Source organism: Thamnophis sirtalis, unplaced genomic scaffold, assembly GCF_051295495.1.
Source record: "Thamnophis sirtalis isolate CommonGarterSnake01/CBP01778 unplaced genomic scaffold, rThaSir2_p1.2 scaffold_4, whole genome shotgun sequence".
In the NCBI taxonomy this organism is placed as follows: domain Eukaryota; kingdom Metazoa; phylum Chordata; class Lepidosauria; order Squamata; family Natricidae; genus Thamnophis; species Thamnophis sirtalis.
The window spans coordinates 89,017,964-89,090,052 of NW_028261384.1; the positions used below are offsets into that span (position 1 = coordinate 89,017,964).

A 72,089-nucleotide genomic window follows, 5' to 3' on the forward strand; every position below is an offset into this window, starting at 1 on the left:
ATCCATCCTAACTTCAGTTAGCTCATTAAGTCACTCCTTCCAATATCCTCATAAATTACATTTTTTTAAAATCTGGAATGTCTATCGAACAAATATAAACTTCACTTTTCCACAGCAGATTCTTAATCTTGTTAGTATCCATAAAGAAAAAGTCCCAAACTTCTCTTGAGGATTGTTGATTTACTTGAAAGAATTTTCTTTCATTTGCACTGGAAAGCTTGTATTCAAACCATCTCATAATAGTTATAATTGGTTGGTGTCAGATTTGTATTCCAAAATTACAATTATTTCCTTTGCATTGTTAAATACTTGTGGAATATCCTTTGTGGCTTGGTTAACTTTCTGCAAATAAATGTATCTCTGGATTATTCAACTTTCTTCCAATAGCTTGGTAATTAGTTTCTCTTGCTCCTCTTTCATACATCTTTAGAACATAATTGACCTATAAACTGATTTTTTTTAAATATAACTTTGGCAATCTGATGCATTCAATATTTCTTCTAATCTGTATTCTTCTTCCTCCTCTATTCTTTAGCTCCCTTTTATAGTTAAAGAATTGACTTTCACAAATCAATTGATATTTCTGACCAATCAGAATTCATTAAAATCAGAAGACTTTAACCACCCACAACAAATAGTTCAAAGTTATAGATTTTAACTCCCAATAACAAATAAGTGTGGCAGATTCATATTAATGGTAAAACCACAACTTTTTAAATCCTTATGTTTCTCCATCAAAGTTAAAATAAAAGTACTGCACACTTCCTTATTTTAGTTCATCTCCAGCAGCCCTCTTCCTTGTCATTCGACAATAAGAATGTCTCAAAAATGGTGAAGATTTTCAGAAAGGAGTAGTAGGCTGTGACTGAAATGAGCCTCTTTTACTTATTAGGTTCGAGGTTCAAGGTTTGAGGTTCATTTTATTTATATGCCGCCCTATTCCCTGAGGGACTCAGGGCGGCTCACAAACCCAAAGGGAGGGGGGGAGGTAAACACAAAGAAATTACAACAGAAAAGGTACAGGGGAATTTAAAAAACAGCCAACAGCCACACGATTCGAGAGGGGAAGGGAACTCATCAACCCCAGGCCTGCCAACACAGCCAGGTTTTAACGGCTTTTCGGAAAGCCTGGAGAGAGGTGAGGGTCCGAGCTCGTTCCAAAGGGCTGGAGCAGCCACAGAGAAGGCCCTCCCCTGGGTAGTAGCCAGATGACATTGGCCAGTAGATGGAACCCGGAGGAGGCCTAATCTGTGGGATCTAATGGGCCTTTGGGAGGTAATTGGCAGCAGGCGGTCTCTCAAGTACCCAGGTCCAATACCATGAAGGGCTTTATAATTGACGACTAGCACCTTGTAGTGTATCCGGAGACCAATCGGTAACCAGTGCAGCTCGCGGAAGATAGGTGTAACGTGGGTGTACCGAGGTGCACCCACAATCGCTTGCGCGGCTGCATTCTGGATGAGCTGAAGTCTCCGAATGCTCTTCAAGGGCTGCCCCATGTAGAGTGCATTGCAGTAGTCCAGTCTTGAGGTCACAAGGGCATGAGTGACTGTTGCGAGTGCCTCCCGGTTCAGGTAGGGACGCAATTGGTGCACCAGGCGAACCTGGGCAAATGCCCCCCTGGTCTCAGCTGACAAATGATGTTCTAAGGTCAGGTGTGGGTCCAGGAGGACTCCCAAATTGCGAACCCTGTCTGAGGGGCGTAAAATTTCACCCCCCAGCCTGAGTGATGGAATGCTTAGCCAATTTTTGGGAGGGAAACACAACAGCCACTTGGTCTTGTCTGGATTGAGCGCAAGCTTGTTTACCCCCATCCAGACCCTGACAGCCTCCAGGCACTGGCACATCACGTCAACCGCTTCACTGAGTTGGCACGGGGTGGACAGATACAACTGGGTATCGTCCGCATACTGGTGGTATTTTATCCTGTGCCACCGAATGATCTCGCCCAACGGCTTCATGTAGATGTTAAACAGGAGGGGGGACAGGACCAAACCCTGCGGAACCACATATTTCAGTGGTCTAGGGGTCAACCTCTGCCCCCCAACCAACACCGACTGCGACCTGTCCGAGAGGTAGGAGGAGAACCACTGAAGGACGGTGCCTCCCATCCCCCCCTCTCATAACCGCCGCAGAAGGATACCATGGTCGATGGTATCAAAGGCCGCTGAGAGGTCAAGAAGCACTAGGACGGAGGCATGACCTCCGTCCCTGGCTCTCCAGAGATCATCAGTCAGTGCGACCAAAGCAGTTTCCATGCTGTAGCCAGGCCTGAATCCAGACTGAAAGAGATCTAGATAATCGGCTTCATCCAAGGACCGTCGGAGCTGAAAGGCCACCACTTTCTCAACAAGCTTCCCAATGAAGGGAAGGTTGGAGACTGGACGGTAGTTATTCAAAATGGCTGGATCTAGAGATGGCTTCTTCAGGAGGGGTCTCACCACCGCTGCCTTCAATGGTGGGGGAAAGAAGCCCTCCCGAACGGAGGCGTTCACTATCGCCTGGATCCAGCCCCGCGTCACCTCCTTGCTGTTCGCAACCAGCCAGGAGGGGCACGGGTCCATTGCACACATGGCGGCACTCACCGCTCCCATGGCCTTGTCCACTTCATCAGGAGTAACAAGTTGAAAATCAATCCAGAGATGTCGCTCAAGACCCTCCCCCGGTACCTCAGCTGGCTCTGCGCAATTGGAGTCCAGGTCTGTCCGAAGCCGAGCAACTTTATTAAAGATAATAATCTAATAAAGTGTTCAAGAAGTGAAAGGCATGACATTGCCCATTGAAAAATAAATTCCAAAACAGTTGTTTTTTCAACAACAAAGTGATTGCAGACCTGTCCCCAGCTGAATGGCTCACTGACTGCTCTGAAGCACAGCTTCCCAAATCTTCTGCAGGCAGCTATTGTAAGGAGGCTCTTGTGGGATGATTCTAGGACTCTTCCTAATCCAGGAGAGTCCTGTAAACTGAGGGAACACAGTTTCCTTGTTAGTAAACTGAAAAAGCTTTATCCAGAGAAAACTCCCTTTCATGGCGCTTTCCCCTAGATTGGTTAGTCAGTCACCTTCACCAGAAGCCACTGACACAATGCAAATCTGTAAGTTCTAGGAAGTTCTGAATATGGTTCTGCAAAGGCTGATAGCCTATATTTATTTATTTATTTATTTATTTATTTATTTATTTATTTATTTATTTATTTATTTATTTATTTATTTATTTATTTAATTTTACTTATTTAGTTTGTCAAACATGTACAAGATAACAGTAATATGCTTCATAAAAAATAATAGACTCCCATACCTCCACATATTGAAAGATATGACACATATTGAAGCATTATATAAACCAAGATACCATAATTTTATGCAATAATTATATATTATATAAATAGGATATTTATATTTGTAATAAGAATTGCACCATGTACTTGAACAATTAGTTTTAGAAGGCATGTGGAAATCACACTCTGCAACTCCAGGACATCACATCATATCTTAACACCAGGTTTGACCAGGATCCAGCACAATTAGTTAACAGCAGCCTGACCTCCAAGGAGGTCAAATTGTATATGCTGTTAGTGACCCCCAATGCAAAGTCTGGCATGCTCCTGAAAGCCGTAGAGCAAGGGTGTCAAACTCAAGGCCCTGGCTGTATCCAGCCCAAAGGGTGCTTAGATCTGGCCTGCAGGAGAGTTCTGGAAACAGCTAAAGACTAGCCTGTGGTGCCTCTGCCAGTGAAAACGGAGCTGTGTGCGGCCCTCCCAGGCTCCATTTTTATTGGCAGAGGGTTGCAGGAGGTCATCGCATCCGAAAACGGAGCTTGGGAACCTGTTTTCTCTAGCAGAGCACTCAGGCCACCAGAGATGCCCCTGACATGAGGGGTGTTGAGCTGGCCACGCCCACCTGGCCATGCCCAATCCAAACCCACGAGGTCAAACACAACTCTGATGCAGCCCTCAATGAAACACCCCTGCTGTAGAGCATAGACCCAATGATTGTGGTTAAAACAAACCAAAAAATATTATTTCAAAATGGAAATAGAATGGAAACCCTAGAGGACCATCCTGCAAAATATCATTTGCACATGTCTTGCTTAGAACCTTTCAGGTACAAAATGTGAAGCTGTACAAACATGTGTATACTTTTTACTACATACAAATCTATATTCTATACAGATTTATTTATACTTTATATACGACTTAATCTAGTACTTATAAGACCACACATGGAATACTGCATCTAGTTTTGGTCACCACAATACAAAAAAGATACTGAGACTTTAGAACAGAGCTGTCAAATTCCCAATCCATAGGCCAGATGCGTCACACACTGGCCATGCCCAGTTTAGCGAAGGGGGGGGGAAGTCCTGATATGTCACGTGACGCTGCAGTGACGACACAAGTTTGACACCCCTGGTCTAGAAATAGTGAAGAAAGAGAAGAGCAAAAAAGATGACTAGGGGACTGGAGGCTAAAACATATGAAGATTAGTTGCAGGAATTGGATATGTCTAGTTTAAAGAAAAGAAGGATTAGGGATGACATGACAGCAATGTTCCAATATTTGGGGGGCTGTCACAGAGGGTAGGGGGTCAAACTATTCTCCAAAACACCTGAGGGCAGAAAAAGAAGTAAAAGAACTAAATTTATTAAGGAGAGATCCAACCTAGAACTAAGGAGAAATTGTGCATCAGTGAGAACAATTAATCACTGCACCAGCTTGCCTTCAGAAATTGTGGGTGTTACTGAGCAGCTGAGAGTCAAAAGAGAAACTGCAGCCCAGCTGAGCCAGCCTAAAGCTGCTGGTTATAATAACAAGTCCTGTCAAGGCCAGAAAGAATCCTACTTGCAGTTCAGCAGGAGTCCTATGACTGGGAAAGATCCCTTCTGATTAAAAAGACTCTAGAATCTTTGCCTATAGTGCAGCCATCAAGGTACAAGAAAAAGGCCTAGTGGCAGGCCAATGGGGAAGTGGTGGTCTACTGCACAGACTGTGGCAACTGAGATCTGCAAACGTGTTCTGTGGCAAATGCTGAGGAAAGTGGTCTCCACAACTGTGAGCCATTGCAGAGGTGCAGCTACAAGGCAGGCCAAGATTGTCTGTGTATAAGCCTCCTAAAGGCTATGCATGTCCTTTTTTGACAAAAAACAGGGCTGTTTTTTTGCAAAAAATGGGCCATTTTTTGCTCATTTTGGAAGGCTTCCAACCCCCAGGAGCACTCTACAAGCCTCCTAAAGGTTATTAAAGCCCTGTTTTATGAAAGATCTGCAGAGTGCAAAATCGTTTTTTTTTTAACTTTTTTTTCTTATACTCCGAAAAATAAGGTAGTAAGCTTTTAGCCTACTGAAGTCTAAATTCTAGAGTTCATAGAGGGGTTACAAAGATACTCCTTCCCCCAGTTAAATGGGAAAGAAAGATCTTTACAATGCAATATGGGGAGTAAATTACATTATGTGCAGCAAATTTACCAACAAGCTATGTATCAACTCATAGGCATGATGCCATCCTAAATCCTAAATCTAAAGCATTGACTCAGAACAATGAAATTTTGCAAAGCCACATTAATATGGTTATATTCCACTTCTCAGTAAAGATGACAACAACACTAACTGTAAAAGAAAATACGTAGTTCAAAAAGGCCACATAAAACATGAAATCACCAATTAAAATTACAGCTCTTTGAGCTTGTTTGCAGACATTTTGTTATCTGAATATGTAACATATTGCCGCCCTGAGTCCCCCAGGATTGGGCGGCATATAAACCCATTAAATTGCGAAATGTGAATTGCGAACATCTTCATTGCTACAAGAGAATATAATTTGGTCTCTGTTTATATACATACAATAACCTGCTCCCACCAACACTGACAGGACAAATTACCGGATATAAACAGAGAGCAAACCCCATTCTCTTCTGGTACTGAAAATATTACCTGCAAGCAAACAACCAAGCTCAACCAAACTTAGAGAGCACCAGAGACTCCACGGTTCAAATCTGAGTTATTGATATTCTCTTATATTGATAAAATTGTAGCTATTAGTGAAACTATAATTAAACATAATTACACAAGTGCCTATTTTAGTTACTCTAGAACAGTGGTTCCCAAAGTGGGCGGTACTGCCCCCTGGGGGGCGGTGGGATGACTTAGTGGGGTGCTAAGAGGCAATGGGGTGGCAGGGGATGCTAAGAGGCAACGGGGCGGCAGGGGGGGTGCTAAGAAGCAAGGGAGGTGGCAGGGGGGTGCTAAGAAGCAAGGGAGGTGGCAGAGGAGTGCTGGAGGTGGCCCCCTTGCAGGGTGCAATTCTGCCTGGGGCTCTGTTGGCCACCAGTCAGCTGAGCACTTCCGGCAGGGGTGAAATTCAGTCTAACGTCCCAAAGACTTGAAGGATTTTTTGTTTGCTTACTCGCTCATTCAGGAGGCATACAAGCATGTCAGCTGGGGGGAGGGGGGGCAAAGGGGGGCAGAGAAAGAAGAAAAGAGCTTTTGCCTGCATTTCTCCTCTGATATGACTCTGCGTGTGCTGTACATGGAGAAGAGATGCGGGACTGAACGGCTCTGTCCTTGGGCCTGCATTTCAGGGATTGGGAATTGGCGCTGCATTACACAGTGAGTCCGATGTCACTGCACAAGAGCGCTCATCTGCTTGCCTGTCTGCCTCTCACGCTTTTATAAATGGCTTTACTTCTGACTCCCTTTCCGGGGCTGTGCTGTGAGCCGCCTCTGTGAGGATTAAGCCGCGGCGTGCCTGTGCAATAGAACCACCCCCCCAATCCCTCTTCCACCTGCTCCACACAGATGCGCCAGTCTCCCCTATCTCTACCCCTCCCACCTTAGAAATGTAACGCAGTTAAACATGCAGCAGGGGGGAGAGGCTAGTCCCCCTCTGTCTCCTCACTCCATTTGTAAAGGTGGTCTTAAAAAGCGAGGAGTGGGAGGAAGGGCACTTGGGATGGTTTCTCAAACTTTGAGTTGCAAAGTAATCTCATTGAAGGCTGAAATATAGGGGAGGTTGTGAAAAAGAGGTAAGCATTTCCAACATATCCTGTTTTTAAAAAAAGTAAATAAAAAAGTGGTCTAATTACTGTGTAAAGTTGGATATTGTCACATACAGGAAAAAGCAAAGCAAAACAAAATTATGATAGAACAACATCCCATATTTGAAGAAAATGCTGTCTAAATGTTCCAGTATGCCAAACAAAATGTTTAATAACCAAATGGAGTCAAAACACTGCAGTTTTTTTTAAAATAAAGTGCCCTTCCTATCTTGATATTTATGCACAGTGAGACCTTTATCACAGATAAATCTTGATAATGGCATCACTCTTATGTTGTGTGAGTATACATGAGCTGCAAGGCTTGTATTTTGCCATAGTATCATCTACAGCTCCATAAGTACTACTAGGGTTTTGACCAGCTGCTGGGCACCAACATATTGAGGAATACGGAAAGACTGATCACGTGGGGCAGTCTAATGAGCATTTCTGAAATGGCAGATATCACAGAACAAAGTATTCTTCCTTCCCTACCCCCACCCCACCCTGTTATTTTGAAAAAAACAAAAGGCAGCAGTGTGTATGTGAATGCTCAAGCATGTACTGTATTACACAGAATTTATTGAACAGTGAAGTAGTTACTAAATTTTACTGAGTTTACTAAGTTACTAGTTACTAAGGTTCTTGATAAATGACTATCAGACTTTGAAAACCTGGTATAACTGGATCATGTTCAACAATTTCGTTGAATTAACATTAACTAAAATGTTTTTAAATTGGATTTTGAATAAATGTGCAATTAATTGTTGCAGTTTTGAATTTTACTGTTACTATCTTCCTTCCGCCGTACAAACCGCCCAGTCACATGATCCCCCCTAGCCATGCCAACCAAGCCACGCCCACAGAACCAGTAGTAAAAAGAAATAATTCCACCACTGGGTGTGGGGCACTGAGGATCACCAAGGGGGCAATGGACTGAAAAGGTTTGGGAACCACTGTTCTAGAATATGCAATACTACCAGACATTTTATCTATTTTGACTGCAGATAAAACACCAAGTTCCTTTTCAGGTTGACAAATTGAAGAGAGTTAAATGTCAAACACTATGCTTCTAACATCATTCACACATATAAGAAAATTCCTGTGTTCCCAATATTATCACTATTATTCCTATAATAATACTAGATTTTGTCAAATATCACATGTGACTGAAGTTAGATACCCATATTTATTTTTCCTTATTTATTTTCATATCACTAGTCCTCAGGAAAGTCATCAAAATGAAAAGGGCACAAGTCTTTGGAATCTGCCAGCAAGCACTTTTGTTAACCTGTAGAGTTAAGAAAGAAAGCAGTTATTAGAACTATTATTGTGTAGTTCAGAGGATCAGCAGATGTAAATCTCTCTGACCTTTGCAGTTGCTTATTATGGGTTAAGTATACAGAGAACTACAGATTTATTTTTCATCATTCTGGTGCAATATAATGTATGATAATATGAAAAAAATTCTGAAAATTATCCTATCACAAAAAAGGGAAGGCACGATAGTATAATTTTTCTGCAAATCATTGGACTCATAAGAACTACTCTTTTTTGTAGCCTCTGGTGAAGAAAAAGTCACAAACTAATGGCAAGGTGTATTCAGGTGAATTTGGGATGAACATGATACTATCATCCACATGTTATTTTTAAAGTGTCTCAAGAGGGGGGAATCTGTTTTTTTTAAATATATATATCCTCTTTGACTACTCATTTTTCCAGAACTTTTGTTACTGCACGAGTCAAAAAGAGGGCTGCGAAAACATCCTGGACATAAATTGTTTCAACTCCTACCCTCAAAATGATGCTATAGAACACTGCACACCAAGACAACTAGACACAATAATAGTTTCCCCCCCCCCGAACACCATCACTCTGCTAAACAAATAATTCCCTCCCCACTGTCAAACCATTCACTAAGGCTGCATTACTATTACTACTAGTCTTCTCATTGTTCCTATCACCCATCTCCTCCCACTTGCAGGACTGTAACTGTAATTTTGTTGCTTGTGTCCTTACAATTTATATTGATATTGATTGTTTTCTGATTGCTTATGAACATCATTAAGTGTTGTACCTTATGATTCGTGATGAATACATCTTTTCATTTTGTGTACACTGAGAGCGTATACACTAAAGACAAATTCCTTGTGTGTCCAAATCACACTTGGCCAATAAAGAATTCTATTCCATTCTATTCTTCTATTCTATGTATTGGAAGAATAACTTCTCAGTTGCTTTCATTTACAAATCAAGCTGAGCAGAGGGCACATGTGCAAAATCCCTTGCTATGGTTCACAAAAGGGAGAGGCAATGCAGGCCAGGCAGGTTTCTCTTTACATGTCTGAATACTGAAATTGAAGTGACCCTGCTGTACTCTTTCTGAAGGGCCTTGTTTCTGCCATCATAATAAAAAAAAAAACATTCCACAGATTCTCATTTAATTTTACTGTGTAATTTCTCAATGGAACAAATGCATGTAATGTAAATAAACATTATCCATTTGGTGTGTGATGATTTGCTTTCCTCCTATATGAAAGAAAATAATATTTAGGAAGGGAAAAAAAACCTCAATCTAGAAAAATATCTTAAGAAACAAAATGAAATCTTGTCCTGATTACATCTCCGTCAGTATTGGCTAGTAAAAAAAGGAGATATAACCACTATGTCAATAAGTTAAGATACCTGGGAAAACTATCAGTTAACTATGAATGACTTGCCTGTTCACATAGAAAAATATTGCTTACTCAATACATGACTATAAAACATTCATTTGGTAAGTATCATTGAGTGTAGTAATCCATTAAACTGAAACAAACTTACATTAAATAATATATTATGATTCAAATTCAAATAACATAATTAATTTTGAAATAAAATAAATTATCCCTCATTTTCACATTTCCAGGATGTAAAATTTTAGAACCATCTTTACCTTCATTCAATATCCGTCTCAAGTATATCATCAGTTTTCATTGGCTGCTCATTATCACAAGTCCCGGATTCCTCCTGTTTCCTCTTTCTACGCTTTTTCCGACAATAACTTTGAAAGGAAGTAAAAAATTAAGTCTATGAGTTACAAATTCATAATGCAAATTTGTTACCTATCATCAGAAATTATTTAGTCTAATCAATGTTTGCATTTGTGTATATATAAGGTAAAGTTAACGGTTCCCCCTACACATACAGGTGAAACGCGAAAAATTAGGATATCGTGCAAAAGTTCATTTATTTCAGTATGCAACTTAAAAGGTAAAACTAATATATGAGATAGACACTTATATGCAAAGCAGGATACTTCAAGCTGCGATTTGTCATAATTGTGATGATTATGGCTTACAGCTCATGAAACCCCCAAATCCATAATCTCAGAAAATTAGAATATTACATGCAATCAATAAAACAAGGATTATTCATAGAACAATATCGGACCTCTGAAAAGTATAAGCATGACCAAGTACTCAGTACTTGGTTTGGGCCCCTTTTGCAGCAATTACTGCCTCAATGTGGTGTGGCATGGAAGCTATCAGCCTGTGACACTGCTGAGGTGTTATGGAAGATCAGGATGCTTCAATAGCGGCCTTCAGCTCTTCTGCATTGTTCGGTCTCATATCTCTCATCTTTCTCTTGGCAATGCCCCGTAGATTCTCTATGGGGTTCAGGTCAGGCAAGTTTTCTAGCCAATCAAGCACAGTAATCCCACGGTCATTGAACCAGGTTTTGGTGCTTTTGGCAGTGTAGGCAGGTGCCAACTCCTGCTGGAAAATGAAGTCAGCATCCCCATAAAGCTCATCTGCAGAAGGAAGCATGAAGTGCTCCAAAATCTCCTGGTAGATGGCTGTGTTGACCCTGGACTTAATGAAGCACAGTGGACCAACACCAGCAGATGACATGGCTTCCCAAATCAGCCCAGACTGTGGAAACTTCACACTGGACTTCAAGCATCTTGCAGTGCGTGCCTCTCCATTCTTCCTCTATAGTCTGGGTCCTTGGTTTCCAAATGAGATGCAGAAGTTGCTCTCATCAAAAAAGAAGACTTTGGACCACTGAGCAACAGACCAGGTCTGCTTTTCTTTAGCCCAGGTAAGATGCTTCTGACATTGTTTGTTGTTCAGGAGCAGCTTGACAAGAGGAATACGACATTTGAAGCCCATGTCCAGGATCCATCTATCTGTGGTGGCTCTTGATGCACTGACTCCAGCCTCAGTCCACTCCTTGTGAAAGTCCCCAACACTTTTGAATGGTCTTTTCCTGACAATCCTCTCCAGGCCACGGTCATCCCTGCTACTTGTGCACTTTTTTCTTCCACACTTTTCCCTTCCACATAACTTTCTATTAATGTGCTTTGATACAGCACTTTGGGAACATCCAACTTCTTTTGCAATTACCTTTTGAGGCTTTCCCTCCTTATGGAGGGTGTCAATGATGGTTTTCTGCACAACTATCGGGTCAGCAGTCTTTCCCATGATTGTGATTCCTACTGAAGCAGACTGAGAGACAATTTAAAGGCTCAGGAACCCTTTGGAGGTGTTATGGCTTAATTAGCTGATTAGAGTAGGACACTTTGAGCCTAGAATATTGCAGTTTTTCACAATATTCTAATTTTCTGAGATTGTGGATGTGGGATTTTCATGAGCTGTAAACCGTAATCATCACAATTATGACAAATCACGACTTGAACTATCTTGCTTTGCATGCAATGAGTCTCTCTCATATATTAATTTCACCTTTTAAGTTGCATTACTGAAATAAATGAATTTTTGCATGATATTCTAATTTTTCAAGTTTCACCTGTATTTGCTAGTCATTCCTGACTCTTTCAAAGCCAAAGAGCAAGCACTGTCCGAAGATGCCTCGGTGGTATGTGGCTGGTATGACTAAATGTTGAAGGAGCACAAAACGCTGTTATCTTCCCACCAAAGGTGGTTCCTATTTTTCTACTTGCATTTTTACATGCTTTCAAACTGCTAGGTTGACCGAAACTGAGACAAGTAATGGGAGCTCACTCCGTTACATAGCACTAGGGATTTGAACCGCCTTTCGGATCGACAAGTTCAACATCTTAGCCATTGAGCCACCACGTCCCAGGTGTGTTTGTGTGTGTGTGTGTGTATGCATGCATGCATGCATGTATACACACACATACATACATACATATAAAACAACTGATTTCTAATGAAACTAAGTAAGTGTTGCTAGAGTATGTCTATGGTGAAGGAGAATGTTATCTCCAATTGAAATCAAAGCAGAGCAACATTTGCATTCAGGTCAACTCAAATGCAGCTGTGTGATCTGCTTCATTTATCTCTGAAGCCCTGTTCTTGTCTTCAGGTAAGCACAAATTCTGCTAGCCATCCAATGGAGGTCAGAGGGAGCATGAGAAGGACTGCATGTATGGCCCTATCCATTGTCAAGTCTTCATATATTCAAAAACACAAGAGTAATAATAAAAAATAGTCTTGTATTTGTACTTGTTAATTTTCAACTCACAGAAACAGTATCTCCACTGAATGTTCATTAACTGTATTAACTGGAGAGGTTTCTTAAATGGAGTGCCATGGGTGTTATTTCTAGATTTTTTGCTCTTCAATAATTTTATAAATGGCTTGTATGAGAACTTAGACTCAACTGGGGAATCTCTTCCCCTTTATATACTGCTGATCCATAATTTCTAGTAGCCCCCACCAATATGACCAATAGTCAGGAATATTAGAGATGTCATAAAGATTATTAGAGATGTCATTATATAACATCACAGATTGTCTATCACAGGCTCAGAAAAAAGGATACCAAATTTGCAGCTGATAAGAAGCTGGGAGGAATAACTTAAACCAAAAAGCGATACTCAATATATATTGATAAGTTGTAAGACTAAGTCCAAATCAATTATTAAAAAAGGATAATCTGTAACATGTTTTAGCTATAAAAATTATATACATACATACATTCGTAACACTTATCCTAGACAAGATCAAAGGCTTCTGGTCCAAAATTCTACATGGGCTAATCCAGATATTATGGATCATCCATAACAGAATGTAAGTCTGCAGTATAATGCAGCTATTAAAAAACTGAAGCTCAGATACTTTGGTACCAAATGAGAAGAGAGGACTCACTGGAAAAAAAAACCTTAATGCTGAGAAAGAGCATACATACAAAGGAGAAGGGACAGCAGAGAATGAGATGGATAGATAATATCATTAACATTGTGGGCAAGTCTGGGCAGACTCAGGGAGACAATGGATAACCAGGGGAACATGGCAAACTATGGCCCATGGTGTTGGGAACAGTCAGACAGGACTTAGCAACTTTAAACAGCAGTTTTAAAAGCTACAATAACAGAAAGTACGTTACCTTGGTTACACATAATTCTGTTCTATTTCTGTCCATTTATTATATTACATTAAAAAGAATTACATGGAGTTTACTATTTCTTTGGAGCAATAGTATAACAAAACTATTATACTTACACCTAAAGGTATCTTACCCACTGTAAAACATAGATGTGGAAATAAGTAAATTTATAATTTGATTCAAAAAACCTCTTTTTGAATTTCTACAGCTTTATGTAAACAAACAATATTGAAGAACATAATTCTAACATAACTAGAATTAAGGAAGAAAATTTACCTCAGTTGGGAATAATAAATTCAGTTTTATTTTCTTTGTAGATATTACGTATATTATACAGTATTAGAAACTTCCAAAAGTACTAATTGCTAAAGGCTGATTAACTTAATAACTACATTTGTAGTTTCATGAAAATACATACAGAAGCCAAATTTTCATTTGGGTGTACTCACTGAGTGTAAGTGCAGATACATGCAATCAGGATGATAAGCATTACCATAACAGCTATCAAAGCAACTACCACAATTTGATTTTGATCTCCTCTTAGATGAAATAAGTCCAATCGCTCGCATCTTTCCCCAGTGTAGCCTCTCTCACAGCTGTAAAAAATATAGAAAAATGTTTTGCAAATTGGTTTTCTTTTTTCCTTCAAGACTGAAGTCTATTACTACACTAGCACCTATCCCACATACAGTACACACTTGTGACTAAAGCAATTGTTCATTCTATTTGAGTTAGATCACAATTCCATCACCATTAGCCATGCCAACTGGTGATTATGAGAACTATAATGTGACACAGCAGAAAGGTACAGATTGGGGGAACCTAGGACAGATCTGCAAACAAACTGCACATGCAAATGAATCTTAGGGCTTGAAAACTGCCATCCAATGGAATTCCTGATCTAGAAGAACTTCAACTGCATTCAGGGAAATATCACCTGAACATGATAATGTTTGCCAACCTAAACAACTTAATGTATGGTCTTCAACTTCCAGAATTCTCTAGACAGCATGCTCTGTGTCGCCCTTTCTGCTTGGAATTTATTAGGAAAAGATTTGGAAATAAACACACAGTGGAAGATTTGGTATATATGCTGTTCTTCCACATGTGTTTAATTAAGGTATTTTGTGGCTGAGCACCCCATCAGTTGGACTAAATCAGTATTTCCAGATCAGTATTTCTCAATCTTGGCAGTTTGAAGCTATGCGAACTTCAACTCCTAGAATTATCCAGATAACATACTGGCTGGGAATTTGGGGGAATTGAAGTCCATACATTTTCAAGCTGCCAAGGTTGAGTAACTCTGTACCAGAACAACTCATCATAGAAGAAAGCTGTTCCAGTTTATATTCTATACAAATTGAGTAATTTCTGGTGTTGTTGGAATCTTAAAAATAAAGATAAATGATAATAAAATAAATTAACAATAAAGACACCCAGAATTATTTTTCTTATAAAATAGTTGGCACATCAGGAAACCTCAGTTGTCTTTACTGAGTATCCCTGATAATAGTTGACATATCTTTACTTTCTGACAGTCAACAATCCTTGATACCCTATCATGGCCATAACTAATAAGTAATGGAGAAGGTATACCTTAATTATAAACTCGGGACAGATTCAATTACTCCCACTATCCTCTAAGCAGATAGATAAAAATTCATTAATAAAGTTACATTAACTTTAACTCTAAATCTTTTTTTTAAATCTTATGCATGGGATCTTCCAGTTCAGCAGTTGCATATTGAGGGTTGTAATATAGATATGATTAAGTCCAGAATTTTGCAATACCAAATCTAAGATATTGGCTTTTTTAATCTGAGAAGAAAAGTACTTTTAAAAGTTATAACTCATAATTTTAAAAGGTTAAAAGAATCATCACTTTCCACCTCATCTTCAATCTCACAGATTCATCATATGCAAAGTGGACACCTAAACTAGGGAGACTCCTCGTGGGCATTCTTTAGGCAATGCAAAGCACTGCCTAAGAAATTTTATGAATTTCTTAATAACAAATAAGGCTTTAGCATTTTAGCAATCATCCTTGTACAAGTAAGATTTTGTCTACTCATCAACATTAAAGAGAACCTGGAGCAAAATCCATAATTGGAAGACTGCATTATTATTTTTAAAGAGTTTTTACAGTATTCACGCCAGAATTGAAAGAACAGCTAAAACAAACAAATTCAAATAAGTAAAACACTTGGCCATTAGTAAATAACAGATTTAAATAAGTACATATTTGGCCAGAGCATGACATATTCTTTGGAGATATCTGGCCATTAAAGTCATGCTTAGGTCTAAAGTAAAGGTAGAGGTTCCCCTCGCACATATGTATGCCCTAGTCATTCACGACTCTAGAGAATGATGCTCATCTCTGTTTCAAAGCCGAAGAGCCAGTGCTGTCTGAAGACATCTCTGTGGTCATGTGGCTGGCATGAATAAATGCCAAAGGCACACGGAGCACTGTTACCTTCGCACCAAAGGTGATTCCTATTTTTTCTACTTGCACTTTTACATGCTTTCTAACTGCTAGGTTGACAGAAGCTGGAACAAGTAACAGGAGCTCACTCCGTTATGCAGCGCTAGGGTTTTGAACTGCTGACCTTTCTGACTGACAAGCTCAGCGTCTTAGCCACTGAGCCATCTCATCCCTATTTGCTCAGGTTTAACTCTTGGGAAAAGGCATGTTTGGATTTGGGACCTACATGCAGGATGGAGTTTGTACTGCATCAACATAGCGACATCTTCCCTTGACACAGAAGTACTTGTACTTCTCAGGACATTCGGAAAAATGCCCACTCAATCTCAAATCTAGAAATAAGAAAATAAAAATATAAATGCAAATATATATTAGGGTCTACTTAAAATACCTGGATTACTTGTGACTAACTTTTTCCTTCTGTGCTATTTTTAATAATTTTCTCATTTTGAAGAATGTTTTTAGTAATTGTATTTGTAATCCTTTTAATATCATTTTGAGTGGGAAATTCCATGTGAGCATTTTGTCTTCATTCCAATTATGTGACCCATTCAAAGATGGCACATAAGCGCAATAAATAAACAATAAAGATTGTACTTTAACAGTACAATCTTTTTCATATCTGCATAGAAATAAGTCAAAAGAACATTAAAAATGTGTTAAATCAAATGAAATGAAATCATGTCCAACGGTCTGTTTCTGCATTTTACCAGTAAGTACATGTAATGCTAACCTATATTCCCTACAATTTTGTGAAAAGGCTACTGCATTCATTACTGAAATAATGATGCAGCCATGATGACTTATAGCCATGAAGGAACTTAGTGTTCCTTTTTTGTTTAATTTGCTTGTAATTTGCTTAATTGCAATATAACATAATAACAGAATTGGAAGGTCTAGTTGGAAGGACTAGAGGTCTTCTAGTCCAACCCCCTGATCAAGCATGAGACCCTATACCATTTCAGACAAATGGATGTCCAGTCTCTTTTTAAAAACCTTCAGTGATGGAGCACCAACAACTTTTGAAGGTAAAATATTTTATTATTCTCAGTGTCATAGTCATTACTGATTAGTTTTCAACCAAGTTCTGGCTTCTGTTATGGCTGGTTCGCACAAGGACGTGCTTCGAGCGTGCACACACATGAGCAATAGTGACAAAATTGCTTCTGTGCATGCAAAGCAAAATACAAGATGATGGTGCCTACGCTGCCGCCAATAGAACCAATTTGGGGGCGTGGCCGGCCAAGTTACTACCTACTCAACTGAACCAGTCCAAACTGGTAGGAACCCACTTCTGTAGCTCCATTAAGACCTACAAATTGGTTGTGGATTGTCAGCTAGTTACGAATCCATCTGGTGATGCTATCTATCCCATATTTTTCTAGCTTACCAAGAAGTATATTGTGGTCTACTTTGTCAAGAGCCTACTGAAATCCAAGTGCACTAAGTCCACTGCATTTTATTGGTCCACTAATTTAGTCACCTTGTCAAAGAATGAAATAGGATTTGTTTGGCATGATCTGTTTTTGACAAAGCCATGTTGGCTTCTGATTATAACTTTGCTTGCTTCTAGGTCATGGACTCAAACTCTATCATGTCACGTGACATATCGTGATGTATTGTGACGGTTTTGACTTTGCTGAGCTAAAGTTGAACCAAGCCGAGGTGGCGCAGTGGTTAGAGTGCAGTACTGCAGGCTACTTCAGCTGACTGCTAGTTCGGCAGTTCGGCTGTTCAAATCTCACCGGCTCAGGATTGACTCAGCCTTCCATCCTTCCGAGGTGGGTAAAATGAGGACCCGGATTGTTGGGGGCAATATGCTGACTCTGTAAACCGCTTAGAGAGGGCTGAAAGCCCTATGAAGCGGTATATAAGTCTAACTGCTATTGCTATTGCTAAGTTGCTATGGCCTGCATGTGACACATCCAGCCCATGGGCTGCCAGTTTGACATCCCTGTTCTAAGTTTTCTCTGATTTGTTGCTTCATTATCTTTTCCAGGATCTTTCCAGGCATTGAAGTCAGGCTTATTGGTTTGTGGTTTAACCACATCAACTCTTTTCCAGTTCTCTGATAGTTCCCCGGTTCTCCAGAATCTTTGGTTCTGAGATGCCATCTGCCAGTTCTTGCACAACTGTGGGATATAATCTCTCCGGTCCTGTTGATTTGAACTCATCTAGAATGGACAAGTGTTCTCTTATCTCCTCACCCCCTATTTTAATTTGAATTCCTAGACTCTTTTATAGGTTGGGCTATTTTTGTGTGAAGACAGATGCAAAAAAAGAATTAAGCAGCTTTGCTTTCTGCTTCTCCATGTCACTTCTTTGTCACCTTCTTCCATTAGTGGACTAATTATTTATTTGACTTTTTTCTTATTTTATATGTTTCTTATTATTTTTCACATGTTGCAAGTCTCCGTTCATTCATTCTGAGCTTAGCCTTCCTGGCGTCATTTTTGCAGATTAAGGTTATATGCTGATATTCTTTCTTAGTTATTGGTTCTTACAGCAAAGACAGCTGAAGAATGAAATATAAATAATTGGAAGAGAGAAAAGGAGGACAGAAGGAGGAGAGAGAAATGGCTCTATATTCAATTAAGAAAATTGGCAAGGTACAACAAGAGCAATTTAAAAACAATTGTTGGATGTAAAATAAAAGATATTTATCAAGATGGGAAATAAGCCTAGTGAAACTCTGAACTTGGTGAGAGATTAGGCAAACCAAAAGTTTTGAGAGATTTAGATCTTACATTATGCAGAGAATCTGATATGGTTCTTAGAGGTCTCATTAGCAAGCAATATACAGAACATCAACATATTTCTTTCTCTGTCAGTCTCTGCATGGCGTCTTTGATTGTTTTGACTTTTTTTGTTTTTTCCCATGGGTTACATCTACCCTGACACCTTTGAAAATTCAAAAGCATTCGCATCCTCAGACCCAAGTACAGTTCTTTCAAATCCAGATATTTTCCAATTCTTGACAATTGTCCCTGGATTTGGATTAAAAACTGCACTACTGTATTAATTTAATCTTAAATAGATTATGTTTATTAAGGGATTATTAATAATTGGAAAGGAAATGGGTGGCAAATAAATTTAATAATAAATAAATTCAAAGTTATTGTTGATCAGTAATAGAATGTATGCATCTATATTTCTTTAAAGAATCATTAAAACAGGATATATTTATAATTAACATATTGCAAAATAAAAGCTTACTAATGGTGATTTCCAGTTTCTAAAATGTTGTGCATTGTTACATGTAATTACAACGGAAAGTATTTATTCATTAGATTTCTCTCCTGCCTTTATTTTCTATATAACTCAAGATGGAATAGATAATGCAAACTGCTTATTTTTCCCAAATCTGTGAAGTAGGATGGGTTCATAGTTACTCAACTAGCAATAGCAATAGCAATAGCAATAGCAGTAGACTTATATACCGCTTCATAGGCCTTTCAGGCCTCTCTAAGCGGTTTACAGAGAGTCAGCATATTGCCCCCAACAATCTGGGTCCTCATTTTACCCACCTCGGAAGGATGGAAGGCTGAGTCAACCCTGAGCCAGTGAGATTTGAACCGCTGACCTGCTGATCTAGCAGTAGCCTGCAGTGCTGCATTTAACCACTGCGCCACCTTGGCTCTGCCCAACTACCCATACTCAAGGGACAATTAGAACTCCTAGGCTCTTGGTTTCTAATCTGTAACTGTAATTACTACATTAATTAATCAGTTAAACAGTCTTCCTCTCCATTATTGAAAACAATGTCATTGTCAGGAATTAAAATCCATCTGTTACCTGTACATGTTCCATTCATGTGATCACAGGAAAGCTTCTTGGTTTCCAGGCCAGCTGTTGCATTTTCACTGCTAGTCACAGAGCTGAAAATCACTATGCCTTTAGTTGGGGAGGAGGAGAAGGCAAATCATTTCAAAAGTAACTTTCAAGTACTTTTCAAGTAACTAGACTCAAATTACAGTAATACTTCTACTAAGTGTACTGCTTGTTTCTTATTTCTAAAGATACAATTCCCATTTCACTATCTGAATCCTAACAGCTAATGTGGGTTTTGCTATGCCTTAAAAAAATTTCCAGTTTGAAAAATTTCTGAATGGCTTACTGTAATACTTTAGATTACTTACATTAAAGGTAAAGGTTTCCCTGCATATGTGTGCTAGTTGTTTTCCAGTTCTATCTAGGAGGGGTGCTCATCTCCATTTCAAAGCCAAAGTCCCAGCGCTGTCCAAAGACATCTCCATGGTCATGTGGCCAGCATGACTCAATGCCAAAGGCGCACAGAGCGCTGTTACCTTCCCAACAAAGTGGTCCCTATTTTTCTACTTGCATTTTTTACGTCCTTTCAAACTGCTAGGTTGGCAGAAGCTGGAACAAGTAATGGGAGGTCATTCCATTATGCAGTACTAGGGATTTGAACTGCTGAATTACCAATCTTCTGATTGACAAGGTCAACGTCTTAGCCACTGAGTCACCGCATCTCTTTTACTTACATTACCTATGTTCAATACACTTTAAATACTCATAACATTTTCCCTCAACTGTTTGAACTTTAAAAAGTCTACTTCTAATAGCACAGTGATAGATTAACACATCTTTGTTAAACAGCTAACAGAACTTCCCCAGACAAGGAAAAACTGAGAGAGTGCTCATTTTTAGTCCACAGATTTACTCTATGAGAGAAGCTTGACAAGATTTGAAGGGGCTTATTCACTGATATCAATATAGTCTTCCAAGTCAGCCTACTATTACTGAATAATATTTTCATCACAGGAGGCCTCAAACAAACATTTCTAAGAATTTCTTCAGCAGGTGACCTGGAATTAATCCTCAATCCCCTTTATTAGCTCTTTCCAAAAAAGAGTTGTATATCAACTATACAAACTAAGTCACTCTTACTAAAGCTTTCTTAGACTGGATAATGATATTCATAAATTATTTTTCCTCACCCTTATTCTTGCCTACCGAATGCAATTTATCCAAATATTTCCAATTTTGCACACCTGCACACTTTTTCACAAATGTGCATGTATGAAGAAACCACAAAAAGTTTTAAAAAGAAGATAACTACTGCAGCAGAATTTTTTTTTCCTGGAAGCAGTGTTGTTCCCACTCCTATTGGGCAAATTGATAAATTGATGGCAATTTCAGGAGAATCCTTCTGCCTCTTTTCAATGATCAGTCCTTCTATACTAGGACACCATATAAAATTCAGTAAATAAATAAGAACTGCCAAATATCAAGAATATTTATTATAAATATTAAATGTCAACAATAAATATTTAAGCCATGAATTCAACGTAATATAAGAACCATGTAATAAAAAGAGCACATAACACCAAAAGATAATTAATATTTGCAATAGTTGGTCAATCTCCAACTTCTTGTTTCAGACACATTGGGATCACAGTTTCCAGAATTCTTAGCCAGCATATTTAAGGAAAATTATATTAGATTATGGAAAGTGTTATAAATCCAAGTTTAGTAACTAAAATGAGAATACTCTTAAGATACTGTAAGTGCATGGTTACAAAATGCAGTAACATATATGTAAAATTTGTCCCAATTATGACAGATGTACAGAAAAATAGTACAGGTAACTTGGTAAAGTTTTGAAGGCTTGATTAAAATATTATGCATCATTAAACTGTTTAAATTATGTAAATGAAAAAAATTATTGTTTTGAGATTAAAGAGAAATCTAGATTTTGGAAGATTAAGATTTAATTTGGCAGTGAAATTCTGACTGCATGATGCATTCACCTACTTCTCTGTGAGTTAAATGTTAATATTTATAAATTGCAGAAAATATTAATATGTTTAAAATTTCTATCTATTATAAGCATAACCATATACTTACTATAAGTTATAATTAAAATGGAATTATCCTCTTTCTCATACTTCCCTTTTTCCCTGGCTCAAGTCATAGCCCTGTTTATTCCATTAATTGTCTTGTTGCCTCCTTTATGTTCCCAAGGTCTGTTAGGCATTTATTCACAGTACCTGAATGTGAGATCTGTGGGTGGGTAGACTAGAGAAGAAATATCCTGGGGGGGAAATACAGCAAGCCACTTCCACACTATTGTCAAAGAAGCAATACGAATGTCTCAATTTTGTCTCCAGGAGTTGAACTTAACTTGAGGGACACTTTATCTTGTAACACTTATACAATGGACATTATACACCAGATATATGAACAGGTCTTTGTCCCGAAAGTAGACTTCATTTCCAGGAAAAGCAACAACACAACAGTGTCCCAACAAAGGAAATAAGTAGGAACAGAAAGGCATGGAAGTTTTTAAACGGTGTGTTTCATCACTAAGCTTTGACTACTAGTATTAAAACATTCCAGGAGTTCCAGAAAAACATGTAATCCAGTTAAACCACTTGCAATATCTCAAGGCAAGTGCCATAGAACTACAAAATATTCCAATATTTAAATTGCTATCAATATAAATAATGTGATGTTTAGTAAAATTAATTGGCAGAAAGTATTTCCAAAAAACTATTACTATCAAATAAACAAATCCAGACATATGTTCTGAATGTCAATATTTTAAAATAGCCCTAATTAATATGATGTGGATTATAAATTACACTGATTTCTTTTGCTGAAAAACAGATACTATGAAACGTCATGAGTTTATAATGCAGTTATAATACAATGCAAATTAATACAGAAATTATTTTCAATTCTCTATAATGTAATATAGATTGTTAGTGATGTCTGGTGATATTATTGCAAAACTTAGTTAACAAACAATATAATTTAATAAGCCCACTTAAATAAGAAATTTTACAAACTATATAGGCTGGCCTGTGATTAGACCAGAGCAGCCTTTCTTTACCTTTTAACTTGTTTCAAACTGCCCTGGGTTCTAAGGCCCCTTAAAATAAACACACGGGATAAAAATAGGCACTTAGGTACTCTATTTAATGGGTATCCTGCCAAGCAATGTGTAGCGAAGGCAACCTAATCTAATTGATGATATACTTGGCACCAGAAAAAAATCCTACTTTGGATTTCCTTAGCCATAAAATGTGGGTACTTGATTTCAATAGCAAGACCTGAATGCAAAACTTGGAAGGAAGGAAAGAAGCGAGGAAGGAAGGAAGGAAGGAAGGAAGGAAGGAAGGAAGGAAGGAAGGAAGGAAGGAAGGAAGGAAGGCTCTGACTTTATCATAAATGAGCAATGGTTTTCAGATGATGGAGTAGATTTGATCATATGCCACGAGGGCAGGTATGAAGCCTTGTCTTGAAAGCCGCTATCTTTCCACAGTGCTTCCTATCTAAAAAAAATTGATCTCTTTTTGTATTACAAAGTCACAAACAGTGATCATTGCAAGCACTTTGCTGTTCACCTAGATTGAAGAAATGGGTAGGTTGATTTCTTTCTTGCTTTCTTTTTTCTAGCAGAGTTCCTATCCAGGACAAGCAAAAACACTGCAAGTGAAGCTAAACCTGCTGGGGGTTTGTTTATTAACTTACTTGCTTATTGAATTCATATGCTATTGATTGATTTAATTTATATGCCGCCCCTCTCGCTTATAAGAGACTCTTATAAGTTTATAAATTGTTTGGAAATCCCTGCCAGAAAAGAGAAATACTGACAGTAGGACTGAGTTACAAATGTCATTCTCTTTTCCCGCAAAGGTCCCCTGGCATAAGAGTTGCATAACTTCTGTCAGAAAAGGACGCACCTGTTGAACGTCTGCCTGCCGTGAAGCTATCGAAGGGTGTTCTATGCAAGAGCAGCAGCAAGTAGCCAGGAACCCACCCGACCACCGTGGTAGATAGAAAGGAAACGTCAATCCTCACCCAGGAGCAGGAGAGGGCCGGAACCCAGAAGCGCGTCAAGAGCCATCAAAGCCGGGCTTCACCTCCACTAGCCAGCGGACTGCAGCAACTTACACGAAACAGCCACCGCCCCACAACTTGAAAAAGTCAGGAGGCGCCGCTGAGACAGAAAGGCGCAGCCTCTTCGGCAACCTGAGACAGGGGTTCCCCCGCCTCCTGCTTCTCCTGGCTGGAAGGCACAGGGCTGACTTTTCGCCGTCCGCCCTCTTTAACACCCTGCGTGAAAAGAAGTCTCAGCCATCTCTGCCATCCGGAATCGCCCGAACACCTGGCGCCCTTGCTGCTCCTACTCCTCCTGACACGGACGGGGAGGAGGTTGGCGTCACCCTCTTTGCTTCAGGGATATAGGGAAATCTTTCCCAGTCTTAGAAGTATTACTTCTTGCTTTTGAAGTATTTATGCCACCAGTCAGAAGACTTCCTTAGCGATCATATCAGGCGCGTGGGGGAACGGGATAATTAAAAGAACAGACCCAAGGATGCGCTCAGTTGGCAGGGGCAGGATCTAGCCCTAACTGCAATGGCGACAGACAAAAGCGATGGGATCCAAATATCTTGTCATTACCGAGAATAGCAATTAAATCCTTTGGCTGAATTCACTGCTCAGGTTATTTAAACTGAAGATCCTTAATGAAATCCATGAATCTCAGCTGTGACTCCATCCTCGGTGGGGCGGGGAACACCTTTCTGGATCTCAGCTCAAGAAGCATATTGTAAAAAAGAAACCGCAAAGAAAAATAGTTGACCTATAGGAAATTATTTGGAAATCATCAAACACAATTTTTAATTATGTAAAGAGACCAATTAAGGGTATAATTATCAATGGTTTCCCATTTGCAGTTATCAAAAAAGATTCAAAGTGGACAAAAAGATTTTTGGCATAGAGAGACAATTTAAAGTACAATTGTGCATGATGATGAATAACTAATTGTTTAAAATTGCACTGTTTTGTTGAAATTTGATACAGAGAAAGACCAGATTAAAGAATGTATGACTAAAATTTTTGATTATAATTTACAGATTGATCAGTAGGAAAATATGTGGTAAAAAACAATGAAAGTTTATTGTGTTATGATCTCAAAGGGATTTTTTTATAAAATGATGTGTAATTGGTATATGACACCATAGAAATTATCTAGAATATATAAAAGCACTTCAAATCTATCATTTTATCATGCTTGGTGAATATGTAAGAAAGCTAAAAAGTTTTGGATTCAAATACATATTTTTATACAGAGTTTTTTGAAATTAGTAATTTTCAGTTGAAGCCAGAATTTTTACTTTTAGGACTAATGAATGTACAGAAAAAAGCCCAGAAGTTTATTTTAGTATATCATTATTATGGCAAGATTAGTACTTATCCATAAATTCAGAAAGATAAAATGCTACCCACTATGGAGGAATAGCTGACAAAATTGAAGATCTTTCTTAGAGGGGTAAACTAATTTATTTGCTTACAGAAAAAAGAACATCTGCATTTATTGGAGACCAAAAAAAAAACAAAAAAAACCCTATGGACTCTTTTTGCATAAAATTGATTAGAAAGGACACATTGTAGAAAGAAGGGAATAAGTAAAGAGAAATATTAAGATATAATTGTATTTAGAACTGCCGTGAAGAATATTGGAAGTCTGTTTGTATCTTTTTCTTTCCCTTCTATTTTTTTACTTTTTTCCTTTCTTACACTGTGTCTTTGATTCCTTTCCCTTTTCTTGCTGTCTTTACATTTATATTAGATTGATTTTTTAATTTTTCTTTAAAAAAGTTTAATAAAAAAAGTTACGTTATATATTTTATATACTTGTATTATATAAATTATATAGGTATAAATATTATAAATAAAATTGATCATCTTTTAAGTCTATTCTGACTAACTGCAGTTTGTAAGGGCTATTGGTTGTAGATCTTATAACTAACAACTTTTGGAGGGGAAATTGGGATAATAACATCCTGCATTCACAATACATGCAATCCCCACGGAGCAGAATGAAAGATTTAATGCTTCACTTCTGGGTTTCTTTTAGGAGCAAAAGCCTGCCTTAGGCTTAACTCAGAGAGCCAGAGCAAGTATGAAGAATTCTTGTTTGTTTTAGTAAAAGCTTTCCCCCTCCTCCCTCAGGCTGATCTTGTCTAGGCTCCGAAACTAAGCACGTTTGGGCCTTATCAGTACTTCGGTGGAAGACTACCAAGTATATCATGGCTACAAAATGGTTTAGAAAAAACAAAAATCATCCTGGAAGAATCAATGGAAAACCACTTCCTCTATTATTGCAAAATAAACTATATGCATGAAGTCATCAGGATTCAAGAATAATCCCAAGGATACTTCATTTTTGTCCAAATACTTTATTTTTGTTCTGGTGAAAATGAGAGTACATTAACTCTTCACACTAGAATTATAGGCAAGCTTTTCTAAAAGATCCTCTAGGTTAGGGGTCTCCAACCTTGTCAACTTTAAGCCTGGCAGACTTCAACTCCCAGAATTCCCCAGCTGGCTGGGGAATTCTGGGAGTTGAAGTCTGCCAGGATTAAAGTTGACAAGGTTGGAGACCCCTGCTCTAAGTGACTAGTACGACCTAAAGGACAAGGACAGAATTTGGGATATAAATAATAGATAGGCTGACCAAATGGTATTCAGAGCATGCCTGCCAGATCTGATGGGATCGGTGATGCAATCAGAGAGAAGGTCCCTTAAATAACTTAATTTTATTGTTTGTTTGTTTGTTTGATTTCTTTATTTCTGCGGCTCATGGATCAGCAATGTGTACAGATTCTGTAATTGCCTGAAGCCCTTCATTCTGCATCATGGATGGAAATAATTTTTCACTTCCAATCTTTTACTTCTCCTATTTCTTGATGATTCTCCTTTTAGGTAGGAGGATAAATATTACTGAATGTTTTTCACAAAATCAACTTGCTCAAAATATTTATTTAAAGTATTTTTCTTTTGGTAAAGGCCCTATCTCTCATCAGTTAAAATAATACCATTAATTGAATACAGTAGTTTCACCTACTGTTTAATTATATTTTTAGATTTGAATCCCATCTTTTCTCCAGGAGTTCAGAGTGATTTAGGTAGACATTTCTCTTCATTTTATCTCTACAGCAACCCTGTGAGGTAAGATGGGCTGAGGAAGTATGACTAGCCAAAGTCATTCAATGAAGGTTGACTTGAATTGTGATTCCTTGAATCTTTGTCCAATACCTTAACCATTACTACAAATGCTCCAACTTTTTAAACATGAGATCAGATACTTCATTTAATAGACCACAACACATTTAATAAATAATAAATGAGACCACATAGTTCATTTAATAAAAATGGAATTGTACCATTGTTATATAAAATTCCAATATTAGGTATAGTTCTGAAAGAATTTGACATAGGAGAAATGATTTGGAATTTGGAACTGATCAATTGTGTTTTATTTAATATTTTATAAAGTGAGAGAATCAGTACAAGGTGCTAGTAATATCTCTTACAGTGAACTATATGCAAAACATCTTCCATGAGAGGAAGATTAAACAGGTGACATTATGTAGTTCATGACATCATTGCACATAATCAAATATAAGCACATAATGACGTGACTTTTATTGAATGCCTAAATAAGTTAGTATCTCATTTGTTTTTGATTTAGTATACATATAGACCCAGTCACTATGGTATTTAGTGTGATTTATGGTTTATTACTATTTGTGGGAATTCAACTATATTCATTTGTATTTAATGTAGCTTATTCAATAACTTACAATTAACCTAGGGGTGAGCAACCTATGGCTCTGGAGCCACATGTGGCTCTTTCATCCCCCTGCTGCGGCTCCCTGTCACCGGTCAGCTCCATAATTGATAGAGCTTTTGGTTAGGACAGGTAAAAAAAAAGAATACTGTGCTAGGAGGAGACTCTATGGTGGGAGAACCGGATTTCCGGTCAGCTCCAGAATTGAATGGGGAGCTTCTGGTTAGGACCTTTGTGGCTCTTTGAGTGTTTAAGGTTGCTGACCCCTGAATTAACCAAACACATATGACATAACATATAAATCAGATCACATTGAGAACCGTTTCAAATGCTGATTTCCTTAGAATCAAAATAGTGGCCATTTCAGATTCAGACAGGAATAATCCACAGATGAACAGAAATCTGTTTAATGAGTCATTGAAAACTATTTCCTGTGTCCATGCATGCTGTTTTTTAAAATTTAAGAAAATGAAATTCCTTATTCTTAATTGTTGCATATTTTCATCCAGAATCCTGAGGCATAGTATGTGTAAGCATTCCAGATCAGCTTCATACTAAGAGTCTGTAGAGATTCTTAGTCATCCAGGTCATGATTGTCCCAAAGGTGCTTTTTCAGGAGGCAACTGGACTTTCTTGTTTTTTGATTTTATTTTGAAGACGTTTCGCTTCTTATCCAAGAAGCTTCTTCAGCTATCCTGTCAGAGCTGAAAAAGCTTCTTGGATGAGAAATGAAATGTCTTCAAAAGAAAAGAAAAAAACCAAGAAAGTCCGCCTTTGTATCAGCTTCATACTCTTCAGCAACTAGGCTGTAAAGTACTCCTTTTCTGTACTAAATCTTTAGCATAGGTACAGTATAATTCCTATGGTCTAATAACTCTCATGATCAAAATATAATATGCATGATAAAACTATAAAGAGAACTGCCCCAATTTGTTTACCCTATAATTTATAATTTGTCCAGCAGTTGAGATGCAGCTGTCAGTATATTATGAGTATAATCAATCAAAGTTATATTATGCCATGTTGAAATAATATACGGGTTGTATTATATAAGGAAGTGATAGGATTAGGGTTAGGGCTAGGGTTAGGGCTAGGGTAAGAGTTAGGGTTAGGGCTAGGGCTAGGGTTAGGGTTAGGGTTACGGCTAGGCTTAGATAGATGTAACCATCTTTGATTCTAATTAATTATGATTTCTTCTTCTTCTTCTTCTTCTTCTTCTTCTTCTTCTTCTTCTTCTTCTTCTTCTTCTTCTTCTCATCCTTATCCTTCTTATCTATCTATCTATCTATCTATCTATCTATCTATCTATCTATCTATCTATCTATCTCCACTCTCTCTTTTTACTTCTGTAACTTTCATTTTGAAATAAAAGCTGCACAGTTTTCCATGGGAAGATCCTAGTAGCTATGGAAGAAGTGCGACACTTCCTCAATCGAAGAACCATGTTGCTATAGTGGTTTATCTAAGAAAGCAGTACTGACTCAAGTCCAAATGCCAGTTTGACTTGACATTACTCCAATATGGAATCACAGCACAATGTTATCTTTTAGATAGCTATTTTGTTTTGTTTTGTTTTGTTTTGTTTTATTGCAAATTTATATGCCGCCCTTTTCCCTGAGGGGACTCAGGGCGGCTTACAGCAATAAAGGGAAGGGGGTGCAAGACAAAACTTAAAAAGAAAAAAAAAATCGTGATTAAAGGAAATTGGTCATAAAAACACAACATTCACTCAACATTCGGGCGGGGTGAGAGTAATCCTATCCCCAGGCCTGACGGGATAGCCAGTTCTTGAGGGCTGTGCGGAAGGCCTGGACTGTGGTGAGGGTACGGATCTCCACGGGGAGGTTGTTCCATAATGTCGGAGCTGCAACTGAGAAGGCTCTCCTCCGCGTAGTCACCAGTCGGCACTGACTGGCGGATGGAATTCGGAGGAGGCCTACTCTGTGCGATCTGATGGGACGCAGGGAGGTAATTGGCAGGAGGCGGTCTCTCAAATAGCCAGATCCACTACCATGGAGCGCTTTATAGGTGGTAAGTAAGACCTTGAAGTGCACCCGACGATCAACAGGTAGCCAGCGCAGCTCACGGAGGATTGGTGTTATATGGGCGAACCGTGGTGCGCCCATGATCACTCGCGCGGCCGCGTTCTGGACTAGCTGAAGTCGCCGGATGCTCTTCAAGGGCAGCCCCATGTAGAGCACATTGCAGTATTCCAGCCTAGAGATCACAAGGGCTCGAGTGACTGTTGTGAGAGCCTCCCGGTTCAGGTAGGGCCGCAACTGGCGCACCAGGCGAACCTGGGCAAATGCCCCCCTGGTCACAGCCGACAGATGGTGGTCAAAACTCAGCTGTGGATCCAGGAGGACTCCCAAGTTGCGGACCCTATCTGAGGGGGATAAATTTTGCCCCCCCAGCCTGATTGATGGAACGTTAACCAAATTTTTGGGAGGAAAACACAACAGCCACTCGGTCTTTTCCGGGTTGAGTACCAGTTTGTTAGCTCTCATCCAGTCTTTAACAGCCTCAAGGCCCCGGTTCATCACGTCCACCGCTTCATTGAGTTGGCACGGGGCGGACAGATACAGCTGCGTATCGTCCGCATATTGATGGTACTTAATCCCGTGCCTCCGAATGATCTCGCCCAGCGGTTTCATGTATATGTTAAATAGCAGGGGGGACAGAACCGAACCCTGCGGCACCCCATAGGTTAGGGGCCTCGGGGACGATCTCTCCCTCCCCACCAACACCGACTGCGACCTGTCCGAGAGGTAGGAGGAGAACCACTGTAAAACAGTGCCGCCCACCCCCACCTCCCGCAGTCGTCGCAGAAGGATACCATGGTCGATGGTATCGAAAGCCGCTGAGAGGTCAAGGAGAACCAGGATGGACGCATAGCCTCCATCTCTGGCTCTCCAGAGATCATCGGTCAATGCGACCAAAGCGGTTTCAGTGCTGTAACCGGGCCTGAAGCCAGACTGGAAGGGGTCAAGATAGTTAGCTTCCTCCAAGGTACGCTGAAGCTGTAAGGCCACCACCTTCTCAACAACCTTCCCCAGAAAGGGGAGGTTGGAGACTGGACGATAGTTGTTAAGAACTGCTGGATCCAAGGACGGTTTCTTCAGGAGGGGCCTCACCACCGCCGCCTTAAGTGCGGTGGGGAGGTGTCCCTCCCGAAGAGAGGCGGTGACAACCGCCTGGATCCAGCCTCGTGTCACCTCTCTGCTGTTGGCAGTCAGCCAAGAGGGACACGGGTCCAGTATACAGGTGGAGGAACTTACAGCTCGCATAGCCTTGTCCACATCCCCAGAGGCAACATCCTGAAACTCAACCCAGAGATGGTCTACCAAGTTATTCCCCTGTGTCCCGGCTGGATCTGCAGGGGTGGAGTCCAGTTCCGATCGAAACCGAGCAATTTTGTCCGCCAAGAACTGACTATATTCCTCAGCCCTTCCCTGTATGGGGTTCCCCGTCTCCCTCCTATTTAGGAGGGAGCGGGTTATCCCAAACAGGGCGGCTGGGCGAGACTCGGCGGACGCTACCAAGGAGGCAATGTGTGATCTTTTGGCAGTTCTCAGTGCCCAAATATACTCCTTGGTGCAGGCTGTCAACAATGCTCGGTTCGGTACGGACCTATCGGATCTCCACCGGTGCTCTAGGCGTCTCCTCCGGCGCTTTATCTCGCGGAGCTCCTCGGTGAACCAAGGGGGTCTCCGCGAGCCGCTGACCCGGAGGGGCCGTAGTGGCGCAATTCGGTCAAGAGACTCTGATGCCGCCGAGTGCCAGGCCGCAGCAATAGTCTCCGCCGAACTGTGGGCGAGAGCATCTGGAATGACCCCAAGCTCCGTCTGGAACCTAACAGGGTCCATCAGTCGCCTGGGGCGGAACCACCTGGTCGGTTCCTCCTCCCTACGGTGGGGGTTTGGCCTCCGGAAGTCTAGCCTCAGTAGGTAGTGGTCTGACCACGACAGGGGAATGGTCTCATTTCCCCTCAGACCAAGATCATAATTCCACTGCTCCGAGAGGAATACGAGGTCGAGTGTATGTCCCGCCAAGTGGGTAGGGCCTCGAATTACCTGGGTCAGGCCCATGGCTGTCATGGAGGCCATGAACTCCTGCGCTCCATCAGAGTGTTCGCCGAGCGAAGGCAAATTGAAGTCCCCCAGAACCATTAGTCTAGGGAACTCAATTGCTAGCTCGGCTATTGACTCGAGGAGCGCAGGGAGGGCCGCTGCAACGCAGTTGGGAGGCAGGTACGTTAGCAGCAAACCCGCTTGACCCTTGAGGTCCAACTTCACTAGCAGGGACTCAACTTCACTAGCAGGGACTCACACCCGACAAGCTCCGGAGCAGGGATCCTACGAGGAGCTATTTAACTGGGCAGGTTTGGATCACAGGCCTTTAAGTAAGCCAGTTGTCTTAAAGCTTTGATGTTGTATGTTGGATTAATTTATCAATAATTTTCTACCTTGCAGAATTCCACAAGGGATCATAATGCTCACCTTAGCCCTAATGAGCTAAATCAGTAACTCAGAATTTTTCCCATGGCTCCAAAATAACAAGTAGACCAAATACAAATGGATGCAGATTTTTGGCAAAACAACAATCCAAACTCCAATTTTTTCAGCTGTTGTCTTTGGTGGGTTAATGCTGCCATAGTTTCTAGTATGTTTGACAAATGAGCTTGTCACATGTTTCATCTGTCAGTAATTAAAATTAAAGCTTTAGGTTTTTTTTTCCATAAATGCCAAGTAAGAAGGTAAGACATTGAATAAGAAAAATGTTTAAATGCCTAGCAGTCATTCATTAAGTATCCAGCAACTCTGTATAGCCGATCAAATGTTCATTGTATAAAAACGTTTTAGCCATAATTACTTTCCTTCTAAATAATAGTCCTTTTTTTAATTCCAGGAGATGTAAAACTATTTGGCCAAAGTAATCCCCATTATAACATGGAACCCAAGCAAGATTGCACTATAATTCTGCCTCTTTAGAGATAGTTCAATAAATATTTTTGTGGAAAATATTCAAAGTCCCCTGAAATGACTTGCATGAAGCTTTTTGAAAAGACTACTACTAACCCATAAGCCAAGTCATTTTCTTATTTGGTCTTTACAAAAGGTTTTATCCTGCTGGACTAATTGGGCAATGAGCCCATTATATGCACTGGAGAGCAATGATGGAAAAAGCACTTCCTTCACTAGGCCTGCTTTGGAAAGGTCTTTTTATGCTAACCTATGACCAGAGGTGGTGAACTGGATAACTGAATAAGAACTGAAACAATAATTGCCCTATATTGGATACACAATGGGAAATTATTATTACTTGCCTACCTAGTATCTCTCTTAAAGCAGCTGCGCTCCTTAAACCACTTAACTGTTTGAGTTATTGAGCCTTACAGTGTCACTTGCCCAGCTTCCCTAAACCAGGAATTCTCCCAGTTTTTATTATTGTTGTTCTTAATGGTGATATGCTTAATATACAAGAGATGGGCATCATAAGGAAAGGACTTAGGGAGAACCAAGGGCAGCTTTACACCAAGGCCAAGTAGGCATTGGCCTAAGGAGCCAAAGTTCAGAAGGCACTAACACCCTCATCCTTCTGAATCTTTCTAAATTCACATTTTCACAACCATAGAAAATCTAGAAATAAAGAGAAATTTCCTGACTTAATCAGGGGAACGGCTTGTCTTCAGAAATTGTGGGTGCCCGAGGGGTGTGGCCTGAATTCCAGCAACAGGACGTGTTCTCTGGAGGGCTCTCTGAAGAACCGTTAGATTCCTTCTGTATCAGGGGAGGGGTGACCTGTAACCCCACTATAGCTGTCTTGAGAGACAGTGAAGCTTAAGGACGTTAGAAAGCAAATCCAAAGCCCTTGGTGCTTAACTGTCACTCTACACCTATGATTTTCTTGGTAACTTGGTAACTTTTGAGAATCGCTGAGATTTGCTTTCGAAGCCAGGAACTTAAAAGAAAATATGTTGAATTAATTGTCTGCATTGTTATCTAGTAGCAAACAGTACCAGGTAAAAGCTGCCTAAGAAGAGTTGACCTTGAACATTGTGGATAATAACGAACTGATAAAAGCCCTCTTGAAAGAAATAAGACCAGCTGTGTAAGCATTGCCTTCCCTTCCCTTGCTACATTATAATGGGCTGCTGAGACTGCCTTACTGATAGTGTATGCTTCCCCCTTTTTCCTAAGAAAGGAGGAGAAATTTTTACCTACTCAATTTTTATCTCTTTTTTTACCTCTTGCAATGAGGTGTGGATTACCATTGTGGAATTAATTTTGTAGTTTTTTTTCCTCCCTATTTTTTGAGGGAGGTGAATGCCTTTTGACCAATATTTTTAATGTGTTTATTCCCCCCCCTCCCCTTCTTTCCTATTTTTTTTCCTTTTGTTACTTTATATGGCCATTATAAAGCAAATGGATTAAGGTAGCAAGAACCTGAAGACGGGACCCAAGAACAGGGGTCAGTTTATTGGAGGTTGGGCCGGTGTGGGCGATTCCAGGACTACAATGAATCTACTAATCTATTCTTTGGATTACAAAACTTGATTACTACTTAAATACAACAATGTCAGATACAAATACCTGTCAACTCTCTGTGTTGACACTGCATGCAGAGCATCAGTGGAGCCGGATCTCAGATTACAGTAGCTGGGTTGAGATGAATGAAGCTATTGGATAACGTGATTTATTGACAAAGACTGAAGGGAGGGAAGAATCACAGGCAAAGTCCCAAAGCAGATAAAGAAAGCAAAAAAGATGACTGCGAATAAGAAATGCTTAATGAAGAATGCATAATGAAGCTGTTAATAAATCACTGCCTTTTGTATTACAATATTGGGTTGCTTATTATGAAGCAGGCATCGTTAGGGTACTTTACAATACCAAGATGAAGAAAATAACATCATATGCATCTGCAACAGCCACCCTGCCCGGTTCAGTGACACAGAAACCAGCAGGCATAGGAACACAACAAGACAAAGCTATTTTGGAGCTAAAAAGTATGTTGCAAGAAATACATGCAGATATCAAGGAGCATATAAACAGAGTAGAAGAGAATGTGGACAAAGTGGAAGACGAATTTAAAGAAGTCAAAGAAATGATGGGGAAAAATGAGCAGAGACTGCAGAAGATGGAAGAAAATGCAGAGAACAGAGAAAAAAGTGGAGGAGATGGATTATAGGCTGACAGCAATTGATTAAAATAAACAGGAAGGAGCCAATGTATTGTGGAAGATGGAAAGATCCGAATTCTCTCTAAGACTCCAGAACATAGAAGAGGAGAAAGGAGAGAATTTAGCAGAGAAGATTGCAGAAATTCTCTCAGCAGCTACAGAAATGAGTAAGGAATATATTTTAGGTGGAATGGATGAGACTTTTAGAGTATATACAAGATATGCAATGAGAAACAACTTGCCCAGAGAGGTACATGTAAGATTTGTCACAAAAAAACACCTAAAAATGAAATATTGCAAGCAGCAAGAAGTACCACAATAAAATACAAATTTAGAGAGATAGTGGTACTGAAGCAAATTCCAAGGAAGTTCAGAGAAATCAGAAAGGAATACCACTTTTTGATTAAGAGTCTGATCAAAATAGGGGTGAATTTTGGATGACTTGTTCCAGCAGGGATTTTGGTAAACAGGATGGTAAATATAGCAACCCAAAATGTACATTATAACTTTTTAAATGAAATAATAAATGTATAAGAATGATAAATGTAAAGAAGAATAACAATTGTGTGAATATATATTAAAATGGTTTGTAAGAGAATAAAAAAAAGAAATTGTGGGTGCTCCATCACTGGATGTTTTTAAGAAGAGATTGGACATCCATTTGTCAGACATGGTATAAGGTCTCCTGCTTGAGCAGACAAAGGTACAGATTAGATACACTAGAGAAAGCAGAATTATTTTATGAACAAAACATAGCAGCACAGGAGGGAATGCTGATAAGAGAAGAGGAAGGAACTAAATGCCAGGAAACTAAGGGGAAAGATCAAAGGGAGATGGAGAAAAAACAGGAAGAGAAAGCACTAAGAGAAGGAACAAGGGCCAAAGAGACAAAGGAGCAGAGGGAGCTAAGAATGATTAGATCAACTAAAGCTATAAACCAATGACATGGAGGAAGAAATAAAAGTCATCTCCATTTAATATAAACAGATTAAATTCGGCAACAAAAAGAAGAACATTCAACAAATTAGAGAAATTGAAATTGGACATTACATGCTTACAGAAAGTACACATGAGAAAGCAACACAGAAAATTTTTGGCACAGGGAAGACTTGGTAATTTATATACAACCATGGCTGACCAAAGCAAAAATGGAATAGCACTATATAATAGAAAGACAAAACAAACAAATAATTTTTTTAAGGAGGATGGAAATAACAATGAACACGAGAAAGATATTATTAGTGGCAATATACACTCCAAATGACAAACAAGAAGAATTCTTTGGGAAACTACACAAAAAGATAATAGAATATTACCAAGAAGATATATGTATATTAGGAGACTTTAATGCAATCTTAAATAATGGAATAGACTATAAATCTACAAAGATGAACAAGAAGCTGAGAAAAATCCTACCCAAAACATTTTACATGATGGTGGAAGAATTAATCTTGCAAGATACTTGGAGAACAAGACACCTGAAAGAAAGACAATATACATTCTACTCAAATAGACATTTATCATGGTCAAGAATTGATATGATGTGGTTGTCAACAGAGTTAATGCTCAAAACAACTAAGATAGACATAGATATAAACATATGGGCAGGTCATAATCCAATAACAATGACTTGGAAGGGACAGAGAAAAAGGGGGAGATGGACTTTAAATTCAAGAATATTGAAAGAAAAAAGTTTCCAGCAATATATGGAAAAAGAATTGACATAGTTATTCCAGGAAAATAGAAAGAAAGACACATCATTACAATATATGCATATATCAGAGACCTTGCAATGACATACTTAGGGAAAAATAATAGACAGAGCAGACAAACTCAAAAGAAGTTGGAATCAGAGTACAAAAGTCTGGAGACAGAGGTACAGAAAAACCCACAAAATAAAAAAGTAAAAAATATGATGGAACTGCAAAAACATAAATTGAACCTGATAGAAAATGAGGACTTGGCAAATAAAATAAAATCAGCAAAACAAAACTTCTTTAAAAATGCAAATAAACCAGCATACAGGTGGCTTATAAGATGAAAAAGGAAAGAGAAAAAAAGGTTGATAAGTCAATTGGTGGATGAAGAAGGGAATATACAACATTTAAATGAAAAAAGTGAACAATAATTGAGAACTTCTACAAGTTGTATCAGCATGAGAGAGTTCCAGAATAAGACAAAAATAAGACAATATTTAGAGAAAACTAGAATAACCAAAATCCCAGAAAAAATTAAGAAGGCACTAGAAGAAAGAATTACAATGATGGAGGTAACAGAAGGCATCAAAAGGAAATCACCAGGACCAGATGGATTACCTGCAGAACTGTACCAAACACTACAAGAAGTATTAAGCAATGTAATGTTGGAACTATTCAAAGACTTATTAAGAGAAATCTAGCAAAGAAAACTAACAAAGATGTTTAAAGACAAGTAAGGGAAATGTTGGAAATGTCAACAAGCAATAGGTTCATACTATCATATGTGTTAAACATGTGCAGAAGCAAGGAAATATTGGACTAAAATAAGAGTATGGTTAAAGAAAATGTTACAACAAGAAATAGAATTCAGACCAGAGATATTTTTACCAGGTATTATCCTAGAGAAATTCAAGAAAGAGGATACTTATTTGATTATACGTATAACTACAGCAAGGAGAATTGTATTTGCCCAAAATTGGAAATCAAATAAGCTACCAACAGATGAAGAGACAATAAAAAAGATATTAGATTGTGCAGAGATGAATAGGTTGACACTGAAAATAAAGGATAAGGAGGAATTTGACTACTTCAAGATGTGAGGAAGATTTTATGATTGACTAGAGAAAGCAAGCAAGAAAAGAAAGTTGGGAGAAGATAAAGTACCCAGACGACGCATTATTAAATGGAACAGGTGGGAAGAAGAGGAAAACAGAAAAGAAAATATTAAATATATAAATATATATTCTAAAATGAGATCTAAAAAGGGGAAAACATAAGTAGGGTAGACTAGTGAAGGTAAGAGAATAAGAAATGATACTAAATTATATTTGGGTAAAGTGACCAGATGTCCTGCTTTTGGCGGGACAGTCACGATTTTTCAAAATTTGTCCCGTGTCCCGCAGCGTGTTCAAAAAGTCCAGATTTTCCAAAAGTAAAAAAAGATGCCGAATCATCAATTTTAAAAAGGACGCCATTAAAAAAAAGTTTTTATTTCTCTGAAGTGTCGTTCCCGATGTGGCCTTTAGAGAGCAGTGGTTTCCCTCCCTCCGCTCGGCTCACTTGCAGCACCCGATGAGGGGCGAGGCTCCCTCTCCTCCTGCGTGTGCGCGCGCCGACACACAATGTTTTTGCGACAGCAATCCGGCGGCCTCGGGTGGGGGGGGCTTTCTGGCGGCAGCAGCGTGGCGAGGAGGAGGCTTGGTCCCAGGCCAAGCGGCTCAGCCATTGGATGTTTTTTTTTTGCCCGCTTCTCTCTTGCGCAGCCATGCTGTGCAAGCCACCGTCAGCAACCTGGTCTGGGTGAGCTGAGGGGAGGCAGGCGGGGATCCGGTTGGGAGAGGCTGGTGATGAGGGTGGCTTTTGAAAGGGTTGGGGGGAGTTGGGGGAAGGCAATCGGGGGAAGCCTTTTTTTTTTACAGCTCAGGTGCTCCGAGGGCTCCCCCCCCCGGTCAATGGTGTCCCGCTTTACCCATCTTAAAATCTGGTCATTTTATATTTGGGTCTGCGGAAATACCATCCCAAGGAAACATAAACTGAATTTTGAAATATACACCAACAATAATAGAAAAAGAAAGGGAGAAAGGAAGAGAGAATAAAAGGAAGATGGGAGAAAGAAGAAAGAAGTAAAAAGAGGAGGATGGAAGGAAGAGAAAGAGGAGGAGAGAGGGTGGGAAGGGGAAGAGGAAGAGCAGGAGTAGGAGAAAGCAAGGGAAGAAGGAAGGGGAAGGAGAGGAGGAAGGAAGGAAGTAGAGAAGAGAGAGAGGGAGAAAAGAAAGGGAAAACAAGGCGGTGTTACAAAAGAAAGGGATGGTAAATAAAGCAATCCAAAATGTACATTATAACTTATTAAATGAAATAATAAATGTATAAGAATGATAAATGTAAAGAAGAATAACAATTGTGTGAATATATATTAAAATGGTATATAACAGAATTTAAAAAAAAAATTGTGGGTGCTCCATCACTGGATGTTTTTAAGAAGAGATTGGACATCCATTTGTCAGACATGGTATAAGGTCTCCTCCTTGAGCAGACATTTGGACTACATGACCTCCAAGATCCCTTCCAACTCTGTTATTCTGTTATAATTAGAACTGTGTAGAATTTTGGAGCCATTGCTCTTGGTGAATTTATTAACTTTAATTTAGTTATTACTGTCAGCTACATTTTAATTCTTCTGCAATTTTTATACACAATATCACGCAGAAACTAAATCTTCCTTAGTTCAACAGAAAAAAATTCTCATAAGATGCATGTAAAAGCATGGCAAACACCCACAAGACCACTTTAGTTTTTAATGCAAATTTATTAATTTAAAGAAAAGATAAACTATAACATAACAGCATAAAAGAGGGAGAATTCAAACTGTGTTTTAAGGAAGCATTGACCTGATTGCATCTCCAGCAAAATGCTGCTTTTCAGTACAGTCCTTTTCTATACAAATATAATTATAGAGTCCAATAAATTTAAAATATTATTTTTGTATATGTTGTAATTTGTGGTCCACTGACACTATTGTTAGAAATTAAGACACTCTCCCATTCTCTAAAAAATATATAGAAACCTCTAGTTCTTGATTCCTATCATTTCTTAATATTTGCAATCAAATTAATTTATTATAACAAATATTTACAGAAACTGATAGTAGGTATTTTTGTTTTAAAGGATTTAATAGGTTGTATTAGTATCTCAGGTGTGTCAGAAGCTGCAGCTGCAGCTAGTACATACAATGTTAACAAATGTTGTAGTATAACTATTGTCATTGGGTTTACTGATTTAAAAGTATTAAATTTATATGGTGTCCATCTACCTATCCAGGGTTACAACTGATAATTTTTATAAAAAATAATCTATCCATCTCTTCAAAACCACTTTTTCATTTAAAATCATCAAAATGCTTTTAAGATAGTTGTTTTTATTAACCAAATAAAAAATGAGCAAATGTACAGATTAAATAGCAGATGGAATTAGCAGAAAATTTTTAAATGAATTTGTAAAATCATGAGAAAAAAATAGAATAAATGTATTAATTCTTCTGATATGAAAACCGCCCTGAGTCCCCTCAGGGAAAAGGGCGGCCTATAAGTATTAATAAATACTCAAAATAAATACTCAAAACATTAAAAAATAATGAAAGGTCATATTAAGACAGAATTTCTTAATTATGGCATCTTTCTTAGATAACCTTTTTAATAACATTTTCAAATTTAAAAATTATATTGAATTTTGATTGATGGGATGGAACACTATTGAGATTCTTTGACCAGTAGGTGACATCCAAAATTTAGCACAAGACCCAGACAAATACAGATTTATTTTGTATGCGTATTATATAACCCTACAAAATCAGTATGATAAAAAATTAACCGCAGGTATACAACTATTTTAAAATTCAGAAAATTGGGATACTCATTGGTAATCTATGGATTTGTTTTACTAGTGGTACATTTGAAGAGATGTTTAAAATAAACTAATACTAGCAGAACTTTAAAAAAATAGTTACATGAAATTATTATTGTATCAGAGATGGTTTGCTACCAGTTAGTATCAGATCGGGCAAACCAGTTGTGGCGACAGTGGGAAGCTATGTACAGAAGCGTCACGCAAGCGTGCAATTGCACTGGTAGTAAAATAAATTCTAACCCACCACTGTACTGTATGATAAAGTCAAACCCATGACATTAGCTATTTTAATACTATATTACTTTTGTGTTATATGTACCAATGTTCCCTCTAAGCTGCGCGCATGCGCGGTCGCACACATAACAAGAAAACACCACATTGAAGTTTCAAACTGCAGCGCAGTGTTTTTAAATTCTCTCTTCCATCTGGTGATTGGTGAAATCAAGGAAGACTCTGCACAGAGACTGATGATGCTGCAGAAGGGAGAATTCCCATTGGGGCTTCGTCGGTTCCTGGGAAAACATTATTTGCTGCTTGTAGCCTGCGTTTCTCTGCACATCCGGGGTTTCTCAGGCATTGTGTCATCTGAAGCCCTATTCTGGACTGGGCAATCTTTCTGCGATCCCCTCGCTTTGCAGAGAGAGGGAAGCAGCGTGGAATTGGACTGCCTGAGCCAAAGGGGTCCATGGGATCTTGAGACTTGATTTTTGAGTTGTACCAATCCTTTCCACTCTTTCCTTTCCCTTTCTGTCCTTCTTCTATTTTCATTTCCTTTTCCTTTCCTTTCTCTTTTCCTTTCATTTCTCCTTTCCTCTCCTTTTTCCTTTCCTTTCCTTTTCCTTCTTTTCCCTTTTCTTTCCTTTCTCCTTTCCCTTCCTTTCTCCTTTCCTTTTTCTTTTCATCTTTTCCATTTCCTTTCTCTTTTCCTTTACTTATTTTCCATTTCCTTTCCTTTCTCTTTTCCTTTCCTTTTTTCCATTTCCTTTCCTTTCTCCTTTCCTTTCTCCTTTCCTTTCTCCTTTCCTTTCTCCTTTCCTTTCTCCTTTCCTTTCTCCTTTCCTTTCTCCTTTCCTTTCTCCTTTCCTTTCTCCTTTCCTTTCTCCTTTCCTTTCCTTCTTCTTTTCCTTTCCTTTCCTTTTTCCTTTCCTTCATTTCCATTTCCTTTTCTTTTCCTTTCTCTTTTCCTTCTTTTCCATTTCCTTTCCTTTCTTTTTCATTTCCTTTCTCTTCTCCTTTCCTTATTTCCTTTTCCCTTGTTTTATCTTTTTCCTTCCCTTTCCCTCCCTTCTTCATCCTTTCCTTTCTTCTTCCATTTCCTTTCCTTTTTCCTTTCCTTCTTTTCCATTTCATTTCCCTTCTCCTTTCCTTTCTCCTTTCCTTTCTTCTTTCCCATTTCCTTTCCTTTCTCTTTTCCTTTCCTTATTTCCTTTTCCCTTTTTTCTTTTCCCTTCCCTTCCCTTCCCCTTTCTTCATGCCTTCCTTTCTTCTTTCCCATTTCCTTTCCTTTTTCCTTTCCTTTTTTTCCATTTCTTTTCCTTTTTTCTTTCCCATTTCTTTTCATTTTTCCTTTCCTTCTTTTCCATTTCCATTTCCTTTCCTTTTTCCTTTCCTTTTCTTCTTTCCCATTTCCTTCCCTTTCCTTTTTCCTTTCCTTTTCTTCTTTCCCATTTCCTTCCCTTTCCCTCCCCCTCTCTTCCCTTCCTTCCTTCCTGGGGGTTTGAGGGAGAGGGAGAGGATACTTTTAGTTTAGTTTAGTTTATTAAACTTGTATGCCGCCCTATTCCCAAAGGGACTCAGGGTGGCTAACAAACCAATAGGGAATGGGGACAATACATAGAAAACAAACAAGACAAAAAACAAAATACAGAAACAGATTAAAAAACTCCACAACAACCACAACAATTCGAGTGGGGCTGGGAACTCATCAGCTCCAGGTCTGCCGGAACAGCCAGGTCTTGACGGCTTTGCGAAAAGCCTGAATTGAATTGAATTGAATTTATTGCATTTATATGCCGCCCTTTTCCCCAAAGGGGACTCAGGGCGGCTCACAATCCAAGTCAGGGAAGGGGGTACAGATAAGGGATAAAAAAGACGAACAGAACAATACACAATTTAAAAGCACACAACAACCATACCATTCGAGGGGGGGGGCAAAAGCTCTTTAGCCCCAGGCCTGTCAGAACAGCCAGGTTTTAAGGGATTTTCTGAAGGCCTGGAGGGTGATGAGGGTTCAAATCTCCATGGAGAGCTCGTTCCAGAGGGTCGGAGCAGCCACAGAGAAGGCTCTCCTCCGGGTAGTCGCCAGTCGGCATTGGCTGGCGGATGGAATTGGGAGGAGGCCTAATCTGTGGGATCTAATCGGTCTATTGGAAGTAATTGGCAGCAGACGGTCTCTCAAGTACCCAGGTCCAATACCATGAAGGGCTTTATAAGTGACGACTAGTGCCTTGAAGCATATCCGAAGACCAATAGGCAGCCAGTGCAGCTCGCGGAGGATAGGTGTTATGTGGGTGAACCGAGGTGTACCCACGATCGCTTGTGCAGCTGCATTCTGGACAAGCTGAAGTCTCCGAATGCTCTTCAAGGGCTGCCCCATGTAGAGCACATTGCAGTACTCCAGTCTAGAGGTCACAAGGACACGAGTGACTGTTGTGAGGGCCTCCCGGTTCAGGTAGGGATGCAACTGGTGCACCAGGCGAACCTGGGCAAATGCCCCCCTGGTCACAGCTGACAAGTGGTGTTCAAAAGTCAGCTGTGGGTCCAGGAGAACTCTCAAATTGCGAACCCTGTCTGAGGGGCGTACTGTTTGACCCCCCAGCCTGAGAGATGGAAAACTTGGTCAATTAGTAGGAGGGAAACACACCAGCCACTCGGTCTTATCCGGATTGAGTACAAGCTTGTTAACCCCCATCCAGACCCTAACAGCCTCGAGGCACTGGCACATCACATCAGCCGCTTCACTGAGTTGGCACGGGGCGGACAGATACAACTGGGTATCGTCCGCATACTGATGGTATTTTATCCCATGCCGTCGAATGATCTCACCCAGCGGCTTCATGTAGATATTAAACAGGAGGGGGGACAGGACCGAACCCTGTGGCACCATAATTTAGGGCCTAGGGGTCGATCTCTGCCCTCCGACCAACACCGACTGCGACCTGTCCAAGAGGTAAGAGGAGAACCACCGTAGAACAGTGCCTCCTACCCCCACCTCCCACAGTCGTCATGGATGCCATGGTCAATGGTATCGAAGGCCGCTGAGAGGTCAAGGAGCACTAGGACGGAGGCATGACCTTCATCCCTGGCTCTCCAGAGATCATCGGTCAGCGCGACCAAAGCGGTTTCCGTGCTGTAGCCAGGCCTAAATCCCGACTGGAAGGTATCTAGATCTAGATGAAGGGTGGTGAGGGTTCGAATCTCCACGGGGAGATCGTTCCAGAGGGCCAGAGCAGTCACAGAGAAGGCTGTCCCCTGGGTGGTCGACAGTCAACATTGGCTAGCAGATGAAATCCAGAGGAAGTCTAATATGTGGGATCTTATTGGTCGTAGGGAGGTAATTGGCAGGAGGCGGTCTCTCAAGTACCCAGGTCCGATACCATGTAGGGCTTTAAAAGTAACGACTAGCACCTTGAAGCGCGTCCGGAGTCCAATAGGCAGCCAGTGCAGCTTGCGGAGAATTGGTGTAACGTGGGTGTACCCGGTGCACCCACAATCGCTCGCGCGGCTGCATTCTGGACAAGCTGAAGTCTCCAAATGCTCTTCAAGGGCTCTTCAATGTAGAGCGCATTACAGTAGTCCAGTCTTGAGGTCACAAGGGTGTGAGTGACTGTTCTGAGAGCCTCCCAGTTCAGTTAGGGACACAATTGGTGCACCAGGAGAACCTGGGCAAATGTCCCCCTGGTCACAGCTGACAAATGGTGTTCTAAAGTCAGCTGTGGATCCAGGAGGACTCCCAAATTGCCCCTCTCCCCAACATCTGCTCTGATGACAATTATGGCTAAAAAAAATTCAGGTGCTCAGGCATGAAAATGTGCCGCTCAAACACTAGACTTTTCCGCACACACTGAAAACAAATTAGAGGGAACATTGATATGTACTACATATTTTTGATTCTGGTTCCTGATAACTTTGAAAAGACTATCTACCTGAAGAGCACTCTCTTGATTTCTTGGTTAACCAAAAACAACAAGGTAATAAATCAGATTTTGGACATGAAAGCAATACAGAAAGCAATCTTTCAAACTTTTTCTGTGTGAGTTTGACAAGGACTGAATAAATAATACAATGTGTGTTCAAAAGAGTTGTTCTTCATGGTATTGGTTTTTCTCAGCTAGGTCTATCAGGCTATGTTAACATCAGTCAACACAAACTTCTTATTAAACATATAAAAATATAAAATTGGAAAATTTGGAAAATAAATTTTGTGGCTTGGAAAATAAATGTAGTGTTAAATAATTTCTAGTTTCTTCAGTTTGAAGTTATGCTTAGAGGAAACATTCATTACCTAATCTATTACTCCAATCAATATATTTACATTTCAACATTGTGCCAACACCTAGTTATTTTGAAGGAAGCAATGGCAAGCCATTCATAGATCTCTCAGAGGAGGGCAGGAGAGGATAAATGACAAAGTATGTCATGCCATGCAAATTCCATTCTTATGTACTGATGTGCAATAAAGGATTGCAAATACAAATAGGTGAAACCTATACTGCAGTATGACACATTTCATCATTTTGGGAGGATTGGACATATATGAAACCACTTGGATAATTATTCTGAGAAATCTACTTGGATGAGTCCATGAAGTCACTAGGAAAGTTGGCTTTTACCTGTAATCTTTTTGATATAGGTGACTATGTACCTGCTTTTAAACTCTGCAGATATGAAACTATTATGAAGTGAATTCTCTATGGAAACCTCCTATAATTTCTAAAAATTTAAACAGTAGTTAGATAGTAGTAGGTATTATAACTGAAAAAACCAGGCAGGTCCTTTAAAACACTGTAACCTTTTATTCAGTAGCTGAAGGAGTGTAACAAAACTCGCAACAATGTATTAAATGAAAGCCGGCTAGGCGGCTGCAGGAACAGCTGAAACAATATAGCAATCAGCAAGGTTGTTGCTCTAACAAGACAGTTAACTGTTTAAACGTCTTGCCTTTTATACTGCAAGCACCTGGCTCGTGTTACAGCTCGCGCGGATGACAGCTCGGCAACTGACAGGCGCGTCTGATTGGCTAAGACGCGCCTGGCTGCTTCCGAGCTGTCATTCGTAACAGCGAGGACTTTCTTCAATACACAACACGGTATCGTAAGGCGTAGGAGTACGCCGCTAAGAATTCCGTCCATCGTGTCATTCTTGGGGATAGAATAGGAGGGGTCGGCTTATCACCTGCCAAAAGCCCAAGGAGTGGCTTATGGTCTGTAAACAAGGTGAAATGCCGCCCGTATAAGTAATCGTGGAATTTTTTAATTCCTGACACTGCAGCTAGAGCCTCCTTGTCAATTTGGCTGTAATTCCTTTCTGCTGATGACAGTGTCCGGGAGTAAAAAGCTATGGGAGCTTCTGAACCATTGGGCAGGACATGGCTCAGAACGGCTCCCAAACCCACGGGCGAGGCATCACATGCTAGAGTCAGAGGCATCTTGTCACTGTATTGGACTAAGACTGCATCTGACGTCAGCAGGGATTTGACAGCTGCGAACGCTTGTGCTTCGCGGCTGCCCCATTGCCAAGGCGCTGATCGGTCCAGCAACCGATGCAGGGGCTCGGCCAGTGATGCCTTGTGTGGAATGAAAGGTGCATAAAAATTTAAAAGCCCCAGGAACGATTGTAGCTGCGCCTTGGAAGTTGGAGCAGGTGCGTCCCTGATAGCTGCCAATTTTGAAGGGGTAGGGTGGATTTCCTGGGCGTCAATTGTGAAGCCCAGAAATTCCACTTGGGGAACAGCAAAGAAACACTTGCTGCGTTTCAATTTAAGTCCCGCGCCCCTGAAACGGTCGAGGACTTTCCTTAGAACTTTGATGAGGTCTGATTGGCTGTTTGCAGCGATCAGGACGTCATCAAAATATGGTACCACTCCTGGAAGCCCATGGAGCAACCGCTCCATGAGACTCTGGAAAATCCCCGGGGCAACGGATACGCCAAATTGTAGGCGGTGACAACGGAAAGCCCCCCGGTGGGTGACGATGGTTTGGGCAGCCGCCGCATCGTCATCCACAGGAAGCTGCTGGTAGGCTTGCGCCATATCCAGTTTGGCAAAAATACAACCCTGCCCCAGGGAATGGAGCAGATGTTGTACAACAGGGACTGGATATGGGTTTGCTTGCAAGGCGAGGTTGATGGTGGATTTGTAGTCGGCACAGACCCTAATGGAGCCGTCGGGCTTCACTGGAATGACAATTGGGGTCTCCCACGGTGAATGGTCGACTGGCTCCAGTATGCCCTGTGCCACGAGCTTGTCGAGCTCGGCTTCAACCTTGGGCCTTAAAGCAAAAGGCACCCTGCGGGCCTTCAGTCTGATGGGAGCAACCTGGGGATCCAAGTTGAGAGAGATAGGGTTACCCTTGTACCGGACCAGCTGGCCATCAAAAATGTCAGCGTAATCTGACAAAACTAATGCCACATCAGCAGAAGTGTCTGTCATGGAATGAATTCCATGTATTGAGAGACCCAGTGGGCTGAACCAATCCAAACCTAGAATGGATGGCAAGGGCTTAAGCACAATTAAAACAGGCAAAGTTGTACAATGCTGCCCATAAGAAACTCTGACATTATAGGAACCAACAATAGAAATGCTAGACCCCTGATAGTCCTTTAAGATAGAGTCAGGAGGAGAAAGGTGACAGCGTTTAACATGGGGGCACAAAAGAGAAAATTTGTCCCAAGATAACAAGGATTTGGAAGCTCCAGAGTCTACTTCCATGTTGCAAGGTTGACCTTCGATCAATGGAGTGACAATTATCTTGTTCGTACCCTCTGAGGAAGAATTGATGGAGACATCAGGAAGCGGCAGGCCAGCTTGCTTGACGTTGAAGCAATTATCCTGTCGCTGAGCAGACGCGCGGGGCTGAGGACTTCTGTTTGAAGCAGCTGTCCCATAAGGAGGTGGAGGAGCAGACGATGCAGCTGTAGCAGGCTGAGCAGCTCTACAAACTTTGGCCAAATGTCCTTTTTTTCCGCAACGGCGGCACTCTGCAGCCTTAAAGGGGCAGGAAGCCCTGGCATGCGGACCACCGCAGCTAAAACAGGCATTTGAATTAGAAAGTGGACGGCTGATAGACTGCTGCTGACGCGGTTGCTGTCTGCGGGGCTGTGCCCCAATCCTGTCCACCTGTAAATTAAGTAAATAGTCTGGAAGAGGGGCAAGCTCATCAATTAAATTGGTGATGTACGTTGGCTGTTGTAGTGGAGGAGGAACCAAGGCAGTTGAGGCTTGACCCGTTGGTAAACTGCCAGCAACTGTCATCTGCGCGAGGTAACGTTCTATCTCGCTGGATGCCGAATCTGCCAACTCCGCAGCGCGAGCCTCATCTATGGCATAAACTAACGTGACTTTAGGCTTGCCCAAAAGCCGGCGTCTGAGGAAAATGTCTTTTAATCCACAGACAAATTGTTCTGCAAGATTAGCCTCTAAGTCAGGAAAATCGCACTGTGCTGCAGCAACTCTTAAAGCTTGCAAAAACTGGTTGACATTCTCTGCAGGCTTTTGGACGCGCCTGCGGTAAGCAAAACGTCTTGCTATTTGGGAGGGGGGAGGGGCATAGTAAGCCTGAAGCCCATCTGTGAGCTCTTGCCAGGAGAGGTCATAAACCGCTCTTGGGGCGGCAAAAGACCTTGCGGTGGCAAACATTTCCGGACCGCAAGCTGTAAGAAAAAATCCGCACTTTCGCGCTTGAGAATAACCCTGGCGGTTATTTGCGATCAGAAAGCACTCAAACCTTTCCAGGAATGCTTCCCAAGTCTCACCTCCGACTCCAAAAGGTGCAAAAGTAGGCATACCAGCCATGACGGTGAGGAGAACTCTAAACAACTGAGAGAAGAAAATTGCAGTTGATTTTCTTCAGGTTACAGGTCCCCAGTCTTCGTCGCCAGTATTGTAAACTCGTGTTGTGTGTGTGTGGGTTGTTGTTGTGAGGGATTGACACGCAGGAGCCATGTATGCAAGACAGATCTTTATTAGTACCAGATGACAAGCGATTCAAAGATTCTCCCTGCAACTGTCAGGGTATTTATACTAGCCAGAAGCAACTGTCAAGCCCAACTGTCACGAGGCCAGCCAATCAGATGCTGTGCCTTGACCAACCAATTAGAATGCAACACAGGTTGTTGCTGGGTTATAACAGTAGGCATCTACTTTCTAATTATTGCACTGATTAGTTGCAATATCAGATAATTAATGAACCAGATCAATTTATTGGAGTCAGGAAAATAAAAGACGCAATATGATATTGTTTTCACTATAATCACAAACAATATCCAAAGCTTCAATTTTTCTTTGGTTCCAAGACATAACCAGAGCTTCAGGGCCTTTAATCCTCTTCCAGCAGAGCCACCACTGTTTCCACCTTTGTACTTTGAGTGACCAACTTGCTCCCAGGTTTTCATGCTTTGCAGAAAAACCATTTATTTATCTCCCAGCTAATCAACACCTACATAAAAACATTGGATGAAGTCACTTAGAGACCTAAAGTAAGATCACATGGGTAAGCAATATTTGGGTGATATGATAGATTTGATGAACCCAATGGTGGGCTTCAAAAATTGCAGCAATAGGTTTGCTGCCCCATTGCTGGGTGGGCATGGCCATGGTAGGCGTAGCCTAGTCAGCCTCCTGCACCATGGCAGGGGGGCATTTTTTTTTCTCTCCCCATATGCTCTAGATTCCTCGAGTCTCTGGGAGGGCGGAAATTGCTTCCTCCTGGGCTCCGAAGGCCCTCCAGAGAAACAGGCCTGTTTCCATACTTCCAGAACCTCCAGTAGGCCCATTTTCCCCTTTACCTGAGCCTCCTCATGGGCCCTGCACTTACCTGGTATGATGAATGGGCCATGTGGAGACTCCTCGGAAGGGAGGGTTGGAGTGGGGCAGGCAGGGGCAGCCGGCGTGGGATTTGGGGGTTCACCAAACTGGGTAGAATCCTAGCTAGAGGATTGCCCGAATCCATGCGAACCTCTCAGCAGCCCACTCCTGGATGAACTCCAATAATTGAAGGTCAGCATGGATAAGATGATTGTTGAGTCATCCTACTCTAGATGGGATTCAAACTGTGTCAACAATAAAGAGAACTGAGGGACAAAAGTTATCAATGTTGAGTGATACAGCATGTATTTTGCATGGTAACATCCCAAAGTAATTTACCTACTTTTTCAAATAACTTAAATGAATTCCCTACCTCAAAGTGTATGGTACCAAGAGAGGCCATGTATGATAACATCACAGAAGAGCAATGTTTTTTCTGTTAGAAGACAAATATAAAAACAATCACAATTTGATGCTTTTTTATTTTTATTTTATTTTAGCTAGGTGTGTCTAACTTATTGAAGAGAAGATTAGGGATGAAATGATAAATGCCTTCTAATACTTGAGCTGCTGCCACAAAGAGTCAATTGACTTATTTTCCAAAGACCAGTCTATCCTAGACAGCAGGATAGAAATAAAGGATGGAAGCTTGTTCAAGAAGCTTGTTAAAGATTTCTCCTTAAAACTAAGGAGAAACTTCCTGATCATGAAAACAATTAATAGTCAATAGCTTGTTTCCAGGAGTTGTAGGTGCTCCCTTTTTAAAATGTGTGGGTTTCAACTTTCAGAATTCCCAGACCACTCTAGACAGCTTTAGTTTCTTTTTGCTGGGACTTCTTTAACTGCCACGTAAAGTTAAGAAATACTAACGTGAAGAAAAGAGCCTATTATAGTGCTTGAAGCAGTCATAGTAATACTGTTTCGATCTTTCATTTACAGTGCCTTATTTATTTTTATTATAAAGTGATTTTATGCCATTTATTCTAAGTGCCTTGTCCAAATTACACATAGCTCAATGCCTATACACACACACACACGCGCGCGCACACACACACACACACACAGATCTGTTGCAGAACAAGATATGCAAAAAATTACACTGTTTTCTAGCCACTGCTGTTATAAGATAAAGTCTTCTGCATTTGTGATTTAACGCCATAGAGATGGATTTAAATTGCCTTTGCAGTAATCCCTGTTTATTGTTGGCTTCTTATGCACTCTAGATGCTCTACTCTTGAATACAGGGCTCATCTGTAAATAGAAAATAGGAGCTGCATCTAACTATTGATTTCACACTCACTCAAAATCTTCCCACATGTACACCGTCTCTTATCAAGTGCAAGAGTCTGATTAGGAAATTTTACTTCTAAATTGCACTTACATATTAAGGAACAATGGATAGGGACATATAATATGTCTAAGAATAAGGCCCATTTAATTCTGTGGTATTTATGACGATGTGGATAGAATTATGCCATTGGCTGTGAAAGTAAGCAATATGAGATTCCCATCCTGAGGGAGATAGAAGAATGTGAGTCATTGGATGCCTCTTGGGATGTGGTTGGATTTTATCTTGTTCTGTTTCTAATTTATTGTACACTACCCAGGGCTGCAATGTTTGAGTTGGCCAGACATATAAATTCTATAAATAAGTACATAAATAACTGTTACATTGCCTTGTGTTGCAATATATGTAAGTTTTGTTAGCCGTTTAGAGTTTTGGGATTCCATAAACCCATAAATTAATAAATACAGCAAGATATTTAACCTGCAGCTGGGCCCACAACCTGAAATATACTATTTTTGCAGCATTTCCCCTCAAGCAGCACCTAAAGTACTTAATTGCTGAATTTTCCCAATGTCCAACATGTTGTGGGGAGACAGGAGTCTATGTGAATTCTGCAAAGACAGAAGTCTGTGTATTCTATGCCAAAGGACAGTTTTCAAAAATAAGAGAATCTTATTTTTTGTAACGGGTCTAAACCAAAGCACTCTTAAAGCAAAATTTCTGAGGGAATTGGCAGATATGACCTCAGAACCACTGAACCATATATATCAAAGATCCTGGAACACCAGGGAACTACCAGAGGACTGGAAAAGAGCTGATGTTCACATCTTAAAAAAATGGAGCAGCCATGCATATGGCCTGTGGGTGTGCCCCTGCCACTCACACAGAATCATCTCCTCTACTTTCCTCACCGGTCTGCCAGCCCAGAAAGTTTGGAGGGGGCACTGGAATAGGTGGTACTTAGATCAACAGTATAACTGCAAGAGTAATCTTGGTGTTCTAGTGGACAACCACTTAAACATGAATCAGCAGTGCTCTGCATTTACCAGAAAAAGCAATTGCAGTTCTAATTTCCATTAGCAGAGGGATAGAATTAAGACTGCATTAAGTGTTAATACCATTTTATAATGCCTTGGTAAGACCACACTTGGAATATTGCATCTAGTTTTGTTTGCCAGAATATAAAAAGGATGTTAAGACTCTAGAAAGAGTGCAGAGAAAAACAATAAAGATGATTAGGGAACTAGAGGCTAAAACATATGAAGACTGGTTGCAGGAACTGGGTATGTCTAGTTTATTGAAAAGAAGGACTAGGGGAGACATGATAGCAGTGTTCCAATATCTCAGGGGTTGCCACAAAGAAGAGGGAGTCAAACTATTCTCCAAAGCACCTGAAAGCAAGACAAAAAAGCAATTAATGGAAACTAATCAAAGAGAGAATCAACCTAGAACTAAGGAGAAAATTCTTTACAGTTAGAATAATTAATCAGTGGAATGGCTTATTTCCAGAAATTGTGAGTGCTCCAACTCTGGAGTTTTTAAGAGATTTGGACAACCTTTTGTTTGAAATGGTATTGAGTTTCCTGCTTGAGAAGGGGGTTGGATTAAAAGATCTCAAAGATCGCTTCCAACTCTTGTTCTATTTTAAAAAATCAAAGTAGTAAAAAAGTCCCAAAGGTGTTTTGGATTTTCTTTTTTTTTTTAGGACAGTTCGCTTCTCATCCAAGAAGCTTCTATAGCTCTACAGGATAGTGGGGAGTGGAAGGATTTCTGGATTATTGCTATTTATCCAAAGTAATATGTGTGAAAACACTCTGGGATGCTATATGCTCGTGCTTTACAAGTCTGGATATTAGTTATAATTTGTACACTATCAAAACTCATACAAAAAGACAATAATGAGTTTGCAAAATAAATTCGGTTGATATTATAGAAATTTTGAGCAATCAAAACTGTGCATAAAATTAACTTCTCTTTCAAAAGGGTGAGAAACCTGTTGCAGATATCATTTGCCAGCTGAAACTTGCAAATTGGGGACAAAGGTCCAATTTCACATTACAAATGCTGACGTGTTATTTTGATTTCCGTATAGGCTTAATAAACTGTAATATACTAAATTTAATCCGTTTGTAAGAATGAAAAGTTGAGACAACTGACGATTCGTTTTTCAAAAATATTTTTAAAGCTAAGCCAGACAATTATATTACTATACTGTATTCGGAAGTCGGCTGAAGAGGGCGGGGGACGAAACTCTGCAAGCCGAAGATGCGAATAATCAGCCGGAGCAGGTAGCAGGGCGTTGTGACAACCACCTATCCTCCAGACTAGGGACAGGCAATGCCTGGTTCGACTTGCGGGCACTTGCTAAATCTGTTGGCACCGTCCAGCAGGGGCCGCCCTGGAACAGAGCGCGGACGGCAGCGCCGGGAGCCGCGAAGGGCGGTAAGTGGCAGTGGGCGGTGGACGGAGACCCAGCGAGGGAGGCGTTTCATTGCTGCAGTCTTGGGCGAAAGAAAAAAAAAACCCGCTCTTCTTGAAGTGATCAGAGGAAGTGCTCACAATTCGGGTGGTAGGATTTTTGCCCGCCTCTCTCAAAACCGCACAAGAAAGCGACTCGGAAGCCAGCAAGGCCGCCTTGCCGTTCCAGGACTTCGGGCTCCAGCCGGTGAATTGGCACGACCATGTCTCCTGAAGGTGGCAGGGCACCCTCCCTCCTCTGTCTGATTGTCATAGCTGCCGGTAAGGAAGCGGGAAGTGCAGTTGTTAAATAAAGTTTACCAGCGAAGCCGCTCGCGCGCAGAGCCTTGTATTTAACCAATAAGCAAGTGGCCTGTGTTCGCACTATTCGCTTATGCATAACTTATTCGTGTTTCGCTTCAACCAGTTTTTTGCATTTTCACAACTCGGCGACGAGCTATAAATTAACCGGCTGGATTAGTGTATAACAGCTACGTTAATTTGCTAATTTGTAGTTCAGGCCGTCAGGTATAAGTTACGCAGCTAGCGTGTCAGTGTTAAGTTGCAGCCTATTAGTAAGATCAGAGGCACCAATTCTGGCCAGGTCAGGATATAAATAGAGTTGATCAAAAGCTGGACGTGAGTCAGCAGTTCGATGCAGACGGAAAAAAGAAAAGCTAATACTTCGTTTGAATTAAGACGATCTTATTCTCAAAGTCGTTTGAAATAATAGCTCCACTGAAGACTCCTACCGCACCAAGTGGGTGCATCGCCGTGGAAGAAGGTCGTAGAAATAAGTAAAAAGAGTTCAGGAGAAAGTGTAAAGATGATGAGCCGCTAGGTCAAAGTCTATAAGGTGAAAGTGAAGTGGGCACGATCAAGTCTGGGAGAGAGAAGGTGGAAAGATGAGGCTGGATGGCAGATATTCTGCCAATATCCGAAGCCTCTTGCGCAGATTGGGTCAAAGAAGGCAAGGTTGTTAAAGCGCTGGGTGGGTAGGTGGGGGTTCGTCACTTTATAGTGGTAACAACTGTTCAACGACGACGCCAATTACCACAGGAGATAGATGTCTCTGCCCTCCCCCTCCTCCCCTTTCTCGATAAGACAGCCATCTGTTGGACAAGTTGTATTTCTGGATATTTTACATTAAAAGTGTGCTGTAGCCTTGATCGCCTCAAAAATTCTCATCCATTCTCTGGCAACATAACACAAATGAATTTTTTGAAGCTGCTAGCCAGCATGGGTCATCTGAAGATCCTTTCAGTTGATTTGTTGTGTAAAAAAAGAAAAAGAAAATACAACACACACACACCCTCCCGTTTTCATTTTAAAGCCTGCAAATTAAAGCCTTCAAAATGAGTTATGGTCCTAAGTCCTAAGTATCAGACATAGTGGTATGGGGCATGGAAATAGTTGGTTAGAAATACCAAGCAAATAGAATATGCTTTTCTAATGGAAATGCTAGAACTGAAAAGATAATGTCAAAAGAATATGCTATTTCAAGTTCTCTTTTTTTAAAGTGTGTGTGATGGGAGGAAGGGGGCAGAGGATTGAGGGCAAAGCTCTTCAAAGAAACCACACAGAGAAATCAGAAGGTGGGAGAGATAAAATTGGAGAAACCAAAACTTAAGCATTCCAAACTACTTTCATAATGAGGAAGGTAAGTAGTGTAGTAAACAGCAGGAGATCTAGATGATGGCATGAAGAATAAGTACAAGGATCTTATTTGGTTTCCATTTAAGTTAAATTGTTTTTTTTTATTGTTGTTTTTATTTTTTTCTTTGGGAGAAAGAGGGAGGGAGGGAATGGAGAGGGAGTGATAGGGTTAGGGTTAGAAAGAAGGGAAGGGGAAGTAGGCGTAGAGGGGTGTGTGAGAAGGAAGAATGAAAGTTGGAGGGGGTTGAAAGAGGGTGTATGGCGGGCCAAGGTGGTATACTGGGTTTGTATTGTAGAGGGCATTTTCTATATAAGTGAGGGCCGTGTTTATTATTCAATGTTATATGCCCTGATTAAGCACAGTGAATATGTGATTGTATAGAATGAAAACATAATAAAATATATTAAAAAAAAATACAATAAGCATTTAAGTTAAATTGTTGCTGACAATTGGCTCTGTCTAATATATTTGGCTTTGTCTAATAGGTGTGTTACTGCAGGCATATATTTTAATTTATTCTTTATAATTCCCGATTAGTTTGCCGCAATTTAGAAGTTTTATATCATAATAAAACAATGCATTTTAGCAATCATCATATGTATAGTCCAACATTGTAGGTGTAAAAATTATGTAAACTTCTGAATGTTTATGAAAATGGACTGATGAGTCCATTTCACTGTGGTACTGTGATACAGCAGTTGTGTTACTTATATTTCCACTAGCATTTTCTGCAATAAATACACAGCACCCTGTGATGTGCACATGCAGCTAGTTCTCAACCGGGACCGGAACTTCTATTCCTAAGGAAATGATCATTAACTGAATCAGATATATTTTTTTTTTGCTAGGGTTGCTAAGCAAATCATATGGTTTTTAAGTGAATCTGGCTTTCCCGTTGACTTGATTGCTAGAGGCCCCTTGGGAAGGTCACAAACAACAATCACATGCCCCCGAGGCACTGCAACCAGTCAAAAATACATGCTGGTTGTCAAGTGCCTGAATTTTGATTGTGTGTCTATAGGGAACTGCAATGGATTGTAAGACACTCTGGTGGTCGTAAGGGCAAGGATTGGTTGTAAGCCACTTTTCTCATTACCATAATAACTGCAAACAATTTTTAAATGAATGGTTCTAAGTAGATAATGATCTGCATATGAAAAACACCTTTCTTTTACTTGACACATTCCATATATATTCCTACAATTTGGAAAGTTGAAGAGCAAGATAACTAGAGAAAACTGTTTCAGTGGATAATGAGCAACTAATCAGGTTGACATGCATGGAATTGTACATAACAGAGGTAGAAAAGGTCTCCCCATCCGATAGCTAGCAAGCATTCCTGGAGATATCACATCTATAATGGCACAGTATTATTTTGGGTGAGCATTAATCATATATGTAATTGCTTAAGGTTTTCTTAATTGGGTTGAAGATGTACTAGGGGCATGAGTCTCTAGAAATAGGCAACCATCAGTCTTCATCACTTGATTGTCCTTGAACAACATGGCCTAACTTTCCTTGCTTTTTAGTGAATTTGCATAATTTGGATTTTGTTTATCATGGACAAACAAAGGAGCTGTTGTGGCTTTAAAGAAAGCTTGTTCAGTAACTTTGATTTCAGCAAGTGCTGAAAGATTAGGAAAGTGTTTTTGTTGTTTTATAAAGGCAAATAACTACTAAGATTCCCAAAGTGTTAAACTACTTTTGCTCTCCCATACTGTTAATAAACAGTAATGAAGTGGGAAAGAGAACTACAAGAAGCATAAAGGAAGTACATAAGGTTCTCATTTGGAGATTCCAATTGGGAAAGGTAATTTGGTTGTTAAGCAAAGCAATCACTAAGTAAAACCGCAGCTATGCTTATGACCTTAGTTCAGCTTTTCTTCACTTTTATAGACTTGGGAGTAAGGCCACAGGTGGACAATGAATGGCCCCTCCCAGAGGAAATAAAAAAGGAGTGAAAGGGGAGTGAAGTTTGCAGAAGACAATTAGTTTGCTTAATTGGCTCATGACTTTCCAAGTTTTGCCAAGTTTTGCAGATACCGCCTTGTCAGCTCTCCAAGCCAGATAAGGTCTGTGACTGTAAATCCTCCTTTGAAAGAATTTGCTGGATGTGAATGAGCAGAATTCACAGTAAATTAATAAAAGGGTTTTTTGTCAGGACAAGGAGTTTGCTTCATGCTCTTGGGAAGCCTCAATCAGAATAGCTATGCAAGAGAGAACTAACTCAAAAATAAACTTCAAATGGTCAGAAGCAAATGAATAAAGTATCGATTTATGGTGAACTAACTAAAGAAGTCTATGATTGGGTTCCATTAATGATGTTTATTGAAATTTTTAGGACAGATATCTAATCTGCTAATCTCCAAGTGATAAATTTAGCAGTTTTTCACAGCAGATACCCATCGCAGTATCCTTCCAATATTTATGCTAAAATTTATAAAGATATTATGGTTGCCTGGGAACAGAAAAATATTTTTTGCTTGTTGCCATAATTTGAGGTCCTTTCCTGTGTTATGACAATATTGCTGTTTTGTATATAAAGCAGCCTTGGTACACAAGACTTTCAGGTTGGTTTGAGTCAAGGCATATTTGGTGAAAAGAGTGTAACAATCCTTGCAGGCCCCCAGAATTATACATGCTTGCTTAACGCTGGCTCCTTTTTCTCCAGTATGCTATATAAGGTAACAGACTTACAAGGACAGTTAGTTATACTTCTCAAATAATCTGCTGTTGTCACTCAGTTTTTATCTTGCATACATTTGGATTCAATAGAGGAATGGCATAGGAGTTTAATCTAGCAACTCCTGTGTTTTATTGCCTCTTGCCAAAGAGAGTTTATATCTGTACTGAGATAAGTATGTGTGTCCATCTGCCAACTGAATGTTAGAATAATACTGAGTATTATAATACAGGCTGGTTGCTGTGGAGAAAATAAGAAAAAAACAAGAAGTTGTTTATAAAAACGATGGAATATAATTTAAATAAATAATATGTGCAGGACTGGCTGCACACTAAATAAATATTATAGCAATAGCACTTAGACTTATATACCACTTCACAGTGCTTTACAGCCCTCTCTAAGCGGTTTACAGAGTCACCATATTGCCCCCAACAATCTGGATCCTCATTTTACCATTCTCAGAAGGATGAAAGGCTGAGTCAACCGTGAGCTGGTAAGAATTGAACTCCTGGAGTGAGCACTAAATTAACCTGCAATACTGCATTCTAACCACTGCGCCACCATGGCTTTCATTATAAATGCAGTTCCCATAATTCCGAATCATTTGACACCCCAATGCATCTGCAAAATATCAGGTAAAGGAAGGTTGCATTTCCGGTAATTTTGAAGCAATTGGAAATATGGAATGGAGTTTCAAACAAATCAAAAATTAATAAAGTTTGCTTTTTCAGATATGCAGTTTGTAGAAGTTTAAACAGCAATTTATCCTTAAATTTCTTTTATATTTTATTGTCATTATTAGAGGAGCCCTCAGAAGCAAGGGAAAGCCTTGCATCTTAGAGTTGTATAATTTGTTTTCTGTATAGGAAGTATAATGATCTGAAATTGTACATTGTCTTACATAAAAGTCTCTGTACAGTATTTTCTCTTGGGAGCTAAACAAAAACTCCTAGAAGAGAAAACATGAACCATTCTGTCAGTGGTGAAATCCTCTGAAGTCTGCTACCAGTTCAGTTCAGTAAGTCTGCGTGCATATGTGCCTGAGTTGCGCTCGCACAGGACTAAAAAAGGAACATTTTGAAGCCTTCCGAGTCTGCAAAGGTAAGGGCGGGGGGGGGGGGTGGAATCTGCTGTGCCACATAATTTATATAAGCTAGAAAGCAGAAAATGCGACGATTCTAGTAATATAAATCGCGCTTCACAGGTGATCGTCAGAAACAATGGTTTTCACCTGAACTTGCAGCATTTTTTACTACCGATTCAGGTAAACTGGTCCAACCCAGTAGCATTTCACCCCTGCATTCTGCTCAGTGGTGGGTTCCGGATCCCGGTGCAACCGGTATGGTGCAACGGGGCCTAGCATTCTCCACATGAACACGCGCAGTGCAAGCGCATACATGTATCCTTAACTCCTGTGACACTCTGCGATGCCTCTGTGATACTCCAGCTGCTCGGCAGAGCATCACACAGGGGCCATGTGCTCCGTAAGCCCCGAAGAGCTCAAATATAGGTAAGGACAGCAGGTGGGCTCTCCGGAGCACTGTACCAGAACGGTACCCGGTGCTCCTGGCAGGCACCGGTACACCCATACCAGGGCATACTGGTCGTAACCCACCATTGATTCTGCCTTTAAAAATGGAACTATTGGAACTATTGCCTTAAATTCATTTGTTCCAGGCTTCAAAAGATTGTTAAAGTGATGCTTTGGTTTTTGTTCTGAATCTTGCTTCAACTCATATACAGCACTTAGTATGTAGCGCAACAGTTTGATTTTTGCTGGCTAATTTTGTAATCTGCTCTGCTAGGGTTGTTCAATAGGTTTGCTAAATGTTTAGGATCAAGATTCATCAGGGAAGAAATAGGTTCTTCTGTAAGAAAAATTGTGAGTCTTGTTTAAATCTCTTATGTGTCCCATTTAAAAAAGAAATAGGAAACAGACCTTTGGGTAAGTGGCCGTGGTAGTGGACAGTCAGTTTATTCACTTCTTACAGTAGCCCTTGACTTACAACTAGTTGTTTAACTATTGGGCAAAGTTGTGATAGACATTTGAAAAGCTTATGACCCATCCTCAAACTTACAACTGCCAAACTTACAAACTGTGGTCATGTTATTGTATTTCAGGTGTTTTGCAACTGGCTCACATTTACAACTGATTGGAGCATCCTTTGGTCATGTGACCATGATTTGCTTTTTTTTTTTTTTTGCCAGTTTCCAGCAAAAATCTTCCGTTCAGAAGAATAGATTTGCTTAATGACCCTGCGATTCACTTTACAACTAACCACAGTTGCACAAGTGCAAAAGTAAAAATGGTCATTGAATCTGGTCCAGGATTGGGCTGCTACAGGTTCGCCCAGGTTCAGGAGAACCCATAGCTAACATTATGGCTGGTTCGGAGAACCTCCAAATCCCACCCCTGGCTGATCCTGACCCTCCCACCCCATCCCATCATTCCCAGGAGTCTCCACCTGGCCTGTTTTGGATGTGAAATAAGTGCAGGGCCCGCGTGGAGGCTTGCAGAGGGAGAAAAATAGGCATCCTGGAAGTTCCGGGGGGGGGGGCGGAAATGAGCCTGTTTCTGGCCTCTGGAGCCCGGGGAGGCAGTTTTCACCCTCTCAGAGGCTCGAGGAAAGGCTTCCCCAGAGCCTGGGGAAGGTGAAAATGCCCTCCCATTCCATGCTGCAGGAGTCTGACTAGGGGCTTGGATTTTATTTTTAATAAACTGGATCAAAGTAGATAAAATAATTTTCCTAAATAATTTAAGGAAGCTAACATGTAATCAGTCCACTTACATTTCTCATTTAGCTGAAAAGGGAGAAATAGTTAGCAAATCCCTGATTACTGTTATCTTTTAAATGCAGACCCATTTTCTAGAATTTCAGTTTTCAAGGCTATTTTATAAAACCTCAAATAAAACATAAACAAAAAATAGAATCAACCTCATTGATTTGATTCTGGAATTAATCTCTTATACTTTTAAATTGATAGTCAGTGTAATTTCTTGCAATAGTGGAATTCTGCAAAAATAGTCTGTAGAAAAAGTGAACATAAAAATCGGGGCTTTTGTGTGTGCTATATGTCACATAAAAGATGGTGGGACTTCAGTCATATAATTGCAACCACCCTCTTGATTTTTTTTTTTGACAGATCCCAAAGATGCCACTGATTGTGATAATTATAGGTTTATAAACCTCAATTCCTAGACAAATAGTATGATATATATAAATAGTAGGGAACGTGGTGGCTCAGTGGCTAAGATGCTGAGCATGTCAGCAAGTTCAGCGATTCGAATCCCTAGTGTCACGTAATGGAATGAGCTCCCATTACCTGTTTCAGTTTCTGCCAACCTATCAGTTCGAAAGCCTGTAAAAATGCAAATAGAAAAAATAAGAACCACCTTTGGTGGGAAGGTAACAGTGTTCCGTTTGCCTTCGGCATTTAGTCATGCCAGCCACATGACCATGGAGAAGTCTTCAGACAGCGCTGGCTCTTCGGCTTTGAAATGGAGATGACCACCGCCCCCTAGAGTGAGGAATGACTAGCACATATATGCGAGGGGAATCTTTGCCTTTAATGCCAAAAAACATTTTAAAAAGTTTCTTTCCATATGTGAAAAACAAGAAGAAAATCAAGGTAACAATAAGTTTACTAATGGGAGCAAACAAAAGTTACCTGTAAATGTGATTCCGGAATATTCTTTCTTGCTAGACTGAATAAAAGGCATTCAGACTTAATTTTATAGGAGTGTTTGGGCTGTAGATTATTGTTTATCTTTTAGACATGTATAGTTTCATTTCTTATCCAGTAACAGACATTTCCTGTCTTGGGTATGTTTCTGTCCTATGCCCTTCAGTCCTCACTGTAATGAACTCTCTCTTTCAACAGATCTGCCCCACCCAACCAAGCAATGGAAACTGATGCGGCAATTACTTATTTTAGCTTGCATTGTGTTAACACCTTCCTCCCCACGTCATATGTGCAAAGTTCAAAGAAAGAAAAAGTCTTCTCTTGTGTTAATTGGGAATTCCAGGAGATCTTTAAGCCTAGTATTTTGGTAGTTAATTTGGAGAGGCCTAGACATTTTGTCCCGTGCTACCAGATTATAGTTTCAACCAGCACAAATAGGTATGGGGGGGAAAGTATTTGCAAAGCAAAAACAAACATTTTTTAAATTTGTTTATCACATTGTTACTATTTTTATAAATAACTCAAGGTGACATACGCACCTAATATTTGTTGTTCTTCCTATTTCCCCACAACAACAATCCTGTGAGGTGAACTGGGATGAGAAAGAAAGTGACTGACTCAACCGGTTTGCCTGCCTAAGGCAGAGCTACACTTGTAATCTACTGGCTTCTAGCCAGGTGCCTTCACCGATAGACCAAAGTGGCTCTTTAAAAAAAAAAATTCAGACTATTTTAACACAATAAAACAATCAAAAACTAACTTGGTTGTTATACTTAGTCATAACGGGAACTGAAGGACTCTCAAAAGAAAGTAGTCTTCAGAGGCTTGGAATGAAAGGAGAGTCAAGGTCGAATTTAATTTGGTTGGATGGATTTCAAAATACAGATGTTGTTAGCGAAAAGGCCTCATGCATAATCTGTATCCTGTACCTCAGTGGGGTCAGTACTGTTTTCGAACACATCAGGCTGGATGGGCAGAATCATACCTGACAGGGTACATCTTGATGACAAATAAATTTTAAATAATATTTAGAGCAGTGTTTCTCAACCTTGTCAAGTTGAAGATGTCTGGACTTCAACTCCCAGAATTCCCCAGCCAGCGAATTCTGGCTGGGGAATTCTGGGAGTTGAAGTCCAGACATCTTCAACTTGACAAGGTTGAGAAACACTGATTTAGAGTATATTAATCTACACAGCAATGGGTCAAGAATAGATGGGTATCTATTTTTTTAAAAGATTAGGCTTCAGAGAAGCAGGATGAAACAAATAAGTCAATTAATTCAAGCGGCAGAAAAATAAAAGCATTGAAAAAAATCATGCCTTGAACTTTGCTTAGGAAACACTCCCTTCTCTTTACGTCACAGCCATTTTCAAGGTATATGCATTATCTGAGAAGAATTATCCCATATAAAACTTAAAGTCTGCTGTGCTTCGTGAGTTAAGTTTCAGCTTATTACATAATTCCTTCTAGAGCTTTGATTAGTGATGTAGTAAAACACTCCTATTTGTTAGTCACAAGTCATGCAATATAAGGAAGTAATAAGTAGTCAGAAAGGAACAATAGATCATTCAACCTTTTTTTTTACTTGCTATCTATGGGCTAGTAAATTTAGGCAGCTCTTCTGTGAAATGGTATATTCAAAAAAAAATCATATTGATAAAGAGTTTTGTCAGTTTTCTCTTTTGAGTTGGGGAGCAAAGTAAACCTGTTGTTGTTTTTTAGGGTTCTGTTGGTGGGTATCCCAAACCAAAAGGTATCAAAGTTGAAGGGAAATCAACTAGGAGGGACTGGAGATATTTCTCCATGGAAATCAGTCCTGAAAGATCCACCAAGGAAATAAAAGCAGTTTGGGCTTATTTTTCAGACGCAAATAGGAGAGGCAGAATAACTGGGAATTCAGCTATGGTAGCTTCCATCCAGGCAGAACATATAACCAGAAGAGTCAAGCTGGAGAATGGATTGAAACTTTGGAGCCTTTCTTATGCCAGTTGCATTTCCAGCTCATTTGAGATGGCAGACAAACAACTTAAGCCCGTTATGGAGTAGATCCCTTAGATGTGTGAACCAAGTCACGTGATCTTTGGCAAGTATCATAAATGGAATTTTACTTTTTCATCCACAAAGGTATTAAATTGATCTCTCCCACTTTGGAAACATACAAAAGAAAGGCTTTATCTTTTCTTATTCATGGTATCCTGTTTGAGCATTGGCTAAGACAGCACTGCTGATAAAACTTGGAGTGTATCAAACCCAATGACAGGCCTTACAGTTAAATAGCTGGTTGTAAATAATTGCAGGGCCTTTTTAGTTAAAGCTATTATTTTTTCTTATTAGCAGATCTTTTTACATTATAAGCTATACATTTATAAGCAATGGTTCATAACCTTTTAAATTTAGAGACTTTGTTATTTTCTTTATTGTCTAGAAGTGATGTGAAGAAACCAGAGAGAACAAAACTTCCACAATACACAGCCTAAACTGTCAAATAATGTTGAAAGCTGTAAATCAAACTGTACATAAAATGTTCCTTATAGGGTCTTATCAACAGATACCAGCTTTGAAAAACTCACGAACTTTGCAGAAGTGTTAAGAAAATTTGCTAAATCTCCAAGGGCCAAAATATTTTTTAGGCGTAGGGATAATATATGCAGTTGTCTGATTAAGAACATCTGACTTAAGGACAATTACTAGATGCAAAAAGATTGCCTACAGTATTACTAAAAATGACGGGCAGTGTTCTCCTTCAAGCTGACTCTCAGTGCTTTCAGGAGCCTCTGAAGCACACATTTTAATACTGTCCGCCAGTTCTAGTAATAGGCAATCTGTTTTTAAGTACAATTTCCGTCTTAAATACAAATTCAAGTTAAAGACAGAGTTCAGGAATGGGGCTCATTCTTAACCCAGGGACTACCGGTAATTAGGTTATGATAAATACTTTCTAGTAAGTGGTTTTTTTAGTTCATTAATGGGATGTCTGTTTTATCCATTAAGGAGCCTTTAATTGATGTGATTATGGTTTGTGTATTAACAATATTTTAATTCTTAGTTTGCGCACCACTTCCAGGCTAAAACATGTTGAAGGAATAGTTCAATCTCAAAAGTGAGAGGAACAGAATTGCCTAGCAGGACACAGTAAGACTGAGTATGGCTAGCCTTACTTTGTGAGGAAAAAATTCCAAACTTAGGGCATTGCTATGGAAAATATCCATTCCTACTTTCCTTTACATGGTTGGGATCAGACGATTCCACCAGGTTTAGAAGTCAGATGAAGAATAACTCCACAGACCCCGGTAGATCATCTACTTTAAATGCTTTAAATTTGTAACTTTGTTGCTTGTTTCCTTATGATTTATATTGATAGTGATTTTTTTTCCTGATTGCTTATTTGTACCCTATGACTATCATTAAGTGTTGCACCTTATGATTCTTGACGAATGTATCTTGTCTTTTTATGTACACTGAGAGCATATGCACCAGAGATAAATTCCTTGTGTGTCCAATCACATTTGGCCAATAAAGAATTCTTTTCTACTCTATTCTATTCTACTCTACTCTACTCTACTCTACTCTACCCTACCCTACCCTACCCTACCCTACCCTACCCTACCCTACCCTATCCTATTCTATTGTTTAAGTCCCAGGCTGGCAAGTTCTTACCCACAAGCATCAATATGAAAACAGCAGATTGGTGCTCTCACATTCTGGATCTTGAATTGCATTCTCACTTAGGCATTCCCAATTCTGCTTCTCCAATTGTTGCAGTGCCATAACTGTGTCTTTGGTTTCAGCCCTAGTTCTTGAAAAAGAGTAGATGGATTATTTATACACTTGCTAAGTATTGACCATTCCCTGAGGATGCTTTTGAAGCTGTGGCTGTTCTAGAAATTAGAGCAACATGAGTAAAGCCAGAACAAGAGGCAGCAGTGGCAGCCACAGAACTGGAGGGGCTGGGTGACTTTAAAAAGCTATGCTGCTAAAGAAGGAGTAGTGACAGCAGCAGATAGGTGGATAGGTAGGTAAACTTTATTATCATATTTGACCACATGTGTCAGGATCAGCTTTTGAAACAGCTGTAGAGAAAATAGTTTAGATGGCACTGTCATAAGCATAGCATTAAATATAAGAAATGGCTGGAATTAAGGAAGTATAGTAAGCTGACAAGTAGCCCGATATATAATCTTGATGTTATTCCATTATTTCCTATTAATGTATGTTTCTTGAGGAATTCTTCAGAAAAACATAGATAAAGTACCACTGTGTTTCCTTTGTCTAACATTAGCTGGATAAGGCATACACTGGGGCAACTTGCTCAACTGACACAATTTATCTCAAAATTAATAGAGAAGCAAGATCTTGACTTTAAATTGTAAATATGCTACACAAAGATCCATCACGGATCTGATATAAAATTTTTTTTTAAAGCGTGGATAGTCATGTGTCTTGGCAGTTTTGGCAAACATACAAAGAAAATGGTTATTTGCAGGAACTATGACTAATTAAATCTATGGGTAATTAGATCTTATACACTGGGTATACAACTATATATAGTGTTAGAATAAATCTTTCAGCCCAGTTGTATGCACTGATCGTAGAACAGAATTGCTGTTACTAATTTTATTCAGGCGTATAATAATTTAAGCCATGTGGGGCTACTGTACTTAATTCTGTTTGATGTTTGCAGCAGCCTTATTCCAGCAAGAACGAGAAATTATGGGAATTATGCTCCAGCACATCTGAAGAATTGGGAAGCTGTGGATGTGCATTAGAAAATAAGTGAAAAATAGTGCTCAGATCTGTTATTTCTCTTTCTCCTCTCTTTTCATAGAATATATAACATTTAACAAGAATCGGAACGTAGTAGGAATCATTTCAGACTTGTTACTTTTCTCTCTTTAGTCCCCACACTTCTTTTCAAAGGAAAATGTATGCTTCAGCATGAGATTTTTTGGTCCATCAACAGAGCAGGACCCTCAGAAGTAGAGGAAGCAAGTTATAAAACAAAGATATGTTGAAAGCCACTTTGTACTCTCAAACTGTTTTCTCTCTTTTCTGAATACCTCAATTAATCACACATAGGCATAATTTCATTTTATTTCCAATTGCATTTGTACTTAAACATCATAGCCCATTCAGCTTTCCCCAATCTATTGTCTTCCGCAAATTCCTCAACCAGGAAAATATATTATGAAATGGTGGTTGAAATTGCATTGATAATCAGAGCCATTATTGAAAAGGATAAGAAGCTTATTCATTCATCTTTCAGCTTAGAAATAACACAAGGTTTCATGGCTTATTTTCTTCCATCCTCAAAAAAGGGGTAGATGATTATTTGTCCCGACTTATTAACCAACATATATTAGCTCATCAACATGGCTTCTACATTCATTCATTCAATCAATCAATTAATTTTATTATGGTCACAAACTACAAATAAAAGCATTAAAATAAAAATAAAAAACAAAGTAATTTATTACAATTAATTGTGGATTTTTTCAATGGGCAGTTAGTCTGCCTAATTTTGCATACAGTATAAACAATTGGCCATATTAAAAAAACTACACACTGATCTAATAACAGTAGTTACACATAGAAGAGATCACTATTTCTTGGATGTTTTGTTAGGTGGGGTGTTGCAACTTGTGTCGGTGAGTCCGTATAGAAGAGACAGTATAGTAGGACATGAGCTGAATTCATTAAGTGCACACGCATATCTCATCCTTACAAGCACTTCCCTCAAGAACCTGTTAGGTATTTGGATTACACACTTTCCAGAGGACTAAAAAAAAGAGTAATAGCAGTAGACTTATAGCAGTAGACTTATATACCGCTTCATAGGCCTTTCAGGCCTCTCTAAGCGGTTTACAGAGAGTCAGCATATTGCCCCCAACAATCTGGGTCCTCATTTTATCCACCTCGGAAGGATGGAAGGCTGAGTCAACCCTGAGCCGGTGAGATTTGAACCGCTGAACTGCTGATCTAGCAGTAGCCTGCAGTGCTGCATTTAACCACTGCGCCACCTTGGCTCCTCTGGTAAGGTCCCAGCTAAGTATCAAAGAGTAATTGTGCACAAGCCTTAGCTGAATATAACTTCAGTGCTACTGGGATATACTGTTCTCCTGTGGGAACATTAAAAGTTTGAATTGCTACTGTTATTTTGAGGATATTTTGATTAACATGGAGTTTTTAAAAATATATTTTTTTTATTTTTAAAACAAACAAAAACAAAACAACACATTCAAAAAACTTTCCTCAATTTCATCAAGCATGTCGTTTGGTTACAAACTATTGTGCATCAGTTTTTATAATTAAAAATAAGATTACTGGTTATCCATAACCAGTGATCTTAATCACATAACTAAATACATCGTTATCATTGAGCATTATGTGTTCAGGTTACCGCTAATATTAATCATCCATAGAGTATACAATACTTATAGTGTTGCATATTCAACTCCAGAAATAGTTTTCCATTGTTAATCCAAGTAGTTATTGAACATTTCAATTCATATATGTATCAATTATTCATTACTTCATCATTAGTCCATTTAACACAGTTTTGATATGCACTGTGTTTAGTAGAGTTATAGAAAACCATGTCCAAATATTTAAAGGATTTAACTTGTTCAATGTACTGGCCAACTATCTTCTAGGCAAGCAATTTAGGTCTTTTTGCAAAAACATGATCTTAATTTTACTGTAGTTGGTTCCACATTGTGTTTTTTATTATTATTACCAGTCTTTTTGTTTGAAATGTTGCTGTTGTACATAAAAAATCTTCAATACTCTTAAGAGTTCATCTAAAATCCACAACACTGCAATTTTCAGTGGCAGTAACTATAAACAAGACATTTACATTTATTTCTTATAGAGTAAACTTTTGTAGCCCATAGAAATTAAGCTAGCTATGCAAATCTATAGAATCACCCTTGTTTGCTTTTTTAACTTATATATTTTATAGAACAATTGGTATTTGGAACCATTTCTGCTGTTTTCTTATGTGGAACAGCAAGCTAAACTCCTTTCTCTGACTACTAGGTGACTTGTTCAATATTTACTTTGGTTTCTGATATTCTCTGAAATCCTAAGAAATAAAATTCTTTGTTCACTGTTCAAAATAGAAAAGAATAAAAAAATGAATCAGTCCAGTAATCAAAGTCTTAGATCAATATTATTTTACTGTTGCTTTTATGCAGAAACATGGAACAGCGACCTAAGACAACAGTGAAATTACAGAAGTGTAATTAAAATACATTGTTAAATATGTTTATGCTGAAAGCACAATTGGATTTGAAAGCACTTTCGTTATAGCTGATGTTAATTGTCGGATTCTTACAGGAAGTATTTGGGCGGGGTGGAACATACAAGTCATTCCTCATCACCTCCAAGGACTGCATGTTGAAATATCAGCTGACTTGTCAGAATGACTTAGTGACACAAAGCAGATTGTTCTGCTCAACAGAACAGGCCTGGCAGAGAAGCCTATTTATTAGGCTGGCAATTCTTTTGGGCCTGGTGAAGGGATGTGGTCTAAAACAGCAGCTGGCTAGAACAGGATTTATTCAAGGAAGACAGGGATGTATGGCTCCTGGTAGATGAAAACCAATTACTTTGAGAAAATGCAGGCTGTTTTAAATCATGAACAAATAGATTTGGAGAGGGAAGCTTAGAAATCTCTATTTTTCTCCCATATCTCTTCCAGTATAGTGAAGCATGTTCAAGCTTTTTATGGCTCTGTACCGGAATCACTTAGCAAAATCCCCAGGCTGCAACTTAAATGCTCCACATGCCTTTATCTAACATTCAAGGCCATCAAGCTCTTGAGGCACTGATCGATGTCTCAGTAGAGTGGTAATCTTCTGTCTGGACTATACTTTCTCAGACTTAGTTTTTTAAAATGTGCTTATAGAAAACAAATGGATCTCTACAAATGGACCTCCATATGAAACCTCTACTCCATAAAAACTAGCTTTCTAAATATATGGATTTATGGTGTATGGAAAAGTAATAGAACTACTCTCAGCCTAAGATGCGAGTTTGAATTAAGCCAGTGTTTCTTAAACCACTTTTATCTCAAGATTTATACCCACTTTTAAAAATTATGGAGGGCCCCCAAAAAGCTTTTCTTTGTAGAGGTTTTATTTATCGATATTTGCCCTATTGAAATTAAAACAATGCATTATCTGCTGCTACTAGTTAACATGATTGTTTGATGGGACAATTTAACATATTATTTTTCAGCAAAAAATGGCAAATGGTCTTGATTATGAGATGATTCCTGAGAGGGCTTTGAGAGACTCTCAGGGGTCCTACAGCCACATTTAAGGCACACTGAGTTAAGCTATTCAAGAAGTAGGTAGTCTTTATTTTCATTTCTCTAGGTTAGTGATGGTGAACCTTTTAGACACAGAGGGCCCAAACTGGAAGGTGCATGCGTCAAAATTCCAGAAACCCAATAACCATCTGGCCGGCATGCATGCGCACGTCGGAAACCCAACAACCAGCTGGCTGAGCTGGGGCAATGGTGCACGTGCCCACAAAGAATGCTCTGTGTGCCACCTCTGGCACACAAACCATAGGCTCGCCATCACAGCTCTAGGTGATAGAAACTGTTCAGCCCACATTAATTCAAAGTAAGCAACAGAGATTGTGATGTTATTGTTTAAGGGCCAGCTTTCTTGACTAACTAATGATGTGGGAAATTAATGAATAGTTGTTATTTTGGATCCAGATATGGGGTGGCAGGTTATGTACTATTAAGTCCTAGATCAAGGTGGCTGCAGTTTAATATTGGATTTTGTAAAAATAATGTATATCTTCTTTTGCTCCAAAGGGTAGTTTACATTCATCTTTACTAATACTTTTATTATCTCCACAGATTATTTTAGACAGTTTAATTAGATGTTAGTCTTCTAATTATTAGCATAAATTTATCCATTGAAAATTATGTTTCATTAATATACAAAAATTGTGCTTAATGCAGTTATCAGATATAAAGAGAACTACAAACTTATAGCAAAAATATTAGAATTTCCCTTCTATTTTTTTTCAAAAGCTTCATTAATATAGGCCAAGATTAACATCATTCAATCAGTGACTTGGAACTCTGAGACTAGTTTCCTTATATTTGGTGGATCCGAACTGGTGGAGACTCCCATAACATATGGGTTACATGCTTCCCCAAAGTGAGGAAATATGGAAAAAACCTAAAGACAGGAAAGGATGCAAAATAAGCTATAGATCTTTGCCTGCAAGAAAAATAAACAAACATGAAAGCAGATGAATAAGAAAAGCAACATATAAGCCCTTTTTGACATTGACATTGCATCATAATAACATACCGTATTTTTCAGAGTATAAGACGTAACTTTTTTCCTCAAAAAAGAGGCTGAAAATCTGGGTGCATCTTATACATCAAATACAGCCATTTTTGCCTCCCAAAGCCCACCCCTTTACCAAAATGTCTCTGCATACCCTTATGGAGACTTTCAGAGAGCTCCTGGGGGCTGGGGAGGTCAGAAATGAGGGAAACACATGCCATTTTTTGGCCCCACCCAGCCCCCAACAGCACTTTATAAGCCTCCATAAGGCTGTGCATGCAATTATTTTGCAAAAAACAGGCCCATTTTTGTGGAAAACGGCGCCACTCTGCAAGCTCCCCCCCAAGGCTATTCATGCTTTTGGGGAGGGAAACAGGCCCGTTTTGGGAGGCTTGCAGGGTGCAAAAACTTATTTTTTTTTCCTTTTGGAAAGCTCTTTAACTGATTGCTGAGAATTATATTGATCAAGTGCTGTGCCAGCAGAAAGAAAGTCTTAGGTGCTGCAGATTGTCAGCGATTTCCTTCTCCAACAAATTGATAAATACACCTGGAAACATCTACCTACCTACCTACTCTCCCTCCCTCCCTCCCTCTCTCTCTCTCTCCCTCTCTCCCTCTATCTACCTACCAGTGGTGTTTCAAAAATTTTTGGAACCTCTTCTGTAGGTGTGGCCTGCTTTCCGGGTCCACTGATGGTGCATCTTCTAACCTGTTTGGTAGATTTGATGAACCGGTTCTACCGAATAGGTGTGAACTGGTAGGAACCCACCTCTGCTGCCTACCTACCTAATTACTCTCTCCCTACCTACCTACTGTATCTCTCTCTCTCTCTCTCTCTCTCTCTCTCTCTCTCTCTCTCTCTCTCTCTCTCTCTCTCTCTCTCTCTCTCTCCCTTTATCTACCTACCTGCCTAACTACTCTCTCTCTCTCCCTACCTACCTACTGTATTTCTCTCTTTCTGTCCCTCTCTATCCCTCTATCTACCTACCTACCTACCTACTTTTTTTAAAAATTGCCTCTTCAAAACCTTAGTGTGTCTTATACTCCAGTGTGTCTTATATTCTGAAAAATAGATACATGGTATTGGACTACAGTGCTTCCCAGAATCACTTGTCTGTGAGATTGGTGGCTTATAAATATGACAAAATAAATAACCTGCTGTAGCTACAAACCACAATAGTCACAATAATTATTTATACCAATCATCTTTTTTTTAAGGAGAAGACCTGTAAATTTTAGAGAATTTGTTTAAGATGGAATCTTAAAATTAATTTAGGTATGAAGTCAAATATGAGATCTTCATTGCATCATAATGGGGGAGGAAGAAGAGAAAGGAATGAGGCAATACTAGTTTCCCCTTTCTCCCACATCTCTATCTCTCTTTTTACTAGGATCTTCTCAAGGTTTACGTATTTTTAGTGTTATTTTCTCCCTTAATACAGGTAGTCCTCAATTTACAATAGTTTGTTTAATAATATTTCAAAGTTACAACAGCACTGAAAAAAGTAACTTATTACCATTTTTCATACTCATGACTGTTGCAGCAACCCCATAGACACATGATGTTTTGGATTCAGATTCTTGGTAACTGGTTCATATTTATGACGGTGTCCTGAGGTCATCTAATCACCTTTTAATAAGCAAAGTCAATGGGGAAGCCAGATTCATTTAACAACCTGGTTACAATCTTAACAATTGAAGTGGTTCTCTTAACAAATGTGGCAAAG

General features: G+C 39.7%; 2 protein-coding genes across 6 annotated transcripts in view; one reads left to right on the forward strand and one right to left on the reverse strand.

Annotated features, from left to right (window-relative positions):
* Positions 1–7,469: 7,469 nt before the first annotated feature.
* On the reverse strand, positions 7,470–23,806 carry BTC (betacellulin). Its single transcript, XM_087711863.1, has 6 exons — positions 23,695–23,806; positions 19,660–19,758; positions 16,091–16,196; positions 13,832–13,978; positions 9,964–10,071; positions 7,470–8,319 (listed from the first exon to the last, which is right to left on the reverse strand). The coding sequence occupies exons 1-5, from the start codon at positions 23,738–23,740 to the stop codon at positions 9,966–9,968; spliced, it is 504 nt and encodes a 167-aa protein (XP_087567989.1). The 5' UTR covers positions 23,741–23,806; the 3' UTR covers positions 7,470–8,319; positions 9,964–9,965.
* A 29,188-nt stretch (positions 23,807–52,994) lies between these two features.
* PARM1 (prostate androgen-regulated mucin-like protein 1) overlaps positions 52,995–72,089 on the forward strand; it is a 36,427-nt gene continuing 17,332 nt past the window's right edge. Inside the window, exon 1 of one of the 5 annotated variants that reach the window (XM_087713340.1) lies at positions 52,995–53,303. In XM_087713340.1, the coding sequence (XP_087569466.1) occupies positions 53,246–53,303 (58 nt within the window). In that variant the 5' untranslated portion in view covers positions 52,995–53,245. Of the gene's footprint in view, positions 53,304–62,922; positions 63,129–72,089 lie in introns of those variants that run through there. The other 4 variants (XM_087713339.1, XM_087713336.1, XM_014068000.2 and 1 more) reach the window with 4 other exon arrangements.

Coding starts and splice junctions, on each gene's coding strand:
- BTC (XM_087711863.1), bottom strand. CDS start 23,740: ATGGCTCTTGACGCGCTTCTGGGTTCCGGCCCTCTCCTGCTCCTGG. Junction 16,197..19,659: donor CATGAATGGAACATGTACAG/GTAACAGATGGA, acceptor TCTTATTTCTAG/ATTTGAGATTGAGTGGGCAT. Junction 10,072..13,831: donor TGTATCTGCACTTACACTCA/GTGAGTACACCC, acceptor TTCCTTTCAAAG/TTATTGTCGGAAAAAGCGTA.